Source organism: Marmota flaviventris, chromosome 2 (genome assembly GCF_047511675.1).
Source record: "Marmota flaviventris isolate mMarFla1 chromosome 2, mMarFla1.hap1, whole genome shotgun sequence".
Lineage (NCBI taxonomy): Eukaryota > Metazoa > Chordata > Mammalia > Rodentia > Sciuridae > Marmota > Marmota flaviventris.
Genome location: NC_092499.1, coordinates 188,531,020 through 188,601,408, shown reverse-complemented (window position 1 = coordinate 188,601,408; position 70,389 = coordinate 188,531,020). Strand labels below are relative to the sequence as shown.

The 70,389-nt window shown below is 49.5% G+C and overlaps 3 protein-coding genes across 3 annotated transcripts in view; 1 reads left to right on the top strand and 2 right to left on the bottom strand.

Moving 5' to 3' along the window:
- The window catches only part of R3hdml (R3H domain containing like), a 7,508-nt gene extending 4,013 nt beyond the window's left edge, over positions 1 to 3,495 (bottom strand). The window contains exons 1-2 of the mRNA XM_027945069.2: positions 3,235 to 3,495; positions 137 to 255 (exon numbers count right to left, since the gene is read on the bottom strand). Coding sequence (XP_027800870.2) covers positions 137 to 255; positions 3,235 to 3,495 — 380 coding nt within the window. The remainder of the gene's footprint in view (positions 1 to 136; positions 256 to 3,234) is intronic.
- A 21,706-nt stretch (positions 3,496 to 25,201) lies between these two features.
- Fitm2 (fat storage inducing transmembrane protein 2) lies at positions 25,202 to 31,194 on the top strand. The gene is made up of 2 exons (XM_027945382.3): positions 25,202 to 25,454; positions 27,928 to 31,194. The coding sequence occupies exons 1-2, from the start codon at positions 25,282 to 25,284 to the stop codon at positions 28,541 to 28,543; spliced, it is 789 nt and encodes a 262-aa protein (XP_027801183.2). The 5' UTR covers positions 25,202 to 25,281; the 3' UTR covers positions 28,544 to 31,194.
- Positions 31,195 to 39,850: 8,656 nt separating this feature from the next.
- Positions 39,851 to 61,380, bottom strand: Gdap1l1 (ganglioside induced differentiation associated protein 1 like 1). Its single transcript, XM_027945210.2, has 7 exons — positions 61,201 to 61,380; positions 52,836 to 53,028; positions 51,870 to 52,043; positions 49,365 to 49,462; positions 48,512 to 48,626; positions 40,468 to 41,105; positions 39,851 to 40,371 (listed from the first exon to the last, which is right to left on the bottom strand). The coding sequence occupies exons 1-6, from the start codon at positions 61,378 to 61,380 to the stop codon at positions 40,762 to 40,764; spliced, it is 1,104 nt and encodes a 367-aa protein (XP_027801011.1). The 3' UTR covers positions 39,851 to 40,371; positions 40,468 to 40,761.
- Between the last annotated feature and the right edge of the window lie 9,009 nt (positions 61,381 to 70,389).

Here is a 70,389-nt window from a genome sequence, read left to right as displayed (position 1 = left end):
CTGTCCTAACTAGAAGGCAGGCTCCCTGTGGGCAAGAGACTGCTCTGCCTCCTGTCAACGTAGTCCAGCACCTGGGACAGGGCCGGTGCTCAGTGTGTCCAAGGGAGGGAGGGAGGGAGGGACGAGATTGACTCACCGGCCAGAATGGATGGAGAGGTTCTGGCCCACATAGCGCATCAGCGGTGAGGGCCCATGGGCCCAGGTGCATTGGGTAGCCCAGGCCTTGGCAGAACTGGCCAGTCGCTCATCCCATACCTGGGGAAGAAAGGCCATGAGCTCTTCTCACCCACCCCAGGAACGCGCCCAGTGCCTTGCTCCCCACCTCCTGGGACTCGGCGACAAACCCACTGGGCAGATTAGAAAAAGAAAGCCTCAAGGTCAACCCCGAGTCCACCACGGAGGTCCACCCCAGTCCCATGCCCTTTTCCCTTCACTGGGCCTCATGCTTGAGGCCTTTGACTCCGAGTGTGGTCGAGGTTATTGGTCTAGGCATTCGGTGGTCCCATGAGGGGACTGAGCCCAGGGTGAAGGGAAGATGGCTGATTTTAAAGGTATGATTATTCTATTTTTTCCTCCTTTCCTTTCTTTAAAATGCAACACTGGGGATTGAACCCAGGGGTGTTATATATTTATTTTTTGAAGCAGGGTCTCATCAAGTTGTTGAGGCTGCTCCCAAATTTGTGATCCCCTTGTCTCAGCCTCCCAAGTCACTGGGACGACAGGTGTGCACCACAATGTCTGGCACGTATTCTATTTTCTAAACATATTTATGTTAACATAAAAATTTTAGTTCAGGGCTAGGGATGTGGCTTGATGGTACAGCATTTGACTAGCAAGCATGAGGCCCAGGCTCAATGCATGCAAAAAAAGAAACAATTATGTTTACCTCAAAAGCGTTTTTTAATATGCAAGAACAGGGCTGGGGATATAGCTCAGTTGGCAGAGTGCTTGCCTAGCATGCACAAGGCCCTGGGTTCAATCCCCTGCACCACCCAAAAAAAAAAAAAAAAAAAAGTGAACATATATTTATAGACACATACACTGTGTGTGTGTGTGTGTGTATTATTTTTCTTTTTCTTTCTTTCTTTTTTTTTTTTTTTTTTTGACAAATGGCAGCCTGCCAGACTCTTTGGCACCTCACCCTCTTCACTTGACAAGATAGGTTATCTTTGTGATTTTTTTTTTTTTTTGGTACCAGGATTGAACTAGGGCACTCGAACACTGAGCCACATCCCCAGCCCTATTTTGTATTTTATCTAGAGTCTCACTGAGTTGCTTTGCCCCTCACTTTTTGCTGAGACTGGTTTTGAACTCGTGATCCTCCTGTCTCAGCCTCCCAAGCCGCTGGGATTACAGGCATGCGCCATCAGGCCTGGTTATTTTTGCGAGGATTCCACATCAGTGCCTATCAAATACTTTCCTCATCCTTCTGAACAGCTTTATAATTTTCCAACGTATTAATTCCCCAAGTTTTACAGCCAGAAAATGTTTCACTCTACCACTAAGTTATACTCCCAGGCTGGGAGTATAACTTAGTGGTAGAGCACCAGCCTAACATGTATGTGGCCCTGAGTTCCATCCCCAGCACCACAAAGAAAAAAAATCAACAAAAGAATGAATGAGTAAATAAAATAAAATGCTAGTTCCCTTCCAACTCTGAGTCTTTGGGATTCTCTGGGATCTTATTTATTCACTCAGCAAATATTGAACAATATTTCTGGGCACTGAGGACTCACAGTGTAGCAAGGAAATGAGACATCAAACAACACATGAGTCATTTTGATCCTGGTGTGTAAGAGAATGTGGAGCCAGACAGACTTTCTTGGGGGCTGTGCAGGAAAGAGCTCCTGTGGGGCTTGTCTCACTTCCCATCTTGTAGGGAAAACAGAGGAAAGAGGTGAGTTGAAGGAACACACTCGCTGACCCTCCCTGAGGTCCTTGGGGAGATAATCTGGACTTCTCTGTTCCACGCCACATGCAATAATTAAACACCAGTTGGGGTGAGTGTCACACACACACTGCTGCTCAATAAATGTGTCATTTGTTTGAAAAGAGGAGGGCTTTCTATGTGTCCGTCCCTGTGTTAATAAATGAATGATTCAATGAACAAATAAGGACTCCCTCCCTCCTTGCTGGAGCTGCTGTTCCCGGGCTTCTATCCCCGCCCCTTTCCAACAATCACCTCCTGGTAACTGATATATATATATATATCTCACCAGGAGGTGATATATATCAGTGACCCCAGGCGGCTAAGTGATGCCCACTCATATATATATATATGTGTCTTGTTGATTGTTTTTCTCTAACCCTCCTCAAATGAATGCACCACAGGGAAGGAGCCTGGTCCCTCCTGAGCTCTCAGCATGGGGCCAACTCCCAGCAGAGCTGGTATAGAAATGGAGGGGCAAGCTGCTCACCTGTAGGCTGAGAGGTGGACTGGCAACTCTTTCCCTGAAGAAATCCCTGTGGGCTGGGAGTCCTCTATCTCCAGCTCAGTTTGGGACAGTGGTGGTAGGGAGGAGTTGTGACAAGGAGCAAATTGTCCTCCACTCCGGGGGGTCTGACTTCTGGAGGACTGGGGTGAGAGACATCAGCCCTGCCTCTTGGGAAAAAAGATATCCCAGTCTCCTCCGCTAACCAGTGACTGGCTTTCCTCAGTCTGAGATCCCCAGGTGCCTGTCCCCACCGCTTCAAACCCTGTCTCTTTGGACTTTCTGGGAACAGTGATCCGGGTATATCAGGCAAACCCTCGGGCCAAGAGACAATAGCATTGGAAGCTCTGGCCACCCACCTCCTATAGGATCCTAGTGTGAGTCATGATTCTTAGGCAGGCTATTGAGGTAGGTTAAGACTGAAACCTTAGCAGTAGGCACAGCTGGCTTAGAATCCTGGCTGGGTGACCTTAGGCAAATTAATTCTCTGAGTCTCAATTTTAAAATTTGGAAAGTGGAGACAAGATATCCTCTTGATAGAAGAGGGTCACCCCCAGTGCCTAGTGCACAAAGGTGCTCTGTACATAGCATTCTTGTCCCCAGATTCACTGGAAGAGCTGGGCAATTGCCTCAGTTTCTTTATCTGTAAAATGGGCAAACTAATTCCTGCCCATTGTACAGGACATCCAGATACTGGCTAGTGGGTCCAGACTGGCTAGTCCTTCCAAGGCAGTCACTCCAAGTCACAAGGAGCAAGCTGGTGTTTGCTGGAAGGGGTGCTGGGTCAGGCACAGGGACTCACCATGTACTCCATGTTGGCTGCAGGTGGGTGCACGCTGGCCCGGATGTGGTTGTGATAATCCAATAAGGCACTCATGTCCCGGGCAGAGAGATGGCGCTTCCGGCGGTACCGGGGCACCCCAAGGCCACTCAGGGGTTGCACAGCCATGCCCTCAGGTCGGCCCAGGGATAAGGTGGCATTGGGCACTATTGAGGCATCCGCTGTCTGGCCTGCCCAGAGGAGCAGGCCTGCCAGGCCCACAGCGCTGGGCAGCAGGGGCATAGCTGGCTGGGGGCACAAATTGGCCTGGTACAGTCAGAGCCAGCTGCCTAGAAGGGGCAGGCAGGAGAGCAGCACGCCCTGAGGTCCTCCACGGGCATTGCCAGCCCGGAGGCTGCTCCCTGGGAACTTGGCAAAGATGGCCTGACCCAGTTCTGGTGCAGATGCCCAGTGCTGCTTCCTCCCCACCCCAGTGGACTGAGAGGGTTGGGTGAGGAGAAGGAATGCCCAGACAGTGGCTAACACAGACCAAGCCCCCAGGGGTGGGACAAGCCACCTTGCCAAAGCCAGGCCCTGTCCTGCCCATCCAGGGGACAGACAACCAGACATCCTCTTCTCCAGCCCTCTCCAAGGCCCAGCAGATGCCCACAGAGGCAGCGCCAACCTCTCCCAACCACACTGCAGGGCCCTCTTGCTCCTGAGGTGCTGCAGCTTTGAATTAAGAGGGGGGTGGAGATGGCATAGAGAACACATAGAAGGAAAGTATAGAGAAGCAGAGAAGCTTGGGGACCAGGCAGTGGCTCCCAGGGGCGCATACCCAGGACAGGTGGTTTGCAGGGGACCTCTGCAGACACCTGGCCTGCCTGGCTGTGCGGAGACTTTAATATCCCCCAGGAGCTGATGGCATCTGACGTCCCAGGCCCCACAGCCCCCTCCCTTCCAGCCCAGCCAGACTGGACAGGGAGGCCCCACCCGCTGATCCATGGGCCTTCTCTCCAGTCCTCCCCATCCCGCTGTTCTGCTTCTATCTGGAGTGTCAGGGCTGCTTCTGAGCTGCGCACAGAACGGGGATGTGCTGGAGGCAGGAATCCAGGAGGACACACCCTTCTCCTGGAGAGACCCCAGGCTGGCCTCCGGGCTTCTCTCTGCCTCCCAGACCTGTCGCATTAAGGCCTCCTCACCTCAGGACAGTATTTTCTGACCGTTCTCCCTACCAAGACTTCCAGCCTCAGAGTGGGCATTGAAGACGGCCCTGGCTAATGAGCGCCTACTCTGTGCCAGGCCCAGGGCTGAGAGCTTTACGCACAATCTGGGCCAACCCTCAGAGGCAGAAGCTACACCCCTCACTGGACAGATGAAGAAACCAGCACTAAGAGTTGAAGGAAGGAGCCCAAAGTCAAGTCAGCGGCTCTGCAACAGACCCAGGATGTTGAAAGAATGCCATTTTTTTTTTTTTGTGGCCAAACCAGATAGAGATGCATTAGGCAAAAGACCTAGGAGGATATTTGCCATGAAGCCACCCAAACGCAGCACCGTGCAGCAGGACACGGGCCTGGGTTCAGGTCCCCTCTATTCCTCACACTGATTGGGTGTCCTGGAGCAATGGCTCCTTGGCGATCTTGTTCCTCATCCACCATGTGGAAGAAGTGGTGCTGCCTGCCCCATCCATGGTTGTAAGATTAAATGAATTAACATCCATGAAGTCAGAACAGTGGCAAGTACACGGTGTGGAGCTCTGTGTGTGTATTTCTGTGTACCTGTGTGGCTCTGCACTTGGGCATTACGTGTGTGCAAATACACTTACACGCACATGTGAGTCACACGTGTGTGCCCTGGTGCACACCTGAGTGTACAGATGTGTGCACACACATGTGTGTGGTTAAATCTCAGCTATTCTGGATGAGCAAGAGCTTATATTCTCCTCTTTGATTACTTGGGTGTTTTTTTGTTTTTTTTTTTTGGTACCGGGATTGAACTCAGGGTCACTCAACCACTGAGCCACATCCCCAGCCCTATTTTGTATTTTATTTAAAGACAGGGACTCACTGAGTTGTTTAGCACCCTGCTGTTGCTGAAGTTGGCTTTGAACTCGTGATCCTCCTCTCTCAGCCTCTAGAGCCACTAGGATTATAGGTGGGCACCACTGTGCCCGGCTCCTCTTTGATGGCTTGAATCCTCCATAGATAACAAACATTTCTTTTGTAACAGTGGTGTATCAAAAAATGAGGGTAGAAGTATCTGCCACCCTCCGCCTCTTCTTCTAGCAACCTCTGAGAAGCCCCAGGCTAAACCAGTCTGGAGGTGGCAGGCCCAGCCTAGCCCAGCTGGCTGCACAGGGCTGGGGGATGGGACCCAGCAACTCAAGCCAGGTCTTCCCCAGACACATGGAATTCCTGCCCCAGGCAGCCGCCAAGTCCCCACCTCCGTGGCCCAGACAGCACACACTGCCAAAGCCCACACCTTACCAAAGCCGCAGAGTCCCCAGCCTGGCGGGCCACTGACTGACCGCCGAGTGCTGGAGGAGGCACAAGGGCAGAGCAGTGAGGGCTGCGGTCTCTGACCCTCCAACCACGACTGCCAATCCACCGCATCCCTGCACCCAGGGTGCTGGTGTCCTGAGGCAAGTCCTCATCTGTCTCTGGGCCTTGGATGTCCCTCTGGAAAAAGTGAACTTAGGGCTTGTCTGACTGGGGCAGGCTGGGTCCCCAGTACACCAAGGCGAGCTCAGCAACCCAGGGGAGGCCCTGGTGCTCGGGACCCCAGGAGACTAAGCGATGCCCACTCTCTCAGAATGCCTGACACGGTCACTCCACATGACTGGCACGGGCATTGGCGTGGAACTTCCCATTGAGGGTTCATCCTCTTGGCTGCCTTTGAGGTAGGAATGCCACCCATTGTATAGACAAGACGCGGAGGCATGTGTGAGCTTCGGCGGCTAAGGTCTGGAGCTGGTTCCAGAGTAACAGGGTCCCGAACACAGGCAGGGTGTGGGTGCATCTGCACGCCCTGATGCTCTCACGTGGGCACACCCCGCTCCCTGGAATCACAGAGAGCTCGTCCCCCAGCCCTGCGTAGCCTCTCCCACAGGGTGTACAGGAAATGAACATCGTGCATAAATACACAAAAGCCCACCTGGATCTGAGCTGTCTGGACCAGAGGCTGTCCCACAATGCGCCATCTGAAGCACTCTGCAAGACGCGTGGATCCCAGCAGCAGCAGGAGCCCCCTTTTATACGCATAAAGAAACAGACGCTCAGAGGGCAAGTCATTTGCCCAGGGTGACCTCATCAGCGGGTGGCAGAGCCGGATGTGCACCCAATCATTGCCACTTCATAAATACAGACAGACAGATGGACACGGGAAAGCACAGCCTGCAGCAGAGCCACTAAGGTAGAACCCCCATCATTTACCCCGTGAGTTTGCACATCCACTGAAAATCCTGCCGGGCCGCCTCATCTGATGAGTCCCCTCTGCATCCGCATCTGCATAGAATGGTCCTGCTTTCACTACGGTAGCTTCGCAGTGGGTAGAGATGTCAGGTGTGGGGACAGGAAGCAATTGGGGTGGCCCAAGTTAAGGGCTGTCAACCTCACACAGGGTAAGAACCTTTTTTCTCCCCCCTGGATTTTACCCCGCTGGAGTCTGCTATTGCCCCCTTCAATGTCCCCATTGGAATTCTTTCTGGGCTTGGGCAAGGGAAGGGGAAATTCTCCCAGAGTGTGGTAGGATCCAAGGCAGGACAGCCTGGTGGGTGAGGGGGCAGGCTCTATGTCCTGACAGCCTGGTTCATGGCCCAGCCCTGTGTGACCATCAGCAAGTTATTTATTCTCTCTGTGCCTCTGTTTCCTCGTTCACTAAGTGAAGCTACCTCGAGACATCAGTGTGAGGACTAAATGAGTTAGTCCATCTTAGGACACTTGTCACAATGTCTGGCACAGAGCAAGCTGTCAGTGAATAATAACTGCTAATAATCCTAAGAGTCCCCACTTCATTTAGCACATAGGAGACTGCAGGCTCTAAGTGTTTCGTGCATATCATGATTTCATTTAAGCCTCCTCTCAGCTCCACGGGTTAAGTATCAGGATCCCCATTCTACAGACAAGAAAATGGAAACTCAGAGAGGTCAAGGAATTTGCCCAAGTTCACACAACTAGTTGCGGGGGAAATTGGATTCCATGCCAGGTCTCTCTGACTTTTACACAGTATTCTTTTTAAAGTAGTTTTTTAGAAAAGATGTGAAGCAGGAGTCTGGTACTTGAGAGAGGAGACCAGAGGTCTTTAGAAATCATCTCAGTCATCCTCTCATTTGCCAGTTGAGGAAAGATGTTCACAGAGGTTAAGTAGCTTGTCCAAGGTCACACAGGAACTGGCAGACTTGGGACAGCAACCCAGATCTGTGTCACTCTGAATCCAAGCAGTCGGAGGAAGAGAACTGAGGAGGGGGCATGTGGAAAACCACAGGTAGGACCCAAGCTCTGCGAAACTCATGACGGCTTCAGAGGAACTGACTCCTCAGCAAATGAATCCTGCGTGGAAGCAGCTCTGAGCTCCAGGCTCTCTTGATCTCTCTGCACCCTAATGGCAATACCACCTGTCCTGCAGATTTCCGGAAGGAGGCAGGATGACCCAGTGTAAGGATGAGGACCAGAATTGTGGAATCAGATAGCTCTGGGTGACCTCAAGGCAGGTCATGGGTCCTCTCTGTGCCTGTTTCCCCATCTGTAAAATGGGAATCGGAAAAGGCGCTGCCTTATTCAGCCACTCTGGGAGGTTCAGTGAGAACAGAAGGAGTTTAGCCGACTGCAGTTTGTTCAGTATTAGCGACCAGCCTCCTCAAACAGAAGCACTATGTGAATCCAAAGACGAAATGCTTAGGACAGGTACAACCCACTCAGGTTGACCAAAGTCAAAACAGGGGCTCAATGGGGTTCTCAGGTGGAAGGGGAGCGCCTCAGGTGGGCTGTGTGAATTTTTTAAACTAGCATTTATACATACTTACAGGGTAAGAGTGAGAATTTAGGAAGTGTATATAATGCGTATTGATCAAATCAGGGTAATTAGCATCTCCATTGCCTCAAACATTTATCAATTATTATTATTATTTTATTTTTTTGGTACTGGGGATTACCACTGAGCTACATCCCCAGCCCTTTTTAAATTTTATTTTGAGACAGATTCTTGCTGAATTACAGAGGCTGGTCTGGAACTTGTGATCCTCCTGCCCCAGCCTCCTGAGTTGCTGGGATTACCAGTGTGCACCACTATACCTGGCAAATATCTATCACGTCTTTGTATTGAGGGTCTTTGAGCTCATCCTGTCTGATTCTTTGTAAATTATCTGTCCTTGTTTACTATTGTGATCTGCATAGTGATTACACAGGTGAATGTTATGTTCCAAGTTCCAAGTTCTTCTAGCTGTACACTCAAGATTTAGAGGTGTTTCATGGGGCTGGGGATATAGCTCAGTTGGTAGAGTGCTTGCCCCACATGCACAAGGCCCTGGGTTCAATCCCCAGCACCACCAAAAAAATAGAAATTGGGCACTTCAAATTGAGGTTGTGCCTCACTAAAACAATTGAGGCCTATATATGGTAAAAATCTTTGTTTAAAATAATTATTTCAATAAGTATAACATTAAAACCCTACATAAGGAAAAGCACACACACACACAGATGGTAATAAACCATTCTTGTCTTTCCAATGTGTACTTCCTGCCCATGCACATACATGCCTTCCCCAATATACTGCTAAAACCCCCATCAATGTACACACATAACCAAAGACCCCAACACCCACACAACAGAAGGCGCCATCCCACGGAACAGGCATGACCAGATGCTTTTCCAACTCTGAGTACACAGAAGCACCCTGCAGATGTGTACAGAGACACACGCAAGCTAAACCTAGCAGCTGAATTGATGGGAGGGTTTTGTTTTGCTTTGTTTTTTTTTTTTTTTCCCCCAGTACTGGAGATTGAACCCAGAGGTGCCCTACCTCTGAGCTACATTCCCAGCCATTTTATTTATTTATTTATTTATTTATTTTAGACAGAGTCTAAGTTGCCCAGGCTGGCCTCTAATTTGTGATCCTCCTGCCTCAGCCTCTTGAGTAGCTGGGAACACAGGTGTCAGTCAGGGTAGTCTTGAGTCAAATTTTTGAGTCAGACATGTCTGGGTGGAAGTCTTAGGCCTGCCACTCTCTTACCATGGGACCTAGGGCAAGTCACCACATCAGCTGTGAACCTCTGCCTCCTCACCAGTAAGATGAGCCCAACTAGATTTCTCATGAAATGAAATAAAGAGGAAGGGAGGTTGTGGCTCAGTGGTAGAGCACTTGCCTAACATGTGTGGGGCCCCGGATTCGATTCTCAGCACCACATATAAATAAATAAAATAAAGGTCCATTGACATCTAAAAAAAAAAAAAAAAGGAAGGGAAGGATATTGGCCAAATATGTAACAACAAACCCCACCATTATGTACAAATACACTGCACCAATAAAAAATAAATAAAGAGGAAGATCATAAGCAAATAAGCTCTTCCAGAGAAGGAGCTGTGTCTAATTTGTCTCCATATCTTCAGGGCCTCACATCAAACTTGTGTTGTGAATTCATCCAGATTAATCTGTAGATCAACACGATCCCCATTCAAACTCCAACGAAACTTCTGGAGGAAGTTAAATGTCTGATTGTAAACTGCTAGGGAAGCTATGGCCCAAGAACTTTGAGACACTGAATTGATTATAATATTAGTAATATATATGACTCCAAAAAAACAGGAAAAATGAGTGGAGGTTGGCTGAGCCACAGGAGAAGCTGGGTCATGGGAGAGTCGCCTGCAGTACTGGAAGAGGGGACAGCTGGTGCAGAGGCCCCGAAGCTGGAGAAAACTGGGAGCATTTGAAAAACTAACAAAGGGCCGGTTAGGGCAGCCTTTGAGGGTAGAGAGCGAGAGCGATGGGAGAGACTGCTTGAAAGTAAACGGAGGTGCCAGGCGCAGTGGCGCAGGCCTGAGTTCAAAGCCAACCTCAGCAAAAGTCAGGCGATAAGCAACTCAGTGAGATCCTGTCTCTAAATAAAATACAAAATAGGGTTGGGGATGTAGCTCAGTGGTCGAGTGCCCCTGAGTTCAATCCCTGGTAACCCCAAAAAGTAAGCAGAGGTAAATGGACCTGAGTCTCCCTGGGCTCCAGGTAAGGAGAGGGAAGATAAGGGAGGGAGGAAGGAGTGTTCAGCCTTCAGGGAAAGGGCATTTCCTTTCTGTCCAACCCCCTAGCAACTGATTCCCGGCACACCCTCAGGATGAAGCCTGGAGGGGTGACCTGAGGTGTCCCTCCTATTAAGGATAACTCAGCTAAGAGGGAGCAAGCACCACTGTGTGCACAAAGTGGGGGTGTTGGCAGAGTGTTTGCAGGGACTGAGCCCGCACACCTGGTATCAGAGGGGGCTAACCGCCTTCCAAAAAAAACAGAAAGGTGTAGCGAGGAGGAGGAGGGCCGGCGGGTCCCGTGGGCCAGGCCTGTCTGCAGAGGCACCGCAGCCCCCGCCCGAGGCGCCCGCGGGGAGCTCCGGGCAGCGCGGCGCAGTTGGCTGCAGAACCCGACCCAGAGCTCCGCGCCGCGCCTGAGCGCTGCAGTCCGGGCCAAGGCCGTGCCCTCGGGGGCCGGGGACAGGCTGCGGGAGGACTGGGGAATCCTTGCCCGTCCAGCCCGGACAGCTGCACAGCCAGGTGTGGCCGCGGAATTTGCTGTGTCGCGGGCCCGCGCAGCTGGAGCGGAAAAGCCTCGGTGTCAGCGCCCACCGCCTGCCACGGGCGCTGCCCCCAGCGCCGCACATTCCTGCGGACCCTAAGAATGCAGCAGGGCGGGGCGCAGGGGACCGGTGGGACCCTTCGGCCAACTCTGTAGTGTGGGAACTGAGTCACCCTTCCCATCTGGCTATGGGAACAGTGACACTTAACCTGTCTTACGAGGAACCTAAAAAGACAATCTTTATTTTAGAGGTGATCATTTATTGTGTCCCTAACACTCAGCATATCCTCACAGCGAAGTTGATTTTTTTTTTTTTTTAACAAGAGTGGAAAAATTAAATGACTTGACCCAGGTCGTCCAATAATAAACAGTCTAGATTTGAACTCAGGTCTATGAATTATGTACTACTCGGTCTCCAAACCCTATCAAATGTGACTTGGTAAACTGTAAAGTGCTGTGACCTTGTGGATTGGGCAGATGAGTTCAGAGGGGGACCTCCAGACCCAGGAGGCAGTGGGATAGAGGTTAGGCATTCTGTCCCTGGGGCACCCAGACCTTAGCCTGAGTCCCAGATCTGTTGGATTGTTATTCATGTGACCTTGGCTAAATTTCTTAGTCTCTCTTGGCCTCAGTATTTCCATTCATAGAAAGGAGTAATGACTGTACCTACCTCTGAGGTCCTTGTGAGACACAAAATGCCAAGCCACTGGGCTCAATCTGATAATCACTATTCCAAGAATTTAGGAATTTTATTCCTTGTCTGGTACTCCTTGTTTTCTGGTTGTTACTTGATTATTTATTTGTTTTAATAGCATTTTTGTGAAATATAACACACACAACATTTATAAAATACAAGTGTATAGCTTAACATCTTATTTATTTTTACTATTCTGGGAATTGAACTGAGAGTTGCTCTAACACTAAACTACATCCCCAACCCCTTTATTTTCCCTTTCTTTCTTTCTTTCTTTCCTTCCTTCCTTTCTTCCTCCCCCCCCCCTTCTTTCTCTCTCTCTCTCTCTCTCTCTCTCTCTCTCTCTCTCTCTCTCAATTTTGACATAGCATCTTATTAAATTGCTTAGGGCTTGACTACATTGCTGAGGTTGGCCTGGAACTTGTGATTCTCCTGCCTCAGCCTCCCAAGTCACTGGGATTCCGGCATGAGCTATTTTTAAATGGCTTTTTTTGGGGGGGGGGGGTAACCAGAGATTGAACTCAGGGCACTCGACCACATCAGCAGTCCTATTTTGTATTTTATTTAGAGACAGGGTCTCACGGAGTTGCTTAGCACCTGGTATTGCTGAGGCTGGCTTTGAACTTGCAATCCTCTGGTCTCAGCCTCCTAAACCACCGGAATTACAGGTGTGCGCCAAGCACAAATATGTGACTTCCCTAAGCAAAGAACGTGAACATCCTCTGCACCACCAAAAGCCCTCTGTCTCAATGCCCTCCCTCTGACCTTTCAGGCAGCCACCATCCTAAGGCTGGGGTGTGTCCCAGTCTTGTGTCTCTTTCTGATTTTACCCACACTCCTTCAGGCAGCAGAAGTTCTCTCCCCCCAGGCCTTGGTCCTATGACTGTCTGAGATAGGAGTCATCATAGGGGTGCAGAAGACATGGCCAGAGGAGGAAGCAGAAAGCTCTTGAAGGGGCTATGCAGGGTTGGGGGAAGCCCTTCTGCCATTGTTCCTGTAACCTGCAGAGGAGCGAAGCTGCGTCCCTGCTTTGCAGCGCCTGTCCTGCTGACCTGACCCTGTGCCCAGGTGGACTCAGATGACGGGACACCTGGGCTTGTGTGTGTTGGGGGCACAGCCTGTGGCTGTAGCCTCTCCACTGAGGCAGGCAGCCAGCCTCCCCTTTGGCAGACAAAAGCTTTGCTCAGCTGCCTCCCTCCAGGGAGTGTCTAGCCATCCCCGAGGGCCAGAAATAGTGGTGGTCAGAAGTTGATAATGAGGGAGGTATTACCTAGGAGAGCTCAGAGGGAAAGACTTGTCACCGGCATGAAGAGTGCTGCTTGCTGGCCAGGAGCTATGGACAACGAGAGAGCCGCTTGCTGGGACAATTCCTGGGCTGCCTCACCCCCTCCCAGTCTGTAGCTCCAGCCAACAAAAGCCACCTGATGGTTGCTCTTCCTGGGATGATGCTTCCTACTGGTCCTGTGGCTGAGCCCCAGCCCCAGTCCTTCAGACTAGGAGTTCTTCCCTGGGCCTTCCTCCCCTCCATCCTCCAAGGCCCCAAGCATCCTCTACCAAACCATCAGCATTCCAATGCAGCACCTTTCACAGCCATTTGTAATCTTGGGAACGCCTTAAGATTAAAGAAATAATAATTTCATAGGCTTTTTTTTGTTGTTGTTTGGGTTTTTTTTGGCAGTACTAGGGATTGAACCCTGGGAGCTCTACCACTGAACTGGATCTCCAGCCCTTTTTATTTTTTAATTTGAGTCAGGGTCTCCCTAAAATGTCCAGGCTGGCCTTGAACTTGTGACCCTCCTGCCTCAGCCTTCAGAGTCGCTGCGATTATAGGTATGTGTCATCACACCTGGCTTCATAGTTATTATTTTCTGTTATTTCTCTTCTGTTCACAAAGAAACCAAATGTAAAAATCATTCCCTTTAGATAAGGGTAGTTATAAGGTCCTTGCTTAGCATCTGATGGCCATCTTAAGTGACAGCCGCCATTTTAAAGAAAAAGTTTCACTTTCCCACCCAAAGGTGTTTCTGAGAAAGGCTCACCACTCCCTCACACCAACCCAACCCTTAATGGCTTCCAAAGGGACAGAAGATCCTACCCAGGACTCCTTCTCCTTTGACCCAGCAGATGAGCCCCTGCCATACCATGATTCTCTTTCTAATGAAGCCTCCACAGCAACTGTCTCCTCCACCCCTCTGCCCTTCTCTCTTTCCGCCACATGCTAATGGGGGTGGGGTACTACCCCACCCAACCCGCATCTCTGTGACCTGTACACGAGGTGGCTGGGGTAGATGGTGTAATCGGGTTCATGTGCCTTTTTCTTTGTCAGATCTTTCACAGATAGAAAAGTGTCTGGGGTCCTACACTTCAAGTCCCACCACATATGACAAAGAGTTTCAGTATCTGACTCAATTATGTGATTTCACTTTCCATGATGTCCATATGATCTTACCTAACACCCTTCTGCCTGAGGAGAGCAGGTGAGTTTGGGAGCAAGCTAGAAATTATGCTGCTGAGGCACATCTGACCTCCCCTGCCCATCCAATTGGCACTGAAGCACTCCCTGACAAGGACCCCAGTTGGGATGCTAATTTGCCTGGAGGAGTAACTAGTAGAAACCAATCCATTACTTGCCTCATGGCAGGACTTAGAAAGGCAGCCCACAGGCCATCAATTATGAAAGGCTCCAGTAAATCTCCCAAGATCAGAATGAAAACCCTTTAACATTTTTAGACCTTCTGACCAAGGCTGTATTACAATATACTAAACTGGACCCTGAGGCTCCAGATGGGAGACATTTACTAATGACCTACTTTTTCTCCCAGAGTGTCCCTGATATTAAGGCCCTTCCAGACTGGGGCTCCTAACTACAAGCTGAGGTTCTAGGAATGGCCTTTAAGGTGTATAACGAGAGAGACGAGAAGCAGAAACATCAGATGCTCACTCAAGCCGTCCATCCGGCCTTAGCATCTGTCCCTGGTTCCACTGGCCCACAGAAGAATCTCTCGGGACCACCCGGAACCTGTTTTAAATGTGGTCAGACAGGTCATTGGGCTTGTACATGTTCTAAGCCTCGCAAGCTTCTGGGCCTTTGTTCTAAATGCCATCAGAAAGGACACTGGACCATTAACTGTCCCCAAGCCCATGGTGACCCCCAGCCATCTGGCCCTTCTGGTTCCCCTTTCCAACTCTGCAGAGGAGTGACAAGGCCCAGGTCCCCATCACCTGATCACTACCATCGCTTGGCGGGATATTTCTGCATATTTCAGGTAGTCCTGTCTCCTTCCTCCTAGACACTGGGGCTACAAACTCAGTCTTCAAGGAGTTCTGGGGGCCTACTACTTGTTCTATGACCATTATTGATGGGGTAGAGGGCAAACCTTACCAACTCTTACAGATACCTCGCCTTGCTTGCTTTTGGCTCTAATTTTTATCCACTCCTTTTTGGTCATTCCACAGTGCCCTGTTGCCCTTTGGGGAAGGGACAGCCTCACAAAGTTGGGGGCTACGCTTTCCTTCTCCCCTCATATATGCTTCCATCCAGACTCGCCTGCCGCTCCCCTGATCCTCACCCTTACCTTAAGACCATCCACTATTCCGTCTGCCAGTGCCTCCCATTACCCGCTTCCGAGGTGGACCCTACTGTCTGGGCTGTTTCAAGTCCTTCCATCGCCTCACACCACAAGCCCATTCACATCCATCTCAAAGACCCCCTCTGGCCCAATCACAATACCTGCTCTTTCAACAAGAACTCCTAGGCTTACAGCCTATCATTCAAGACTTCTTATGAAAGGGAATCCTTAGAACTATTCATTCCTCTTATAACACTCCCATCTTGGCAGTGAAAAAGCCTAATGGTTCCTTCTGCTTGGTCCAAGACCTCTGTTTCACCAACTCTGCAGTCGTCCCAATCAATCCTTATACCCTTCTCTCTACCATTCCTTCTGGGACCTCTTCTCAGTACTAGACCTGAAAGATGCCTTCTTCTCTATTCCCCTCCATTCTGATTCTGAAGACATTTTTGGCCTTTACATGGACAGACCCTGAGTCTTATCACTCCACTCAGCTACGTGGACAGTTCTCCCCAAGGGTTCCGAGACAGCCCTTATATATTGGAACAGGCCTTGGCTAAGGACCTAGCAACCCTACATTTCACTCAGTCTATGGTGTTACAGTATGCTGATGACCTCCTTCTTTGCAGTCCCCACTTTGAGGTCAGTCATCAGGACACCTGTAAACTTCTTAACTGCCTTTCTGCCTGTGACTATAGGGTTTCTCCGTCCAAGGTACAGCTTTCCTTGGCAATGGTAACATACCTAGGCCTCCTCCTGACCCTATCCACAAAGCTATTATCATTGATAGAAAGGGCCTTATCACTAATATACCAACACCTTCTACTAAGGAAGAAATCTCTCCTTTCTAGATATGGCAGGATTCCTCAGAGCTTGGATTCCTAACTACTCTATACTGGGGCTAAGCCTTTATATGATGAGGCCCGGGCCCACTCTCTGAACCCCTCTTGCACTCTGTTACAAAGCCCTTCACCAGGCTCCAGCAGACCCTCCTCCAGGCCCCTGCTCTCCATCTCCCTGATCTCACAAGCCCATTTCACTTTTATGTGTCTGAAAAGCAGGGATTTGCTCTAGGGATCCTCAGACACAAGCTCGGACACACAACCTTTGCCCCTGTGGCTTATCTATCAAAGGGTCTTGACCCTACTGTTCGGGGATGGGCCCCTTGCCTACCAACATTGGCCGTAGCCTCTCTACTCATTAATGAGTCAAAGAAACTCATCTCTGGGGCCCCACTCACCATCCTGTCTCCCCATCACCTAAAGGAACTCCTCACCTACAAGGGCTTACCTTCCCTATCCCCCTGTTGCCTTTTATCTCTACAGGTTTCCCTGGTGGAAGATCCCACTCTCACTTTCCACACGTGCTCAATTTTAAACCCTGCTACTCTCCTCCCTGCTCCTCAGGACTCTTCCACTTCTTCTCCTCTTACCCATTCATGCACTGAAACTCTGGAGGAGCTTCTTCCACATCCCTCCCACACACAGGAAGGCCCCTTGCTCCAGGCAACCTGCACAGGGTTCACAGATGGCTCCTCCTTCTTTCAGGAGGGAGTTCGTGGGGCAGGGTGTGCTACAGTCTCTCTAACCTTGGTTGTGGAAGCAGCTCCCCTCCCCAGGAATACATCCAAATCAGCAGGCTGAACTGGTTGCCCTCATCAGAGCCTTCACTTTGGCAAAAAGAGCCTCCCTCAATATCTACACTGACTCTAAATATGCTTTCCACGTACTTCTCTCCCACCCTGTTATTTGGAAGGAGCATGGATTCCTTACCACCAAGGGAACTTCAATTACTAATGCCCCCTTTATCTCCGATCTCCTTCAGACGTCATTGGAATCTCACATTGTAAATCCCATCAGACTGAGGTGAGGGCCGCTGCCCTTGGAGAGCCTACTCCACCTGTGGTCCTCTGCCTTGCTAGTCCTCTGATGGACTCTTCCCTACCTGACACCCAACAGATGCTTACCTTCCTTCACAACCTCTTTCACCCTAACACCACATCTTTAAAACAATTTCTCACTTCCCACCTTAAACTCTCTCCAGAGGACATACAATCTCTCTCTACCCTCTCTACCTCCTGTGAAATCTGCCCTCAAACCAATCCCACCTCCAATCTACACCCACCTGCCTTCCATTTATACCAGGCAAGAGGACATCTCCCCTGCTCTGATAGGCAGCTGGATTTCACCCATATACCCCTGGTCAAATGGTACAAATTTCTCTTGGAACATGTCGACACCCTCTCGGGATGGGTCAACACATTCTTCTCCCATTTAACCTCCCTCCTCGCCCCAGTCTGATAATGGTCTTGAATTTACTTCCCATGTTTCACGTTCTGTAGCTAAGGCACCCAACATCTCCTGGTGTTTTCATATCCCCTAGCATCTCCAGTCCTCTAGCAAGGTGGAACTTACCAACCAGACATTGAAGAACTTTCTCACTAAACTGTTCCTTGAATTACTTTTAGATTGGACTAAACTCCTTTCCTTGGCTCTTCTTAGGTTACGAGCCCTCCCAAAGAAGCCATTCAACATCTCCTTTTTTAAGCTCTTATATGGATGGCCTAGCTCCCTGCTCAGCTCACCACCCCTGATTCTCCACTACCCCTTGCTCCTCATCTTTTCTGGCCCCTTCTTGCATACATTAGGAACCTTCTTTAATACAGTAATGCTGTTCTGGCAAAGCCTAGTTCTGCCTCTTCCCCTTCTCCCACTCTGTCTCCTGGTGACCTGGTACTTTTTAACCTCCACCCCCAACAGGCCTCCCTCCTCCTCTCCACAAAATGGACTGGACCCCATCGGCTCATTCTTACCACCCCCTGGATGGCCCGCCTTGAGGGCATCCCATATTGGGTTCATAACTTCCATTTAAAACGGTTTTCTCTGCCCTTTTATACAGTGACACCCACAGGCCCTCCCAAGCTGCGTTTCTCCAAGGCCGGAACCCCCAGTCTTCCTTCAGTCTCTGAGGACCACGAGGACACTGCAGAACCATGAGTGCCATCCTTCCCTTTCTCATTTTTGCCCTCCTCCCTCATCCTGCACTCACCTCCCAGGGGGACCATTCCCAGGAATTGCCATTCTGATTTCTAGGAGACTGACAGCAACTTGCTCAAACCATACTAACCATACAGTCCCAGCTTGATCCTTCAGCTGCTGTGGTTCTGCAGAATCAAAGGGGTCTTGGTTTTTTATGGCTGAAAAAGGTGGACTTTGTCTGTACTACAGGAGGAATGCTATATTTATGTCAATTAATCTGGTATAGTAAAGGACAAGATAGAACAACTCCAACAGGACCTTGAACATCGGAAACAACAGCTTTTCTCTACTGAAGGATGGCAGCCAAGTAACTCCCTTCTCCCGTGGGCACTTCCTTTCCTGACCCCTCTCCTTGTCATAGGCCTTCTGTTAATGTTTGCCCTCTGCACCATTAGACTGATTCAAGACCAGATCCAAAAAATCTCTAGCCAAACTATAAACCAGATTTTGTTACAGGAATACCAATCCCTCACCAAAAATTGGGCCACCAGGGACAGCGTTCCACCACCAATCAACCTCTGTCATCCTTCCAATCATATCCTGCGCCCCTAATAAGGGATTCAAATTCTGCCCCTTCCCAGCAGGAAGTAGTTATAGAAGATTGACCTACATCCCTGATCCCTAATGGCCCAGTAAAAACAAAAAAAGGAGGGGGATATAAGGTCCTTGCTTAGCACCTGGATGGCCATCTTAAGTGACAGTTTCCATTTTAAGGAAAAAGTTTCACTTTCCAGCCCAAGGGCATTTCTGACAAGGGCTCACCACTCCCTCACACCAACCCAACCCTTAACCGCCCACATTAGCACCCGCCCAGCTCTGATTCCTGAGCCTCCCCCATAAAAGTCCCAGAACTCAAGCCTGTTTTGCCTCTCTCTCCTACAGAGAGATGGCCTTTATTTGTCAGCTCTGACTGGTCTTGTGTGTGTCTCTGCCTGGTCTCCGTCTTTCATTTCTCCCTTACCTGTCTCTTGACTCTCACTTTCCCTTCAGTAGTAGTGATGATATTTTAGGCTGGGGGAACAACTTAGTGGTAAAATATATTTGCATGCTTGAGGCTCTAGGTTTGAGCCCCAGCACTAATGATAATAGTAATACTTCTTTAATTTACTCAAAAACATGTTTGTGTGTGTGCTTGGTCAGTGTCAGAACCCACCTGAGACACTTAGGATACACCAATGAACAAAACAGACAACATTCGCTACCCTCAAGTGGGAGAAATGGAAAATGAACTATTAAGTAAGTTGAAGTGTAATCTTTGATGGAGACTGCTAATCCATAGAGAGATTATAGTTTTTTCCATTGAACCAAGTGACACAGATCAATTTACTTTAAAACAGACCAAAATCACCATCAAAATAAAGATCTCTTTTCCAATGGAGACACTCTCATTTTTTGGTATTCTATCTAAAAGAGTTTAATCCCCATATAAATTATGAGTATCATGATGTAATGTGGTTATGAAGAATGAAAATTACTTATGCAAAGGTAGCATACACTTAATTTCCTTTGACTTTAGTCATATATATATATTTTCTAAATGTCCAACCTTGCTAAAATGTAATCTGACCTCAGATGATTTCCATGCAATCCTTCCTGAGTTTGGTTGTCTTTCTGTGCCTAGCTTGTTTTACTTAGCATGATGTTCTCCAATTCCATCGAAGTTGTCACAAAGGCCAGAATCTCTTTTTAAAGACTGAATAATATTTCACTATGTAGATAAGTCACATTTTCTCTATCCCATCACAGACATTTGGATTGATTCCACAACTTGGCCATTGTGAATAATGATGTAATGAGCACAGGAGAGCAAACATCTTACATTGATTATACAACTTCTGGATTACTGAATTACGTGGTAATGTTTTTTTGCTTTTTTTGTTTTTTGGTTTTTTTTGGTACTGAGGATTGAACTCAGGGGCACTTGCCCACTGAGCCACATTCCCAGCCCTATTTTGTTTATTTCCAGGGTTTCACTGAGTTGCTTTGAACTCACAATCTTCCCACCTCAGCTTCCCGAGCCACCGCACCCAGTGGTAATTTTATTTTTAATAAAATACAAACATAAACTTTTTCCATACTGGCTCTACTAATTTACATTTCTATCAATTTTGTACAAGGATTCCCTTTTATTTACACCAACACCCATGTCTTATCTTTTTGATGACAGTCATCTGACATGTAATATTTCCTTGTGGTTATAATTTGCATTTCCCCCAATGAATGATGGTGTTGAGAATCTTTACATATATCTGTGGACATGTGTGTGTCTGCATTTGAAAAAATGTTTATTCAGTTCCATTGTACATTTTCAAATGAGATGGTTTCCTTTCTGTAGCGTGGTTGAGTTTCTTACATATTTGGGGTATTAACCCCCTCTCAGATACATGACTCGCAAATATTCTCTCTCATTCTTCAGGTTGCTTCTTCACTCCGTTGTTTACTTTGCTGTGCAGAAACTTTTTAGTTTGATGTAATCCCATTTGTTTATTTTTGTTTTTGTTGCTTGCACTTTTAAGATCCAATCTTGAAAATAATTGCCCAAACCAATAGCGTATAGTTTTGCCCTTTATTTTCTTCTAAGAGCTTTATAGTTTCAGGTCTTATGTTTAAATTTTTAATCCATTTGAGATGATTTTTTGTTTATAGTGTGAGGTAAGGGTTCAATTATATTCTACTGCATATGGATATCCAATTTTCCTGACATCGTTTGGAAAAAAATTGTCCTTTTCCAGTATTTTCTTGGTAACTTTGTTGATGATTAATTGACTATATACATATGGGGGTTCATTTCTGAGCTCTCTATTCTGTTCATTTGGTCAAGATGTCTATTTTTATATCAGTACTGTGCTGTTTTAGCTACTACCACTTTGTCAAGTAGGGTGATGAATCCAGCTTTGTTCATTTGGCTCATGATTGCATTGGCTATTTAAAGTTTTGTTGTTTTTTTTCCTATGGTTCCACATGGACTTTAGGGTTTTTTTGTTTTTTTTTTTTCAAATTTCTATGAAAAAGACATTGGAATTTTGATAGGGATTACATTGTATTTGTAGATCACTTTGAGTAGTATCAGTATTTCAATGATATTAATTGTTCCAATCCATGAACATGGGATACCAATCCATTTATTTGTGCAGAGACAATATTACTTTTTTTAAAAAATTTATTTTGTAGCTGTAGATGGACAGAATGCCTTTATTTTATTTGTTTATTTTTATGTGGTACTGAGGATCCAACCCAGTGCCTCACACATGCAAGGCAAGCGCTCCACCACTGAGCCACAACCCCAGCCCCAGAGACAACACTTCTAACAAGCATTTGTAGAATCAACAAATGAAGGATGAAAATCAACAATTAGGTGATACCACTGAGGTCTCAGGCGGGGAGAAGCCCAATATTTGTGGTCTTCCATCTCCCTCTGGTGGAGAAGGGAAAGGGTATCATTCTCTGATGCCTTAAAATTTCCTAATTTGCATTTTTCAAATTATACTATGAATGTATGAAATAAATTCAGTGAATAATGACCAGCATTTTAAAAAATTAAACCGAGTTTATGATTGGGTAGAAATGATCAGAGTGCTTTACACATGACAGTGCTTTACACATGTCTTGAACTGTCATGAAGCTCTATCTATAACTAAATACCTATTGGCATATATAATCATTTATATGCTACATATATTTTTATGTGTGTACTAGATTACAAACAATGATCTGGTGGTAAATGTTACTTGTTCTGTAGGGGAACGTGTATAAGTATATATATAGGCTTATTGTAAATTTTTCTCAATATAAAGAATGTGTAGCACATGATTTACAAGTTATGAATATATAATGCTCTGTTGCAAATATAATTAATTGATTTCACAGAATGCTTTTATTGATTTTTGCTGGACTCTTCTATCTATAGCCAACATATGATTTCAGCTCAACCACGTTTTGACAAACGGAGTTGCAATCAATGTATACATTAAAGCCTTAATTTGTGGACTTGCCAATTTCCTTAGTGTAAATACTCCTACTCAGTCTGATTTTAAGGTACCAATGTGATATCACAGAGGAGAAGAGTTATACAGGAGCGTTCTGTGCAGATAAGACAAATGTAAGCAACCTCAAGAACATGGGTGATAGGCAGGGACACTGGTATACACCTATAATCCCAGCTACTCAGGTGGTTGAGGCAGAAAGATCTCAAGTTCAAGGCAAACCTAAGCAATTTAGCAAGACCTTGTCTCAAAATTAAAAAGAAGAAGGAGAATGAGGAGGAGGGCAGGAGGAGGAGGGGTCAGGGGAAAGCTGGGATGTAGCTCAATGGTTGAGCAGCTCTGGTTTCAATCCCCAGGACTGCAAAAAAAACAAACAAAACATAGATAATAATAACATAATAAAATAATTAGGCAGTGATGGGGTTTGGATATTTATTTTCAGTTCATTAGTTTATATAATAGAATTCTTTATATGGCTGTGTTTAACAATCATTTTTGCAAAAGTTCTGAAAATTTAACACCCAGCTCTCTCAGGCCTATATGAACTGGCTCTCTAAGGGATTATCGCTGGACTCCAAACATATATATGTATTTCCTAATGGGGGTTGAATTTTAAAAAATATATATGAGAACTGCTCTAGAGACCTTCAACAATTCTTTAGGACCAAGTTCAAACCTGTCTTCAACAATCTCCAGGAAGGAAGCTGCATTGTTTCCAATGAAACAAACCCATTTCCTTTCTTTAGAAATGCAAATCTCAGCCCGAACTTTCAGGAGGTACCTTTTTGATGGCCCTCTGGATGCTGTCTAGCATTTCTGTTCACCCAGCCCTCTTTCCCCATTGAGTCAGGGGATCAGCATCTGGATTTCCACTAGGGGAACCACCCAGTTATTAAGGTAGAGCTGCCACTCAAACAAACCCAGCCTCCCTCCCTTTTCCCATTATGGTGTATGCTACTGAAAGTCATGGTAAGCTGCACCGGCCAATCTTAAGGAGATGGAGATGGTTTCAACTTCTATTTACAAGCTGCCTTCACAAACAACAAAAAGTCAAATTAGTATAATTATCCCTGTATTTTCTTTTTTAAACCTAGCTATTTGAAGGCCCAGAAATATCTTGCCATATAAGAACCCCAATCAGATAAATGCAATTTACAGACATGAAGATCATCTTAGGATGGGTTTTAAGGAATGATTACTTTTAGTTTCATTAATTATTGATTCTCTGTATGAGATACTTCAAAAATCAGTCCATGATAGGCATAAATCAGACATTATTTCCCAAAGTATGGTAGCTGTCCTTGGCATATGGACATGAGATAATTTTAGTCTGTTAGCAATGATAATATTTCTCTCTCTCTCTCTCTCTCTCTCTCTCTCTCTCTCTCTCTCTCTCTCTTTTGGTATTGGGGATTGAACCCAGGGGCACTCAATCACTGAGCCACAGCCCCAACTCTTTTTTGTATTTTATTTAGAGACAGGGTCTCACTGAGTTGTTTAGGGCCTTGCTAAGTGACTGAGGCTGGGTTTGTACTCACAATCCTCCTGCCTCAGCCTCCTGAGCCATTGGGATTACAGGGATGTGCCACCGTGCCTGGATAACAATGATAACATTTCAATAGAAAGGTTTTCTTTGAATGGAAGAAATATAACTGGCACATCGAATCCATGACTACCTGGATAGTTTTCTTGGGAGGGTATTCAGTAGGTATGCACATTTTAAATGTGTATTGTTTAAAAAATATTAATTAAATAACAGAATTTATGGTATATAGACATAGTAAAAGTAGGCAGGAATAGGTCAAATGATGACCCCCCACCACACAAAAGATATGTCCTAGTTCTAATGACTGGTGCCTAGGAATGTGACCTTCCTTGGAAATAGTCTTTGCAGGTATAAGTAAATTAAGGATCTCAGTGGATTTAGGATGGGGCCTCTTCAATGACAACAGAGGGGACACACAGACATGGGGATACATGTGCAGGAAGATGGAGGCCTGACAGTAGGATGCAGTTATAAGCCGAGGGTCGCCAAGGACTGCCACGGAGAGAGGTATGGGGGTTCTCCCCCACTGTCTCCAGGACGAATCTACCCTGGCAACACCTTGGACTTCTGGCTTCCAGAAACGTGAAAGAAAAAATTCCTTTGTTTTAAACCAACACATTTATGGTGATTTATATGGTTGCCACAGACCACTTATACAGGGGCCAAGGAAGGACTCAAGTTTGGGAAACCCTTTCATAGACACCCAGCTTGACAGGGGACTGAGTGACTGGGTCTCTCAAACCCTCATGTGGGGCTGGGGTTAGAGCTCAGTTGGTAGAGTGCTTGTCTCCCATGCACAAGGCCCTGGGTTCAATCCTCAGCACCACAAAAACAAAACAAACCCCACAAAACCTTCATGTGCTCTCCATTAACCCTTGCCATCCAGTATTTTCACTCAGTACGCACAGCTATTTTATTTTACCATACGATTATGCACAGCTATTTTAAATGAAAGTACGTTTAATAACTTAAATTTCAAATTTAATAATTATTTTATGGATTTACTTTCCAGTAAAGTGTCATCTCATGTCTCCACACCTGGACCGCCAAAAAGAACCCCTAAGTTCATTAACCAGTCTCAGGGAAAGATAGATCCTCTCTTCTCCATGTGACAGATGAAAAAAATGAAGCTCAGAGAGAGGAGATGTCTCCAAGTCTCCAAGAGAGGCTAAATGGTGCTGTGACCACTGTTCCAGTTCCTACTGGGCTCTATCTGTTCTATCCCAGCCTCCAGCAAATAATCTCACAGGCGCTTTTTCCCAGACCAGAGCAAGCGCAGCCTGTAGGAGGAGCAGGGAGCGTGGCACCGCAGAGAAGCACGCTGCAGAGGTCGCCTGTGGTCACCAGAGGGAGCGCGCGGGCTCCTTACAGTGAAATCCACAGTCAGCGCGCATGCGCTCGAAAGGAGGCGGCCGCGCCGGCCCTGGCGAAGGGTAAGACGGTGGCCGAGAGGGCACCGAGAGGCGGACGGTGGCCGTCGAGGTCCGGCATGGAGCACCTGGAGCGCTGCGCGTGGTTTCTCCGCGGAACGCTGGTGCGGGCTACGGTGCGGCGCTACCTGCCGTGGGCGCTGGTGACTTCCATGGTGGCGGGCTCCCTCCTCAAGGAGCTCTCCCCGCTGCCCGAGAGTTTCCTCAGCAACAAACGCAACGTCCTCAACGTGTGAGTGCACCCCGGGTCCTCCTGGCCACGCCATAGCCTGCCGGCCAGCGCCCGAGAAGCCGGGGTCAGCGGGCCGGGCGGACCAGTCGTGGGAAGAGAGAACCTTACCGTCGTGACAGCAGCGCTGCGCGCGTGTCACGACTCAGGGACCCCGGAATAGCCAGTGTTACTAGCACTTCGTGTTGGCAGGTTCAGGTTGACAGCCCGGGTCTGACCGCCAGGCAGGGACGGACAGGGGCGAGGGTGCCCGTGGGGGGCGTGCTGAGTGGGATGGGGCGATGGACCAGCCCGTGTCGCTGTTGCCCCCACCTCCTCTTGGCGTCGGGAGCTGTCCCCTGCCCTGTTTGGGAGATGCCAGCTCCCTCCTGCCTGTGCCTGTATGTCAGACCCCGCTCCTCCACCCTATGTCAGATCTCCCCTGTGACAAAGTCCTAGCACCATTATTTTTAAAGACGCCCCCTCCCCCCAACAACTTTGAGAGCCTGTCCCCAGCCTGCGACAGAATCCCCACTCCAAGAGACTGGCCCCCGGGAAAGTAAACCTCTGGTCTATGACCTTTCTCCTGGATCTCCTTGGACCTTCTCAGCCATCCAGAGTGGATGGCCAGTGGCCCAGAAAAGCTGTCCCAGCTGAGCTGTTGGGGACATCTCCTTAACTCCACCACCCACTTCTTTACTTTTTTTTTAAGACAACCAGAATGTAAGTTTATTGCACAAAAACGTGGAGTAATGGAAGGGCTGGGGCTCAGTGGTAGAGCACTTTGCCTGGCCTGCGTCTCCCTTAATGTGAGCCTAATTCTTCAGGATTGTCTTCAGCATCCCCTGAGACTCAGCCCAACTTTGTCCATTTCAAACCCTGGTTTCCTTCCCAGGCAGCTTCATATGCCTGACAGGTCTTGGCTCTGGCAAGTCCATCCTTATCGGTGCCAGTGAAGATTTTACTGACAGGCCCTTGTGTGTCTGAGAAACCACTGGAACCTAGGAAAGGGGCATTCTGTCCTTGGCCCACCGTTTGTCCTCACGCATTCTTGGTGGCTGGGCTTAGAATAGGTGGTGAGAGTGGTAGAAGCCTCCAGTCTCATTCTTGTGTTCCCACAGCTAGTCCTCGGGCCATTCACCTTTCATGGGCACAGGGGAGCTAGACAAGGCAGCTGCTGCTTTATCTGACCTGGATGAACTGGGAGCCAAGCAGCCTGGCACACGAGTCCCTGTTGTTTGGGGGTAGCCATGGATTCCTAGTTTGGAATTAGTGTTCCAAACTAGGAGAGCTAGTATTGAATCATGGGATCTGGAAGCAATTTTGAAAACCATTTAAGCTCTGCTTAAAAGCCTTGGAAACAAGTAGTAACAAGTGAAGTCAGCAGGATTTGAACCCGGGTCTTTTAGCTTGAAGGAAAGCTCTTTGTTCCAGGACTTCTTCTGCAGTTCAGGAAGGAACAGTGGTGTGGCAGGGGAGCATGGGCTTCTAGACTGGCAAAGCATGGTTTGAGTTGTGCTCTTTTGTTCATAAAATGAGACAAATGACATCTTCCTCCCAAGGTGATTGTGAGTCTTCTGTAGAAAGTGAACGTGGGGGCTGGGGTTGTAGCTTGGTGGTAGAACGCTTGCCTAGCTTGTGTGAGAACCGGGTTTGATCCCAGCACCATGGTGGGAGGGGGAGAAAGGAAAGAGAGTGAACGTGTATAAAAGCTCCATTTGGTAGATGCTCAATTACTATTGTTTCCATGAGCAAATAATATAATGCTAAAATCATAGACCCAGAATTTTTTTTTTCTTTTCTCAGCTGTACTGGGATTCAAACACACAACCTTGAACATTCTAGACCAGCATTCTACCACCGAGCTATATCCCCAGCCCTGTTCTTCTTTTTTCCTTTTCTTTTTTTAAGGCAGGGTCTCACCGTGTTACCCAGGCTGGCCTTAAACTGAAATCCTTCTTCCTCAGACATTTTGAGTAGCTGGAATTATTGGCATGTGCCCCTACAAGCAGCTCAGGCCCCACTCTACCAGTTACAACCTCCACTATGTGGTACTGGGTTTGGATTCAGGGGCACTCTACCACTAAGCTACATCCAGCACTCCTCCTTTTTTTCTTTGAGACAGAGCCTCGCTGAGTTGCCAAGGCTGACCTCAAACTTGCATTCCTCCTATGTCAGCCTCCCAAGTCGCTGGGATTACAGGTGTATGCCACCTGATTTACATGCCTGATTTACAACCTCCAATTTGGAATGACGCTCCCTGTGCCTCAGTTTCTTTAAGTACAAAATGGAGCCCCTAATAACACAGACTTAAATAGTTAAAAGTCCTTAGTAAGGGGGGCATATAGGAAGCACTGGCAATGCGAGAGCTGTTAGGGTCTGTAGCGTTGATCATCTTTTCTCACTCATCCTCCCTTGGGAGTGAGGGTGCCTGAGTCATGACTTTGTTTCCTCCCCACCATGGCCCTTCTTCATCTCCACTTTCCTCCTCTGTCAGGTATTTTGTCAAACTGGCCTGGGCTTGGACATTCTGTCTCCTCCTGCCTTTCATTGCTCTCACCAACTACCACCTGACAGGCAAGGCCGGCGTGGTCCTGCGGCGACTGAGCACTCTACTCGTGGGCACGGCCATCTGGTACGTCTGCACAGCCCTGTTCTCCAACATCGAGCACTACACAGGCAGCTGCTACCAGTCGCCGGCCCTGGAGGGGGTCCGAGAGGAGCATCGAAGCAAGCAGCAGTGCCACAGGGAAGGAGGCTTCTGGCACGGCTTTGACATCTCAGGCCACTCCTTCCTGCTGACCTTCTGTGCCCTCATGATTGTGGAGGAGATGGCCGTGCTGCACGAGGTGAAGACGGACCGAAGCCACTGCCTCCACATGGCCATCACCACCCTGGTGGTCGCCCTGGGCTTCTTGACCTTCATCTGGGTGTGGATGTTTCTGTGCACGGCCGTCTATTTCCATGACTTGTCCCAGAAGGTGTTTGGTACCTTGTTTGGTTTGCTGGGCTGGTATGGGACATATGGGTTTTGGTATCTGAAACCCTTCTCCCCTGGACTTCCTCCCCAGAGCTCTAGCTTGAATTTGAAGCATGACAGTTACAAGAAATAAGAGAGAAACAAAAGGGGACAGCAGGACGACAGACAATGTATTTCCCACTTATTTGGTTAGTTATGAGCTGAATTCTGGATCCCTTTTCAGACAGGATGTTTGCAGGCAGTTGTGGGTGGAGAGGTGGATGAGTCTGGGGAGTGAGTTTAGTCTTCAGACTCTTCTTGGTGACATTGCCTATATCACAAACATCACTGTTCCCACCAGGCACTTTTCACCCGTGGAAAGACTTGACTTTAACCTGAAACACCCCTTTTGTCTCTGAGGGGGTAGGTAGGCCCTGAAAAGACAGAATCAGTACGGCCTCCCTGGCATGGCCCAAGGGGAGGCAGAGCTCCGGTCCTGTGCTGCCATCTCCCAGAGTTGAATTGTCCTTTGACTTAAGCGGCTGTTAGAGCCGTTGTTGCAACAGTATTCCTCCCTGTAGATTTGGCAGAAGCATCTCTTCCCATCAGGTTCTTCATAAAACACCCCAGTCCCCGAAAGACACTCGGTGGCAGCTGTTTGTTTCCTCCTTGGAATGTTGAGTATTGCAGCCAGCTGTGCTCAGCCACCAAAATCAGTCCCTTAAAACACAGTGCCTGTGCCACTGAGTATCGGGTGATTTTTATGTCACAAACAATGATATTTTTCTGTTCATTGTCTATTGTTATGTTGGTTTTTGGAGCAATACGGTCATGTTTTTTTCTCTTTTGAGTGAATGCTTTATAGTTTTTAATAACAACTATGACATTTGTTCTTTGTCAACAAAACTCCTGAAAACAACTCACAGTTCAGTACTGTGCTTTTGGTATGTGTAGATTGTTTTGAGGAGTCTTTTTAGAACACTAATTTACTTTTTATAAACCAAATTCTTGGCTTTAGAGGAATTACACCTCGTGAGGTTGTTTCCTCTGTTAAGAATAAAACCGGAAAGCTGGCATTTTAATAATCTGATGGATTTTAAGCTGAGTCAGAATAGTTTAGTAAAATGTGTATTTGTACTGAAACCTTCCTGACCAGGTATCAGGTGTAGACTGAAGAGTGCTTCAGGGTCATACATAAGAGCATTGGTCCCTGTACTGTGCCCAGGGCACTTTTACCTTTGGATAAGATGGGGATAATTCGAAAGTGAAATAAAACTCTCCCTCCGCTGGCCAGCAGCCAGTCCGTTGGCAAAGACATCTCTACCCTTGGTGGCCTGACGTTGGCCCCACCTCCTCTTCCTTGCACCATCAATGAAACACAAAACCTGGGCCTGATCCAGGACCTTTCCTCTCCTCTTTTCCAGCCTTGTCATTCTGTGGCCTTCACTGTGAGAGTGCTGGGAAGGGTCAGAAAACCTTTCACTCCATCTCACAGGGCACAGGTCCACAAGATGTCCTCTCTTCCAGACTGTCTCCTCTGGCCTTTCAAACCAAGCCCTGCCTGCCTTCTGGTTGATGGCCTGAGGCGTGGAGCCAGATAATAGCATTAACGTAAGCTCTCCCCGCCTGGCTTACTTAGCTCAGGCTTTGGTGGTAAGGAGCTTGGTCGATCTTCAGGGTAAATCTTTTTATATAAAGATATTTAAAATATGTCTTTCGTATCCCATTTTGCTGTGGGTCAGCTTTATTGATCAAAACGTGAGACGTACCGTGTTGTCCCCAAAGGGGAAGAAATGCACAGTGAGGCATCACTACAGTGCTTTGGCTAGATGGGCTCACCGTGGGAATGACCTATTCCACCCTTGGGGTTTCCATCCATAAACCGGGGGTGGAGTGGGCCTGAGGTCAGTTGCAGGCGCATGTCCAGGAATTGAGTCTTTCCTAAGCTTCATGTTCAGCACCAAAGGGGACTAAGTGGAGGGTGACTTCAGAAGTTCATTTTTCTCGCGAGGTCTGGTGCAGGCTTAACACTAAATTAAGTACAAGGGGGACTGTCAGTTACCCGGCCTGCTGTGTGCATCCGGCTTCCACCATTTATTCATTCTTAGTGCTTTTTCTTTTTTTCTGTGGTACCAAGGATGGAACCAGAGCCTCACGTGTGCTAGGCAAGTGCTCTGCCTCTGAGCTGCGCCCTGGCCCCTCAGCACCCTTGCCTTTTCCTCGGGAGCATGTGCACTCTCACCATGTGACACACTACGGCATGATAAGAGTTTGGGCCCAGGCAAAGGTCAGGTGTGGGCTCGTATCTTAGCATCACCCCCAGAAGCTGTGACTATGCGCAAGCCTCGTCTTCCCCACTGGGAAAGTGGAGATGATGCTGTTGGGATTATGGGAAATGATGCCTATAAAGTGCTGAGCATCTGTTCTTAGCAGTTGATAATCTCCATCCTCCTTTTTCTTGACAGCCTTTGGAATATTCTGGTTTCTTTATGGAAGGCAGAGGAACTGACATTTTTTGGGGGCAACTTGGAGTCTGGGTCTCAGGTTGAATATCTCATATCTTTTGAGAAGTGTCTGTTGTCCTCAGGTGCTGGACAAGAGGCTCTGAGGGTATCTCTGATGGCAGAGTTCTGCTGTGCTTATCTGGCCTCTCTGGAGGTTCCTTCTCTGGCCCTCATTTCCCGTGCGTCTGTCATGTCTGGGTACCAGATTGTGTTTAGAGAATGGCTCTTGCCACTGTTATGTACACACGGATCTGTGTGTAAACAAGCAAATTAAAGTAAACTGGAGATAATTAAATCCGCATTCCAGTGTTTTGTGTGTTACTTTCTCATATCCGTATGGAAGCCTGCAGCCCAGCAAACCAGAGAGCACTATATGAAAGACAGTCTGCCTGTCTCTTTTCTTTCTTTCCTTCCCCCCACCCCACTCTTTAATTCCTTACTTCTTTCTTGGATTGAACCCAGTGATGCCCTAATTATGAGCTATATATGCAGCCCCTTTTGATTTTTATTTTAAGACAGGGTCTCATTAAGTTGCTGAGGGTGGCCTCAAACGTGGGATCCTCCTGCCTCAGCCTCCCAAGTCACTTTGATTACACCTCCTCGAGCATCAGTGATTCTTTCTTGGGTCTCTCTCTCTCCCCCTCATCCTCTGTCTGTCCATCTCCCTCTCCCCCACCATGTGTGTGTGTGTGTGTGTGTGTGTGTGTGTGTGTGTATAGTATTTCATGGCAATAGTTACTCTCATTTTTTTTCACCTACATCTTGTTGTGTGTGTGTGTGTGTGTCTTAGCCTGCCTTACTCCTTTCTGTGTCTTACTATCCTGAGTTCTGTGTCAGCTGCACTTGGGTGGCATCCCCTTGGCAAAGGAGAGCTAGGCCTCCTGGGAGGAAGGCTGAAGAGCAGTTAGAAAGTTCACGTGGGTGGGGTCGTCTTCACAAGTGCTCTGTGGCCCTGGAGGGAGGCCTCGGCACAGGTGAGAGTTTCCTGGGCCTTTTAGGGCCCGCTCACCTCACTTAGCAGCCTGACCTGCTTGGCACTTCCAGGTAGTATGTGATGAAAGTTCAGTGCCTCTAGGATCAGCGTCTCCTCACCCTGGAGGACTTCCTGTTCACGTTCCTTCAGCAGCTCTGCAGAAGTGTTTTTGTGTTTTTGTTTTCAGTACTAGGGATTGAACCTAAGGGTACTCTACCATTGAGGTACCCCTAACCCTTTTGATTTTTTATTTTGAGACAGGGTCTTACTAAGTTTCCTAGGCTGGCCTCCAACTTGCAATCCTCCTGCTTCAGCCTCTCAAGTCTACTGAGATTATAGGTGTGCGCCATCATGCCCTGCTAAAAACCCTCTTGAATCAACTCCCTCCCTGGTGGAGTTAATGCTCTAAAGTCACTGTGGCTTCAGCTACTGGGTTTGCAAAGGTGGATTTGACACATCTGCATTTAAGGAATTGTCACTCTCACAGAGAAGACCCAGGCCCATCATAGACTGCTCTGAGTGCTGGAGCAAGGTCAGGGCCTGGGAACACAGAGCAGGAAGCAGCCAGTTGCCCCAGAGAATCGGAGTATTTCCACAGAGGGTAGTGGTTCTTTGGGGTCTTGAAGGATAAAGAGGAGTTGGAACAGTTTGGCAGGGAAGTGAATCCAAGGCAGTGGGGCCAACACACAAGGTCATGCTGATAGTCCATGGGTTAATTTATTCAGGTTTCCCTTTCCAAGGCGAACTCAACTTTCTTGTCATTTTCTAAAGCCCCTGAGATTGGAAGGAAGACTTATAGGCTTGTCGTTGGTGGCTACAGATGTGCCTAGCTGCAATCTAAAGAACTCTCAGCCAGAAGTTAGAATACCTGGTGTGGACTGGATTCTGCCACTGCTTTTTCTGCTCTTCTGTGTGACCTTGAACTAATCACTCAGTATCTCTGGGACTCAGTTTCCTCATGTGATGAGCTCTGGGTGATCTGGGCTGTCTCATCAACCCGTCTACCCTGTCCCTCTGTTTCTCTGTTCTGCATGATAAATAGTTCTTTCAAAGCTGATTATGGCTTTTATTTTAGGAAACAACAGGAAAGAAGCTCCCCCTCAGGGCTGAGGTGGCAGCTCCTTTCCTGGTGAGTGACAAGAGAGCACACTTCTGGGTGCAGTGTGTCACCACTCTGCTCCTCCTTCTCTGTAGGACACCCTAGGGTAGTTCGGGCCTGGTCACATGGGTTCATATGGGCTTACTGCACTTGGGGAACCAAACCTAATTCCCAAAGGGATGAGCTGCAGAGGTCATTTAAAAACTCTCCAAAATCAAAACATTTTTGATCACTATCGAGATGGTAGTTAAGAGAAACCCCTATGGTTTAGACATCATTAGGAATTGTCCCCGCAACCTCTGACAGTTCTGGCAGCACCTGGGGAGTTTTACAGTTGAACACCCAGCACAGAGAACAGTGCCCTCCCGCTGCAGGGGACGCGGGTGGAAGCCTGGTACCTCCTGTTTAGACGGTGACCTGGTGGAAACCAAACTGAAAACGCACAGACCCAACAACCTCAGTGTAGGGGTTTGCACTACAGAAATGTGTACAGAAAGATTTTTATTATAGTTGCTGCAAGAGTGAAAACTTGTCAAAACCCAAATGACAGTTACATAAATTATATCAGTTACATAAATTATAGTAACTCTGTGAGTCACATAATGCAGTTGCTACCAAGAATGAGTGACGTCCTAGCTAGCCTGAGTCTGGAGCGGAAGATCTGGGCTCGCGCTGACTATAACTCGCAGCTGTGTGTCCTCAACCAGGTCGGCTCTGAGCCCCTGCTTCAGGCGTGTAAGGTGGGGTTCACGGTGCCTCTCCTCACTCATCAGTCACCCAGTAGTTGGGGAGCACCCAGTGTTCTAGTTTCTGTGTTAGGCGAGGGGGGAGTGCAGCATTAACTCAGACTCGGACCTGCCTCCATGGGTTGCAGTTCAACCACATTCAGACAACGAAATCGCCACATCAGACAGTGTGCAGAGCATCAGAAGCAGTGTTTCCCCAATGGACCCTGACATTTTCACAGCTCAGGCAGAGACAATTACATAAAGCATTTAGGGAAGTAAAAGGACCAAGGAGGTTAACAGGCTGCCTGGTTTCCAATCCTAACCCTAACATCCACACTGGCTGTGCACCCTTGAGCAAGCACCTAACCTCTCTGGGTCTCAGTTTCTTCATCTGTAAAATGAGGGATGGTACCTACATTGAAGTGTTGTGGGGATTAAAGCTTGTGAGGTGCTTAGAACAGGACCTTGTGTGGGAGGACAACACGAGGGTCGTCCAGGGTGTGGTAGGTCCTAGTGTGTCACCAGTAGCATAACTTACTTTACCAGGAGAAAGAAAACCCACCACGAGTGCGTTTTCAGTTCACAGAGGTGCTGTTGAACAGGTAAGGCTGTGTCCCTGTGCTCCGGCGTGGCCCCGGAGCACCTCAGACTCTGCCGTCTGGTTTCCAGGTTAACGAAGTTACTGGAGCGGGAGGGAGCCATTTTCCAGGACAGCTGAAAGAAAGAGCCTTGAACTGGTGGCGTCCTTCTGGCCAAGGTGAAGTAGGTCCCGGTGCTGTCTGAGGTGCTGTCCACCCAGGGAACTACGGGCTGTCCACCGCTGGCCCCAGGATGCTTCCTCCGGGGCCCTGGGCGGGGAGCCTTATCACAGAGCCCTGCCACCCGCTGCCTTCTCTGCCAGGTGTGCCACCCAGTGTCTGAGCTTCTGAGGTCGCCGAGTGCTTAGGAGGTAAGTGGGTGGGGGAGTGTGGGAACCTCCATGATTAGATCTTAATTTCTGGAACAAAGTCATTTGGGGCCTGCCCGAGCCAGCTGCGTGTTCCCACTGGCACCCCTTGCACCTGCCCTGGCTTCCGCCTGCACTTCCTGAGCGTACTTCATCTGCCAGGCACCTCTTGCTGCTGGGGACTGATGCAGGGTGAGCGGCGGGGGCATAAACCAGCTCTCCTGAACTGACCTGGACTGGAAACCAAGAAGCCTGCGTTCAATTCCTCAGCGCGTGACCCTGGGCAAAGCAGTTAGCCTCTCTGATTTGTTACTCAACTACAAAATGAGAATACTTTCTGTCTCACTAGTCACTGTTTGGCCTAATGCAATCACAGATGGGAAAATAAGCTTTGAGATATCAGACACCCATGAGACCTGCTTAGTATCGAAGAGATTTATCTTTGTTTAATGACTCTCTCTCTCAGGGGCAGACCCTCTAACAACTAAATTTCCTCAATAACCCTGAAATTTCTCCATGTCATCAATCTAATGCAACATGAATAAGATTAACAACTGGTGTTTGTTCTTGATTATTTTTAGTCTGATGCTTGACATTTTAATGTATCACCTCACCTGTGGTTCCCTCCAATCCAGACCAAGAGAAAATAGCTGGGACTTTGGCTTCAAACATATCTGACTTCATAGCCCAGTTCTGCCAGTATATTAGTCAGCTACTGCTCTAATACTGCTTGGTAATAACACATCTCCCAACAGACTTACTGACTTACAGCAAATGCAGGTCAACTCTGCTACTGTGGGCTGCCCTCAGCTGTTGAGCTCTACTGCAGCCTGGGGGGGCGGCTCTGCCTGGCTGTAAGCCACAAGATAGGCTCAGTCCTGTTTTGCTAGTTTCGTTCTGGCATCCAGAAAAAAGGGCAGCAACTACTTAGGGGCATGCTCCCCTTTTGATGGTTGCTGGAGTACCCATGTCCAAGCTGAGCCACATAGCACATTTAAAACCTCTGCCCGCTGGATATGGTGGTGCATGCCTGTAATCCCAGTGACTCAGGAGGCTGAGGCAGGAGGATCGCAAGTTCAAAGCCAGCTTTAGCTATTTAGAGAGGCCTTAAGCAACTTAGCAAGACCCTGTCTCAAAACAAACAATAAAAAGGGCTGGGGATGTGGCTCAGTGGTTAAGTTATATCCTTTCACCAATATTCCACTAACACAAGAAGGTCACCCGGAAAAACCAGGCTTAATGGGGTAGGGAATAAACTCCACCCACAGTGAGAGGGGCTGAAGTTTCATGTCAAAGGCTGTGGCTATGCAATGCTGTTGGGAAGACCCATAGTATAATCTACTACTAGAACCATGAGTTCTTGAATTCTGAGTCTTCATTTCATCAATGAAAAACAATTATCCATGCTTCTTAGGGTTTGAAATTATGCATATTTCCTAGTACTTAATGAATGGCAGCTGTTAGTGTCACCAGCTCCATTTCAGAGATGATAAAACTGAGGCCCTTAGGCAGTGTGGGCCCAGGTTGCTAGAGAAGAGCCAGATAGGACTTTGGGGATATGCTGGAGTGACCTGGGTCATCAAGTCTGTAACTTTGGCAATAAGAAACCAACAAACAGAAGAAACTATGACCTTCAGCAGCCCTTACTGTCCTCCCAGCAGGAATTCTTCAGGGAATGTCAGAGAAGCCTTTCTTTTATTTTTTCTCTTTTGGGAGGATGGGGTCTCACTATGTTGCCCAAGCTGGTCTCCAGCTCCTGGGTTCAAGTGATCCTCCCCCTTCAGCCTCCAAGTGGCTAGGACTACAGGTGTGCCCCACCTCGCCCAGCTAACAGTGTAAACTCAGGAGCCCCTGTTGCCACAGTCCGGAGTGCTGTTGCCCATCTTCCTGACTAGAGAACTCCAATAGCCACCTGCCGTCACCTCTGCATCCCCCATGGCCCAGCAGCCCATGAATTTAGAGTAAATACCTGTCGACACCCTAGATTTCCTCCATGATATTCTCAGAGACAGAATGAGACCAGGGAAAGGACTCCTGGTTCTAGCTCTGTGGCAGTGGGGTCCTGACTCAACCACCCGCCACCTCATGCAGGATCCTGGTTTCCCCATATGTGGAACCAGCAGATGGCAGTCTTGCTGTCCGCCAGCCTGGGCTTCCTCTGCACCCACCATCCTTTCCAGCAGTCTTCTTTTTCAGTTACTCCTATGTCAGAGGCTGCTAGCTGTCCCTGAAATCTCTTCTCTTCTTCCTCACTGATTGGCTGCCCAACCAGAGGCAACACATGCCCATGCACACGTGTTTCTTTGAATTATTTGCTGAATAACCCAGAATTCTGCCAGTTTTGAATGGGTCCCAACGCAATTCAGGCTGCGGTGCAAGATACTCTGTCAATGGAGCCTGTGACCCAGCACATCCAATGAATGGTGCCTCAGTAGTCTCTGAAACAGGCACATGGCATTGAACTTCCAGCAAGTCCCAGTCGGAAAATCTCAGCATACCCCACAATTTCCTCTTCTGCAAATGATAATTGATTGTCCTTTTAAGAAATAGCATCTGGCTTCCTTCTGGGCCCTGTAGAGACTGAACTCCTGCCCACGAGACACCAAGTGCTATGCAACCTGGCTGAGCACTCAGTCACGATTTGGGTGTCATCTGACCTGTCAAGCCAAGACATGCATGTACAGCAGCATTTTACCAAGTGAAAGTGATAGCACAATGCCATCTGTTCTGCCACATTGCTGCCTCTTCCTCAATCAGTACCCAAGGTCTTGTGGTGAAGTCCCTGTGGTCAGTTGATGGAGGAAGAAAAAACTCGGGCCTGGTGCCAGGTGGAAGTGGATGGTTACAGCACTGCAGGGTGCCCTGGAAGACACTGCAGAAGGCAAATAGCTTCCAAGAACACAGGTTCAAGCCGTCCATCTGGTCGACCACTTTTCAAGTGGAGACAGAAGTCCGACATATGAACCTACATATGCATGGGATAGAGGGTTTGGCTGGATGATCAGGAACATGGAAAGAAAAGATTGCAGGATTGGTAACAAGGAGGTCTGTGGGAGAAGGCGTGTGCACATAGAATGGGAGGGTAATGTGTCCTATGTGCATGTTCCCCCAAAGGTAGCCACTGCAGAGGAGGTCATGGGTCAATATACCAGGGGAAAAAATTCCTTGTTTTGTAGCTATTAGTCATTCTCTTTCCCCAGATACCCTTGTGCTTGTCCAATAGGTTCATGAGAACGGGCGTGGTCACTGAGTTATGGGTTATAAATGGTATAACACGGACTTCCTCTCATAAAAAAACCTATTTAGGGGGCTAGAGACATAGCTCAGTTGGTAGAGTGCTTTCCTCACATGCACAAGGCCCTGGGTTCGATCCCCAGCATCACACACATACATACACACACACACAAAAAAAAAAACCCTATTTAGTCAATATCACTGTTGAGTGCACAGATTGCCCAGAGTTATGATATGGAACCATTCATCACATTCATCTACGTGGAACCATTTCCATTATAGAGGAAGCAGCAGTTGGTCCTCACTGGCTCTCCATGTGGATTTGCCGTCTCTGACCACTACACACAAGGACATAGGATGTCTGGTCTCAGTCTTGGTATTCCATGTGACATTGCTTTGACCAAAGAATCGAGGTTACAGCAAGGGAAGAGCAGCAAAGGGGTCATACCAATGGAAACTTCTGGTCTTGTCATGTCCTTACTCTTGTACCCAGAAGCAGCCAGATTCACAGAACATTGAAATGGGCTACTGAAGGCTCTGTTCCGATGCCGGTTGGGAGACGCTGCAGGGCTGGAGCATTGACCTGCAGGGGGCGGTAGAAACTGCACTTCAACCTGTCATGGTCCTGGTTTCTCCTCAGCTGAGTAACACAGGGCCAGCAGGGCCAGGGTAGAAGAGGGAGTAGTGACTCCACTATCACACATAGTGCTTTCCATCCCTGAAACCGTGGGCCTTGGCCACTTAGAGATGATAAGTACCAAGGACAGATCGTTTCTGTTGGGGAACACATCAGTGGTTCCCTTGCTTGGCCATTTGGAGCCCCTCCTACATTGAAACTCCAGGCAAAGAGGTGTCACCTCCCAGGGTGTGGAGCTCCACCTGATTACCAAGGCATGCTGGGCTTCTCTACAAATGCTAGCATGGAAGCTATGTATGGAGATGGGGTTCTAGGTACCCTACAAAACCTTCACATCTAATGGTAAAAGATGGTTAGACCACAGTAACCCAAGGGCCACCAAAAGTTAGAGTCATTTCACCAGGCAGACTTCACCAACCAGCAGAGCACTGTTTGAGGCAAAGAGAACAAACATAGAGTAGACGGGGAGAAAAGAGAAATTGTAAATATCAACAATGGCCTTGGGATCAGTTTCAGAAGGGCGGCAGTTGTGAGGATTTTCTTTGCTTGTATGTGCACACTGTGTCACGGGAATGCTAGTGACAGCTGAATTTGGTCTGTAAGTTATAGTTCAGTGAGGCTCGAGTGTGATCTCTAGACCTGGAAGAGTGGGAGGAGAATATGACTTCACCCCAAGCTATGTGGCAGACAGGCAGGGCCTTGTGAGTCTTGTTTTTGGAGAGGGTGTGCGTGTCCCCATTTCACAAGGGCAGTGGATCCTGCTAGGAGAGTAGGTTGCTGTTCTTCTTGAGTGGAAGTTGCATTGCAAGTGAGGAGGCTCTGCATGTCTGGGTAGCCCAGTGGGACACACAGTACCAGAGTGTCCAGGGTCTCCAAGATCCACCATTGACCTGTCTTAGATCTGGCTATTTTTAAACGGGCAGATTCTTACCATCTTCTTTCAATATAAAACTATATTCCACAAATTATTATCCCCGCTTAATTCTTTGGGCATTTTAATACGTTTTCCACTTAGAAATTGGTGTGGGGATGTGCCCTGGGTGCCTGCTGAAGGTTAATGTAGGCAAATGTTTGTGAGCAGGCTCTTAAACTGGGAAGTGCTGTGCCTAAGCAAGGAGTGTTTACCTCAAGATCAGAGCTTTGGAAAGTCTCTCCATCCCAGACCGGCAATTTGGAACCTGCCCTCAACTCAATTGGGGACCTCAACCTCACCTCCAGCCCTCTGGCCTGACTTTGGAAACGAGAGCTGGGTGGACAAACAGGTTTAGAAATGAAAAGCAACTGCTCCTCCTGGATGCTTTATTGGGAGCTTTCAGTGGTTTCTAAGCATGAGCGGCAGTGACACCCAGACCCTTTCCCAACACGCAAAAGGCACAGGAAAGTGAGACCCGACCAAGGAGGCAGCGTGGAGACAGAGACCCCCCTGCATGCAGCATGGGGAGCCCCTGGAATTGTGGGAAAGGTGGCATTAAAGGAGGTGGAGAGGGACCCACCCCTGCACTTGAGCTGGCACTGACCTTCTGAGAGAAGGCCAACGTGGCTTTTGCTGAAAGTCCCACCTCATGGGATGGGAAAACAACTCAAGGTAGGGAGTGCTGATGGCTGCTGCCCGAGGGAATCGCTACTGAACGCCAGACTGGACACACTCAGGAGGAGGACCGGGGGATGCTCATGGTGTCTGTCCCAGCCATGGTCAGGCTTTGGGGTGCCACTGCCTTGGCCAGTGCTGTCTTAGTCCATGTCCAGGAGAAGAATGAAGCCCCTTCTGATCTTCAGGGGCCTCCACGGGGTCTCTGGCTCTCCAGCCTCAGCCAGCCCCAGGTGCTGGTTGGCAGAGGTGTGTCTTGGTGTTGGCTTTGTCCTGGCAAGAGGGAAGGGAGGCGAGCGGTCAGGTTCTCGGAGCCCCCGGCACCTCCCAGAACCTGGGCCCTGTTGGATGGCAAGGCCGGGGACTCACCTCAGATCCTAACCAGTCCCCACAGTTCCATGTTGAGACCTTGAATCGAAAGAAAAGGCATTCTGTTTCGTTTCTCTCTCTCTCTCTCTCTCTCTCTCTCTAGCAGAGCCATGGCCTCAGGTCACAGCATTGGCAACGGCTACTTCTACAACTATGGAAGGTTTTCACACCGACAACAGAACTACTCAGAACGAGGGGTGGAAGTGCTGTCCAGTGTTGGAGGGACAGTGGGTTTCTGAGGTCATTGGGAATCACACAGCACAGACACCAACAGTCGGGCGAGCCCCGCTGGCTCTAGATGTATTTTTTCTTGAGGTACCAGTAGGCGAAGTAGCCCATCCCGCCCAGGGAGCCCATGAGGAAGGACGCCCCAAAGAACGACGGGGGCTTCCGCTTGACCAGCCGGAACGCGTTGGGGATGACCGCTGACAGCAGGGTGGTGTGGACGTCGCCCAGGACTTTCCGGAAGGCAAAGCGTCTCTGGACGCGCTCAAAGAAGGACCGCAGGTTGGGCCGGCTGCCGTCCTCCCAGTACTTCTTAGACAGTCCCAGGAACTTGAGGCGGTGCAGGGTGGCCCCCAGGAGCACGTCCGCAAGGGTGAAGGCACAGCCACAGAGCCATAGCTCACACTTCTGCCCTGGAGGAGGAGAGGGGACGGAGCACTCACTTCCCTCCTCAGCCCAGCCTGTGTCTGCCCGCCCGGGTGTCTCCCAGGGGCCGTCCACGCCTGTACAGCTTCTGACATGTTTTTCTATTTCTTCTCTCTCTGGTCCTAGGGATTGTATCCAGAGGTGATTCACCACTGAGCTACATCCCTAGTCCTTTTTATTCTGAGCCTGGCCTCAATCCTCCTGCTTCAGCCTCCTGAGTTGCTGGGATTATAGGTGTGAAGCCACCATGCCTGGCTCAACTGACATACGTGTGTGTGTGTGTGTGTGTGTGTGTGGCAGGGACTTGGCAGCTGGACAAGTATTCTACCACTGGGATCCACCCCCAGACCTTTTTATTTTATTTTGAGACAGGGTCTTGCTAAGTTGCCCAGGCTGGCCTTGAACTTGGCATCCTCTTGCCTCAGCCTCCCAAAGAACCAGGATCACAGGTGTGCAACACAGGGCAAGGCTTAAATCAACTTCCAAAGTGCAAATTGTGTATTTAAACTCTAGAACTTCACATCCAACTGCCTCTCCCCCAGCTCCAGTTGGGGTTTACTCTGCATTTCAAACTCAAAGTGTCCAAAAGAGAATTGTGGATTATCAGTCACCCACAAACCCATGGCAGTCACCCCCGCCTTGGTAGTAGTACTGCACGCTTCTGGTGACTCAGGCCAAAAGCCTTCGTGCTACCATGAATTCTTTCTCTGGTCCCCCATAGCTAATGGGTCAGTAATTCCCATCAGCTTTATCTTCAAAATATATTTAAAACCTGATGTTCACTTTTACCATCCTGATCCAACAACTTTTTTCTCATAACCAAATCATCATAATGTCCCTTAGGAGGTCCTTGCCCCTGGAGTCTATTAGCACAGCAGCCAGACGGATCCTGTGAAAACTTGGATTAGGCTACTTCTCTCCACTCAAAACCTTCTAATAGTGTCCCATGATGGTGACAATAGAAGCTGAAGGCCTCCAAGCCCTCTAAGGCCCTGTGGGTTCTGGCCCCAGGTACCTTCCGGACCTCAGATTCTACTTCCCGCCCTGTGCTCTTCACCAGCCACACTGCCTCCCTGCAGGTCCTCCTCCTAGGCACACTCCACCTCAGGGCCTTTGCATTTTCCCAGGCTCATTCCTCCACCTCCACGGGTCTTTGCTCAAACACCAAATCCCAGGCTCTCCAAGGTTTAGATATGGAGCAACAGGGAGAAAACAGCAAAGGGCAGATAAGGAGCAGCCTCTGAGGGAGGAGATGATCAGGGCACTGGTGTCTGGAGGCTGAGTTAAGGAAGTGTCCCAAGGAGCACATGCTCGGCTGTGCTCAGATTCCATGTAAGTGTCAAGTAAGAGGCCGAGCACTGCGATGCATTTAGTGGATGGTGGCCTTGCCGAGGGCAGGGGGACAGGCTGCTGACAGTGACAGCCTGGGTAGGAGGAGCTCGAGAGGGGGGAGGAGAGAATAGGAAACAGGGAGCAAAGATGGCTCTTAAACAGTTTTGCTCTGAGGGGAAGGACAGGCAGTCAGGTGAGGCGGGTCAAGAGCACTTCTGCAAGATGAGAGGGTAAAAGGCTCATGGAGTGACACAGTGGTGGGGGGTGGTGAGGCCACAGGAAGAGGGAGAGGCACTGCCGGGGGTTCTTGAGTAGAGGAGCAGGGGTGGGGTCCGGGGCCTGTGGAGGGGCTGGTCTTGGCTAGTTCAGGGACTGTGGTGCATCTTGCTAAGGAGGACAGCATGCTATTGTCTGTCACCAAATCTAAGTAACCATGGGGACTGAGACGCCCACTCCAAAGAAAAAAGCAAATAATCAATCACAAGAAAAGTCCCAATTCTAGAGATGTTCGTGTGATTGACAAAGACGCCTCTTAGCACGTTGGTATGGGTCCAAGGAACCTCCTATCTCCGGTCACAATAGGACAAATAGGGTTTGTCCTATTGATGGACACTCCTGCCTGCAGGTAGTCATGGGACCTGGCTGTGAGAATCGCTTCCTAATGCTTTGATTTTCTCGGGGATGTAGGAAGAAAGGGGTCATCAGGGAGTGAGGATGGGGGACAGTGGAGGGTGGAGGGCTAAGGAGATGGTCACAGAAGCCCTCTGGAGATTGCAGTAGCGGGAGGCGGGGCAGGGGTAAGGTCCCTAAGGCTGCTGCCCACCAGCTCCAGCGAGTCTTCAGGTTTCCCCAGCCATGTTTAGGGCCAGTGTAGGCCCAGGGCAGGTGCTGAATAGGGGACAAGGTCTGGCCAGTGTGATGAAGCAGGCAAGAGAGGTGGGCACATAGCAAGGGAGTGAGCATACACAGACTTGAGAATAGACCTGGATGGAGCCCAGATACTGGGCCACAAGGAGAACTCAGCAAGTAGGCTGGGAAGAGGGGCCTGTGGGTGGGAGCTGCCCCAAGGAGCGTGGTGTAGTTCCCTCAGTTCTTGCGACAACCCTAGCAAGTAGATGTGATTATTATCTCCATTCTACAGATGAGGAAACTGAGACATGAAGAGGTCAGGTAACTTGGTCAAAGTTGCACAGCTGGTATATGGTAGAGCAGAGCCTGGAGTCAAACCCAGGCTACTTTACATCATGCTGCTCTTTTCCACATGCAGATGAACATCAACACCATGTGTTGATGGGTGTCGATCATGAGCTGGGACATACATGCATCTCCACATGTACACTCGGCCCCGTCAGTAGGTGCACACTGTGCTTTGGTCTGTGTGGATCTGTCTGCGTGTACCCTGTGTCTGCCTGCACAGATCCACGCAGCCCCTGCTTGTATTTGCATGTGGGTATCTGCACACGTGGGCTTTGTGTCCACATGGTGCATCTCGTGAAGGACAGCGCACACCCACGCCCTCGGGCGGCTTGCCTGCAGACCTGCTCTGAGAACTGCTACCCCTTCTGCATCTGTTCGGAGGCAAAGTACCCTGAGTGACCACAGGTGCCCTTTGGCGCCGTCTGATGTCTCTGGAGGGCCCCTTCATTTCTCCTCTCTTCTCCCCTGCCGTCCTGCATCCCTTTCATAAAGCCCCAGACCCAGTCAACCCCCAGCTGGCGCTCCTGAGCCTGCCAGTCGCTCCTGCTGCAGACAATCCACAGCGGAGCTGGAGAGTCACGTTCCTCTCAGGGCTGCGAAGCCCAGAAGGTCCTGCTGCACTTCTCGGGTGGCCTTGTTCCCACTCCCTGGGACACCACTGCTGTCCTCTCCTTCTCTCCTCACCCCTCAGGACTTTCTCCAGGTCTCTCTCAGCTGACGACTTCATCTCACGCTTCATTCAGAAGAGAGCAGCCTTCAGATCTGAAAGGCCTCGCCCCCACTCCCACCAGGCACACGGGCTTGGCTCCAGCCTCTGCCTCCTGCTCCCTACCCATGCTGACCTGGCAGGCCCTGTCCTCCACTCCCAGGCCAGTCCCTCTGCGGTCCTCTGCACTTATCCGAAGCTGCGTATCTCTAGTTGGCCTTTCTAGATCCTCTTCTCCTTCTCCAAGTTGCTCTGAGCCCCAGGAGGCCAACCTGATAGAGCTCCACCCCTTTCGTCTGGACTTTGAAGTGCCACTTGCTTCAGTCCTTGGGATTTGAATAATGGTGACCCAAGCGGAGGCTGGAAGACGCTTTGCTCTCAAGTTGCTCTTGGCAACCCTGTGACTGCCACCGCATGACTGGGCTAGCCTGCTGGATGAGGAGCAGCAAGTGGTCCAGTTACCTCCACTGGCCCCGCTGACACTGCCAACAGCGGACACGCCGGTGAGGGTGGTGGCTGCTGGCTGATCACAATTGCAGGCATGAAGCCAGCCATCCCTGTGTGGGACAGGGACAAGCCTCCTAGCTGGGCCCAGCCCATGCTGCTAAGCCACAAGTCATGATGAACATATGAAAGGTTCTTTGTTGGAGACACTCAGATTTGGCATTGTTTGTTATGCAGTAAGGCTAACGGATACAACCCTTTCTCAAAACCCTCCAGGAACTTCCCCATTGCACTCAGTGTAAAATAACCTCTTAAATGTCAACTTGCCCTGAAGCGATGATCACCCCCTGTCCTCTCCAGCTGTCTCTGGCCTCACTCATATCACTCACCGCACGATGTACCACACAGTTGCCTCCTTCTCCCCCAGGTTTCTTCTCCTCTATCAGGTCTCCCGTTATCAAACTTGTCCTACCCATTTTACATTTTTTTTTTTTCTGGTGGTGCTGGGGATCGAACTCAGAGCCTCAGGCATGCCAGGAAAGGGCTCCTCACGGACCTGCACCCAGCCCTGCCCATTTTGGTCTTCCTTTGTGTGTGTGTGGTTCTGGGGTTTGAACCAGGTCTCAAGCATGCTAGGTGAGCCTCCTCCCCCGAGAGCCCCTGCCCTCGTCCATCTTCACACATCACTCTTTGTAACTCTGTGTTTCCTCGTGGGATTGTTTGACTAACACCTTTTTCTCTCCTGGATCATAAACTCCATGAGAGCAAAAGTGGTGTTTGTTTTTGCTTCCAATTTGATCCCCAGGATCTGGCACATATGAGATGCTCAGTAAATATTTGAATAAATAAATGGAAAAAATGAAGGTGGGGCCGGGGCTGGGGCTCAGTGGTAGAGTACTTGCCTAGCATGCTCGGGCCCTGGGCTCCAACCCCAGCAACAGCAAACAAATAAATGAACAAACAAAAAACCTTTCCAGAAAAATGGTAAGAATGATTTTTAAAACTGCTCTTTCTAGAACATTTTGCCTTGAGTCTGGCACTGTCTGAAGTGCTCAGAGCTTACTATCTTCACAAGTCTTCTTAAACCTGCTGTGAGTTACTTTCCGTTATTACTCTGATTTTGCAGATGATCTCGGAGGAGCAGTGAATTCCACAAGTCACAGAGCAAGGAGATGGCTGATTGGGAATCTGCACTGATGTCATCTGGCTCTATGCTAGGGGTCATAACTGTGACACTATAATACCTCCCGACTCTGGGCTCAGCCCACCAGGAGAGAAGTGGACCCACCTGAGTGTCCCCCAGGGCAGGCAGTGGTGCTCTGGTTGGGGAATGAGTGGCAGAGGCCATGAGGACACAGCCAGTCAGAGCTTTAAAACCCACAGCCACTTCTCTGGGCCTCTGCTGCCCCTCAGCCCCGAGGGGCACAAGGACCATCCACACCTCTCCATTCTGAACAGCTCAGCCATCTCACCCAAGGGCAATGCAACACCTCCACCTCTCAGAAGACCTCCTGACCAAAAGACAGGCAGGCAGCAGGGTCCCCATCTGGGAATCCCTCGAGGAACATTCATCCAGAGCTCTCTTCCAGAGCCACCCACTCTGGCCCCAGTCAAGGTCAGACCCTGAGCCCCACTTGATCACAACAGCAGCTAACATTTGTTGAAACTCCCGTCCTGTGTGCCAGGCTCTGCGGTGCTACCCGTACATGCATTTTCTCATAAATCCTCACAACTCATGAAATGAGAGTTCTCATCTCAGAAGAGGCACCAGAGCTAGTGCCTAAGAACCTGGAGCCAGAGTTTGAATCCATACTCCATACTTCTCTGTGTGAACTCAGGGGAGCTGTTGAATGTCTCTGTGCCTTAGTTTCTTCATCTATTAAATGAGAATAGTCTCTACCTCCCAGGGCTGTCATGGGGATTGAGCGAGTTGAACTCCATGAACAGTGTTCACAGACAGAGAGTGCTGATAAATACGCACATTGTCCTGGCTGAATTCTGTCCCTTCCTAACTTCACACGTTCTTAACTCCCAGTGTCACAGAATGTGACTGCGTTTGGAGACAGGGCTCTAAAGAGGTGAGTGAGTCCAAGTGAGGACGTTAGCGTGGGCCCTAATACCCTCCTCATAAGGCCAAGTCTGAGCCTGCAGAGGCACCAGGGCTGCTCAGCAGAGGAACAAGCTTTGAGGACACAGTGGGAAGACACATGTTCAACCAGGAGGGGCTTAGAAGGAACCTGCCCTACCGACACCTTGACCTTGGACGTCCAGCCTCCAAGATAGGGAGGAAGAAGGTTTCCACTTTTTAAGTGACCAGGTCTGTGGTGTTTTGTTTCAGCAGCTCTAACAAACTAATACCTAGGTACCATGTGATTCAAGGTCACCCAGCCAGAGAACCACAGAGCTGAGATTGTCCAACCCCAAAGGCCAGCTTTGGACTCACCATGTATTTTGGCCCCTGAAAGCTCTTCTGTAATCCCCCCCTCGAACACCCTCTCCAGTGGAAACTGGAAAATTCCTTCTCGAGGTGTGTGTCATTGTTTACCCAGCCAGCCCATGCTTTTTTCCAGGAAAATCTGAGGCAGCAGCCTCAGTGTGTATGATGATGTCCCTGCTCAGGACTTTAGGTCTCTGTGTGTCTTCAGCCATTAGTTATGAGGTGCTGCAAAGAACACTGAATTCTTTGAGAGAGAACCTGTTCTTACCCTAACACTTATGAGCTGTGTGACCTTGAGCAAGTTACTTCATCTCTCTGAGCCTCAGTTTTCTCATCCAGAGAAGAAGCTCGCCTTTAGCTGTACGTCTATTCAGCTATATGCACCAGGAACAGTGCTGAGTGCTTTTAATGTTCCCCAGAGTCCAACAAGATGAGGTTAAGGTTTTAAGTTGTGTTATTACCATCCCACTTTACAGATGAGGAAACTGAAGATCCAGGCGATAAAGCAACTTGTCCCAGGCCACAGAGCAAAGCTGGAACTCTAACTCAAATCTGCCTGTCTCTGACACTGTTCTGCAGCCTCCTGTGCACACAGACAGGCCACACATGGCCCAGACATTTGTACTGTTGAGGACACAAGACTAACAGGCCTCCAAAAAAAGAGCAAGGCAGAAGGGTCCACAGTGAGACTGAGAGAAGGGCTGAAGTCAGTGTCACGGGCTAATGGAGCTGAGTGGCAGGGAGAGGGTACTCTAGGCTGGGCTGCAGGAGCAAGGGTGTGGGGCTGGGAAGGAAGCTGTTCAAGAGCAGGTGGTGTCAAGGTCAGAGCCTGGAGGTCTGGCTGCAGTGGGAAGGAACCACTGAGCTCTCCTGTGCAGGGCCAGGTGAGGTGGTGTGGAGGCTGATGGCCACCACAGGCGCGTCACCAGCCTCTATTCAACTGTGTGCTACGCCCTGATCTACGCTCTCTGTGCGGGTGGTCTCGTGCAGCGTCCCAGTGTCTCTGGGGCAGGTCCTCCTGTTATCCCCACTCCATATGTGGAAGCTGAGGTCCAGGGAGGTGAGTACCTTGCCCGCAGTCACTCAGTCAGTAAGTGACCAAGCTAGATTTGAACCTGGGTCTACCCAACTCCAGAGCCCATGATCCCCACCATCTGGGAGGTCTTCTGAGATCTTGGGGGAGAAAGACCCTGGGCAGGGGCAGGGGCAGGGGCAGGGGCAGGAAGGGGTGGTAGAAGGGGGCCTGCAGCCCCTGCTGCCCCGGGGCCGGCACCCACCCTCATTCTCCAGCTTCCTCTTCTCCAGCTCAGCCTCAATCTGGTCGAGTACCATGGCCAGCTCCCCGAGGATCTTCTTCAGGTAGCTCACGTCATCATGCTCCAGGATCTTGGCCTGTGGCAGGACAGGCAGGAGCCGGAGGCTGAGTTGGCCTCGATGGCGTCAGGATGCGCAGGGGCGGGAGGGGCTTCACCTAAACCCCTTCGCAAACCCAGCCTTCCTTATCTGGTGCTTGACGGTCCAGTGAGCGTGGCCATCTTGCCCAAATCCTGGCCACGGGGCTGGACACTCAGACCTCCAGCCCCTGGGAGGGTTGGCTGCTAGTGGCAAACAGGTGTCCTTTCTCCAGAGAATGGCTGTCAATCATTGAGGAGCTGCCTTGACCAGAAACACATGGGAGGTTGTCCCCAACCCTACACCCCACCAGGTAGTCTGTAGCCAAGGGCCAACTGATATGGGGGCATTAAAGGCTGGCCCTGGTAACAAGGTGGACTGGCTGTGTGGTGCCTCTGGTGCTCCAGAGCTTCCCAGGGGACCAGGCGAGGCGTGGGCCCTTCTTCTTCCCTTTCTCTGCCATCCCCACGGGGCTCCCCTCAGAACTTCTTACCCAAGAACCTGTGTTCAATGCTCTGCTTTTGGAGACAGAGCCTCAGGTGTAAGGAACAGGCCCTGGGGTGGCGGTGGCTTGTCCAAGGTCAAGCAGCCAGTAAGTGGCAGAGGATACAGAGTTGGCAAAGCAAGCAAGGATTTCCTTTTCAAATCAGCAGCCAGTGGTCACCTCAGAACCGCCTTCTCCAGTTGTCCCTCCCATGGACAGACGGTGGGGAGCGCGGGTGGGCTGGGGGCACTCACCATGAGCTTCTTCTGCTTAGACAGGTAGGGCTCCGAGAGCTGGGGCTCCTCTTCGTGGTCCAGTTTCATGAGGTCCGTGGTGGCGTTGGCTAAATGTCCTGAGAAGAGAACAGGAAGGGTCCTATCTTGACCCCCAGGGCCTCCCGTCCTTCCCCCACGACTGGGAATCAGTCCATCTGAACACTGGTGGGGGGTGACAACGGCAGCAGCCAAGACTTAGGGTCACTACAGGCTGTGTCACGGGGCCATGAGACACCACCCTGCCCTAGGCTCAGGCCAGTGGGTGAGAAAGACACCAAGTCCTTGTGACATGGCACAATCCATCTGTAATGAAGAATGGCACAATGCTGTGGGGCCTAGAGGGCCCCCAGGAAGCCTCACCGAGGAGGAGACAGCGCCTGGTGGAATAGCAGGAGATGCCAGAAACAGGTGGAACTCCCAAACCCAGGCCTTATTGTCCTCTAGGCCTCCCTGCCCCTCTCCCACAGCACCCGGGCCTTCCCTGCCCTCTAAGAGCTGCGGGACCCACCTTCTCCACCTCCTGCTTGCTCCCTCTTTCACTGAGTGCCCCAGTGTTCCTGTCCCTGGTGATGCAGTTCAGTCACCTTGAGTGTACTAGACCCCGCCAAACCTTTGGGGCTGGCATGATCGGCAGCTTCATGGGCATCTTCCAGAAACACCCCATGCAGGGTCTGGGGTTGTGGCTCAGTGGTAGAGCGCTCACCTAACATGTGTGGGGCCCTGGGTTTGATCCTCAGTACCATGAAAAGATAAATAAATAAATGTATTGTGTACAACTAAAAAGTAAAAAAAAAAAAAAAAAGAAATACCCTGGTGAAGCCAGATTTAAAGTTAGGTAGTCAGTGTAGTTAGGTAAATTGGGTCTAATATTATATCGAGTAAAATCTAAAATGGAGGTCATGCTGACAATGAAACGCAGGACAACTCATGGAATGTTAATGAAGTCCCAGAAAGGCCCTAGGCCAAAGTCCACCCCAAAGAAATGTTAATGGAACCCAGGGAACAGCCCCAGCAGATTTGAAGATACCCATCCCAGAGAAGTGTTAATGAAGTCCTTCCTGCCCAGATTACCTGTGTCCCAATCCTTCCCCCTTACATTCCATCACCAAAACTATAAAAAGGTGAAACAACCACACTGCCACGGACTCCACCTCTTGGGTCCCCTTCTTCCTCCGGGAGAAGTCTTTTCTGCTGTCCTTTAATAAACTTCTAATTTCTACTCTGACCTTGCCTCGGCGTGCTTTTCTGGTATTATTCTTCAACATTGGGGAAGCAAGGACTCGTCACCGGCCAACAGCGGTAACACTGGGCACCCAAGCCCCTGTGCATCCACTTAACTCCCTTTTAAGTACAGCATTTTGAGTGATTTCCCTCCTTCTTTCTTCCCTGCTCACTGGTATATCTTTGAGAACACATCTGTCATATTTTAAACATTGGCATGCTATGCCATTATATGGTAGTGCCATTACTTATTTGCACAGTCCCCAACCCATGGCAGAGGGTTATTTCCAGCTGTGTTTCCCACTATGACCAACGATGCTGTGGTGACTATCTTTGTACTTCTTGGGACACATGTCCAGGCGTGCCCATGGGCCAGTCTCCAAGGCGTGAGCTTTCTGTGCTTGGTCAGTGCCCTCCAGAGTGTGCCCATTTTCTTAGTCTTGCACTGTAAATGCTTGATCTTTGTCTTTGCTCCATGGAACTGAGACCCTGGGACGGCAGGAGTTGTGTCTAACCCTGTCTGTTCCCAGCTCCCTCCTGGTCTCCTAATGTTGTCGACTGAACAGGGAAGGCCACATGGATAAATTCTGAGTCTTGTTCAAGGGAATTCTGGAGGGACAGGACTGATGCCCCTCCCTGCCTTTGAACATCAGTGGGACAGAAGGGGATGTGAGAGACGGAGGAAGTGACCATTTACCAAACACCTATGATCCACTAGGGCTCTTCCTGTCTCTCTTGACTATGGGACCCCAAGGTGTCTGCAGGAGCCTGGACCGAAGTCTATAGGCAGCTGGCAAAGGGCCAACAGAGACTAGTCCCACCCCCAACCAGAGACCCCACTGGGGCCTGCCACATCTGGGCATCCTTCCTGGGCAACCATGACCCTGAGTTCTCTCAGGGCCCTTGGCCACCAATGACAGTCTGTGGCTGGGATTTCTGGGGGAGGCTTGCAGCTCCCCACCAGTAACAAAAACCTCTGCAGGACAGGCAGCCTCTTCCTGGGAAGGCGGGAGGGAGGGCTTCCAGAGATGGAGGGCCGGAAAGAGGGAAGAGAAGAAAGGCGTTGGGAGGAACCCCCAGTGAGAGACAGGGGCAGAGAGAGAAGCAGGGACAGAAGAGGTGAGAGGAAGAGCAGAGGCAGGAGGAAGAGACCTGGGAGGGGAGTAGGGACCCGGGAGGGGAGTAGGGACCCAAGAGGGACTCCTGTCCAAAGGAGGGGTGCGCGAGGCTGGGGCAACAGTTCCCGCGAGGCCGGGCACTCACTGCGGATCTCTGCCGTGGCGTACTTGGGGATCATGGAGTCGGTGGTGAGCTCAGGGTGCAGGATGCAGCCATGCGTGTAGGCGTCCATGGGCAGCGCGTCCAGCAGCTCCCGGTATTGCAGCACCCGTGCGTGCTGCGGGCTGCCCGCCTCGGGCATCAGGGCCACCACGTGCTCTGTGGGGCACAACCAATGGCCGGGCTGGGGTAGGCGCTGATCCTGACTCAGCCGCCAGCCCCCCAGCATCCTAGAACAAGGACCGTCACTCCCAGAAGGCCCGGTCACCCACTTCCAGGGCTCTGCCGCTGGCCCACCCCGGGATCCAGAGATCCAGTGGGGCCTCTCTGCGCTGGGCTCTGCCAGGCTGTCCACGCTGGGCAGCTCCTCTCAGCCTGACTGTGGCCAGGAGGGACCTCGGCCTCGGCCTTGTGCTGCCTAATTTCAAAAGGGACTGGAAACCTGGATGTTTAAGCTCGAGTCTCCTTGATTCTTAACCACAGGCAAGTTCATTAGATACACATGTATGTATCCTTCTATATAAAATCATACACTATATGTATAAATTACTCGCCGGTGACTAAATATCCATGCGTGTGTGTTTTCTCTTTGTGCAGGGGGTGGAACCCCGGACCTCTACCATGGATCCTCACCCCCTCATTCCTTTTGAAGAGCACCTGCTGGTCCCTGATCCCCTCTCAGAGGCCGCCTGAGCCTCTGCCTGGGCAGTGATCTCCTGAGCCTGGGGATGGCCAAGGGAGGGAGAGGACATAGGGTCCTTCAGGGTCTGGGGTGTTAGGACCCTGCTTGTGTCTATGGGGTTCCTGTGAGTCTGGCCCGGGGCTGGGACCTGGGAAATCTGGACCCTGTCTTGGGGACCTGAGGGACTCCTAAGGGCCGGTGTCTGTGCCTGTGACTGCAGAATTCCTGGGGAAAGGGGCTGTGGCCCCCGGGGAGAGCGGTGACCATACCTCCCGTGAAGGTGCGCTCTACGTAGTCGATGATCTGGTCGTAGTCGCTGATGATGTTGTCACGGTGGATGATGACAGGCACCTCCTCGCCCAGGTTGAGCCGCATGAACCAGGGCTCCTTGTGCTCGCTCTGCGGCAGGCTCACGTCCCACTCCTCACATGCCAGGCCCTTCTCGGCGATCACCAGTCGCACCTGCAGGCGCCAGGGTCAGAGCGGGGAAGGCAGGCGGACACGAGGGACACTGCCCAGGCGGGGCAGGGCGTGCGGGGAGGGAGGTCAGAGGTCACACACAGGAGGGTGACACTGTTGCTTTCAGCGCAGTCTTGGGCACAGGGGCGGGGGGGAATGTCTCAGGGGCATGTATTGGGCAGTGGGGGAACATGGGCCTGCCTGGGGTTGAGAGGTGGTGCTGCCTCTGTCTAGGGCCTGGGTTTTACACCTGGACACACCGGGATGGGACTCCTAGCTGGGCCATGGGGGCAAACTCTTTAAGTGTTCTGAGCCTCAGTTTCCCTATTTGCAGAATGGGGGTAACACCAGTCCTGGCACACTTTGCCAGTGTGGGTCTGGCACACAGATGGCAATTCATGATTATCACTATAGTGATCTGACACTTACTCTGGTCTCTGGAGGTAGATCTGTCCAGGAGATTCACCGAAATTCTAATCATTGTCATAATCAAGAGCTAAATTTCTCAAATTAATTGGGAACAAAGTGAGGTGAAAAATAATTTGCCAACATGAGTTGAGGTTTTATTGCTTCCGAACAAGTGCCTTCCCATCTGGCTGTCTGGTTGGATGCTCACAGTAGCCTCCCAGGGGAAGACAGAACAGGGAATATTTCCCTATTTTCCTTGATGAGAAAACTAAAGCTCAGAAAGGGCAAGCAACATACCCAAAGTTACACAGCAGACATAAAGCTAGCAACAATGGTTTCTGACTCTCAGACCAGTGAGTGCCCTTTCCTCTGAGGAATTCCTCCTGGAGTCCTGGGCTTGCCCTCTCCTGAGTCCTTCCTTGTCTCTAGGGTGTTCCAGACAAACACCTGAATTGGCAGAAGCCAACAGCCTTGAGGCTGGGCCTGCTCCTGACCCAGCCCAGTATTTCTTTTCTTTTTATTTTTTTTAAATGGATTATTTATTTATTTATTTATATGCGGTGCTGAGGACCGAACCCAAGGCCTCACACATGCCAGGCAAGCGCTCTACCACTGAGCCATGACTCCAGTCCCCAGCCCAGTATTTCTGAGCTGGAAACAATCAGGCCTGGTTAGAGATCACCTAGTCCAGTTGTCTGTACCTGTGGATGGAGACTCAGAAAGAAGGAGGGACTCGCCCCAGATCCCCTGGCAGGGGGATGGCAAGGGATCCCCTCCCGCAGTCTCCTTCCCACATTCTACTGCACTTCTGGGGAGAAGGGGGCACCCCTGAGAGAAGCAAAGGCGGGTTCTCGCTGAGCATCCGGGAGTCCTAGGCCTGGGTGCACTTGGCCTCCCTCTCAGTGCCAGCAGAGGCAGCATGGTGGCAGGGACAGGGCCTTGGAGGGTGTGGGGTCAAATCCCTGCTCCAGCCTTGCTGGATGGCCGAGTGGCATCACTTCTGTGTGCCTCCTGCTGCGTGAAGTCCCAGAGCGACTCCCTGAAACAGCTGTGTGAGGGTTCAAGGCCCCAAGCCCTGTGCCACATCTCAGCTCCCAGGTTTAGACAAGGTTTTAGAGGCCGGCAGGACTTGAAGCCCAGCTGTGCAGCATATTTGCTATGTGACCCTGGACACGTCAGGCAACATTTCTGATCTCTGATTTTTGTGAAATGAGGACTGTGACCTATTCCTTCAAGGCTGGTGTGAGGCTGGAATGGGTGCTGTGTGTGCAGTCCCAGCATGGAGGTTAACCTGTGGGTGCTAAGCATGCGCCTGCACGACCTCCCTGCACCCTGGCTGGCAACCTGGAGCACCCCCTGCCCCGCCCTCTCGGCTAACACCCCTCCCACTGGGCGGAGTGTGGAGGGGAGGTACCGGGCCCTGGACGCCCCGCGCTCTCCACAGATACATCTGCTCTGATAGCCAAAGCAGGTCCCCAGGCAGGAGGCAGGGACCCTGTTCGTCGTCCTGGCTCTGCACCTTAATGCTGTGTGACTTTAGAGCTCTCGCTCCCCATTTCTGAATCTCCTTTTTCTCTTCAGTAAAACAAAGTGGCTGGACTCCTTCACAGAACGCCCTGGAGCCCTGCGGGGAGTTGACCGAGCAGGAGGCGGGGCTGGCTCCACCTCCCTCGTGGCGCTGGGCGGGGACTGCGGGTCTGTCCCAGAACTGCAGCGGCCAGCGGCCTGGGCCAGAGCTGTTTGGGTCTGGGCATGAGTGTGAGTGGGTGTGCATGAGTGAGCAGATGCGTGTGCATAGCTGAGCGCACAACTTAGTGTGTACTGAAGCACTGGGTGAGCGTGTTGGTGCGCGGGAGCCAGAGCGTGTGCGGACTTGGGTCTTGGCGCACAAGCATGGCCCGTGCCCTGCAGAAACCCGGAGCTCAGGGGTGGCACCGTCCACCCTTTTCTTCTTGTCCCTCCTTTTCCCCTGGGAGTCAGGCTCCGCCCCGGCCGCCCAGCCAGGCTGGGACCTCCCTTTGGGTGGACACGGAGACGAAGCCGGCCCTTGCAGGTGCAGCTGGCCTTCCATCCCCCCAGGCACCTGCTCCTGGCGACTCCCCAGGCTCTGCCCCGGCTCCAGGGAGGGTATCGGGGCTGCTGCCGCCTGGGGAGGGGACTATCTTTAGAGGCACAATAACCCTGCCTGGAGCCGCCTCAGGGTCACCCTGGCAGGTGGCCAAGGAGACGTTCACCTTCAGCCGAGCTGCAGGCCAGAACCCAACCCGGTGCCAGCCTGCGGGGGAGGGAACCTGAAAGGAACCAAGCCCAAGGGAAGGGCACGAAGCCACCAAAGCCATCTGCCATCTCTGCCTCCTGGAGGCTCCACCAGACGTAGGTGGTCACCACCCCTGTGATGAGACTTCAACCATTGCCCGCTGGTGCTTCAATTGAGGGGTCAGATACTGTCCCTCCTCAGCCAGGCCCTATTTATGTGGTGCACTGATTTGGCATCTGTAACCAGTCATTTAGTTGCTGTGTGACTTTCTAAAAGGCACTCAAGTCTCTGAGCCTTAGTTTATTTATCTCAAATATCTTTTCCCACCAAAAGAAAAATTTAACAGATTTTTTTTTGTTGTTGTTTTTTAAAGCAGTTATAGGTTTGCAGAATCAAACACTTTCTTTAGGTAACAACTTATGGCTTACAAATACATCACTTCTTAACAGTTGTTCATTGAGGGCCTGCTATGTGCCAGGTCTTGTTCCAAGTGCTAGAGTTTCTGAAATGAATGAAAGAAACAAAGATCCCTTCTAAGGTGCTGATGCTCTAATGGGGGCAGTTGATAAGCAGTTAAAATGATGAAACTAAGGAACAGGCAAGAGCTATTGGGATGCAAGCATGTCAGGGAGATGGGCTGCAGTTTTAAATAGGAAGGTCCATACAGGGGGCAACTTGGGAGCTGAGGCAGGAGGATCACAAGTTTGAGGCCAGCCTGAGTAACTTAGCTAGAGAGACCCTGTCTCAAAATAAAAAAATAAAAAGGGCTGGGCTCAGTGGTAGAGCACCCCTGGATCCAATCCCCAGTCCCACAATACATAAGTAGAGTGGTCCAGCAGGGCAGGTCTCTCTGAGGATGCGACCCTTGAGCAGAAGTCGAACAAGGTGATCACACTGGGATCTGAAAAGGGAGGTCTGGGCAGAGGGAATGGACGGTGCAAAGGCTCTGAGGCAAGATCAAGTGGATGTGTTTGGAAGTCAGCAAGGAGGATGAGGGCAGGATGGTTGGAGCAGGGACAGGGAGATGAGGAGGGAGGAAGGATCGAGGGGAGGGGCTTTTCAGCAAGGAGCCATGAGTAAATTCAGGGACTGTGTGAACCTTCAATGAGAAACTAACATGTTTACTTCGGTAATGGAAACTGATGCGGGCCTGCCCTTCTTCTAGGGATGTAGGCGATAAAGTACCGCGGTGTCACCTCACTTGACAGTTGTTGCAGTCACCTCGAAATATCATGCACACTCATCGAGACTTCAATATGACAGCCGCGAGCAGGCCTGCCACTAGGCTGTGTTATATAATGGGTTAATCAGAAACACACATATCATTATATAACACATGTGTTTTAAAAATATTTCGATAGCTGTACTTCAATATGATTGGTTTCCTTTCTACTTTATAAATCTTAGGTGTTTTATTTTATTCAATTAAAAACAGTAGCTGACTAGGGTCCATAGGCTTCCCCTGACTTTGTCCTGACCCAGGCAAGATCAGGAGCCTGCAGTAGGACCTCAGTCCACTGTGAGGACTCTGGGTCTTTCTTGGAGGGACTGGGGAGCCACAGCAGGCTTCTGAGCAGGAGAGGATTGGAATGCGGTGCTCTGCTGGCCCTGTCAGTTTTCACCTGTGAGCCTTGGGCAGAATAGTAAATGGCCAAGTGCAGCAGAGACAGGCTGGGGGGGGCAGTGCTTGGGAGTTTGAAAGTGAAGGCTGCTCGGGGAGGTGGAGACCATTCTCCCTGCCTGGTGTCAGGACTGGTTCCTGGTAGGAAGTTGGGTCTCTTACCCCAGGAACAAAGGCTGGGCTAGGGGCTCCCCAGATCCATCCAAGAAGAACCTGAGAAGGTGGGGTAAGGGACTCTAAACCAGGCTTGGGGCAGCAACCAGAAGAGGTCCTCAGAAAGTTGCCATGGTAGAAATAACAGCAGTATCTACAGCTAACTCTCACATAGCACTTCTGCACTGTTCTGAGAGCAGCACATGCATTTACTCCTTTAATCCCTACAAAGTCCCAGCAAGGTGGGTACTAACACCTACTGATATCCTTGACCTATAGAAGAGGAAACAGGCACAGAGACAGTACATAATTTGCCCAAAGTCACACAGCTAACAAGTAGCAATCTTAGTTTGTTTTTTTTTTAATATTTATTTTTTTTAGGTGTAGATGGACCCCTTTATTTTTATGTGGTGCTGAGGATCGAACCCGGGTCCTGCCTGTGCTAGGCGAGTGCTCTACCGAGCCACAATCCCAGCCCCCAATCTTAGTTTTTTTAATAAGCTGGCAGGTGTGAGTTAGGACAGAGAGACGCACAAAGGCAGGAGGCACAGAGATAAAGGGTTGTTCTCCCTTCTTGGGGAGGAGGGAGCAAGGCAGGCTGTACCACCCATCTACTCCTTTTTCCCCTGGGGAAGCTGAAGACCAGAGAGGATCAGGCCACACAGCTGTTCGTGGGGCTGCCAGCGCTACACTCAGTGTCTGACGCCCTGCATTTCTTGCTCCTCTCAAACTCACTTCTACTCTGAAAGGCAGAGGAGGCTGTGCCAGGAACACCCTCAGAAGCCACTGTTTGCACCACACATTCAGAGCCTCCTTCAAACCCCATGGCCTCCAACTATCATATATGGTGGTGCTTGGAGGTGCACAGTGTTAAGCATGTGACTGTAGGTGACATTATTCCATCCTCACAGCGCTCTGAGGGGGTACTGCCATTATCTGCACACAGATGAGCCAAGTGAGACCTAGAGAGGAGGGACACCTGCAGAGGGTGGTGTCGCTGGGACACAGAGGCTTGGGATTGGGCCTGGTCTCTAGCCGATGCCACAGCCTGTGTCTTTATAATGGTGGCCAGCCCTGGGTGAGCACATCCTACATGCTATCCCAGGTGATTCACATGGGTCCATCTGCTGACTTGCAATGTCCTGTCCAGGAGCTCTGTCATTATCCTTAGGGAGCAGGTTGGATAACTGGGGCACAGGAGATCAGCACCTGAATGGGGTTACCTGCTGGCTAATGGCAGAGCTGAGTGCCAAGCCTGGGCTCCAGAGCCTGGGTCTCCAACAGCCCCCCCCCACCCAGCGGAGCTGCTGTCAGCCCTGGAGGTAGGCTGTTTTCTGCTATTAATACTCATGTGCCATTAGGGACAGGCTTCTCAGAGGTCCACGGTGGGGCTTCTCTGCAGGCAACCAAAGCGCTTCAGGGCTTTGGGAAGGCAGGGAATGTGCCTGCTGGGCTCCTGCTCCGTGTCAGGCACTACACTTCTCCGTCCTCTAAGACTCCCATGGATTCTGCAGGGGAGGACGGAAAGTCTCCTTTTCCAGATGAGGATGTTGTGGTACAGAGAGGCAAAGCAACTTTTCCAAGGTCACTCAGCCAGTAAGCAGCCAGGGTGAGACTGGAACCCAAACTCATCTTTCTGTGAGGCTGTCCTGCCCCTGGAATCCACCATGGGCCCTGGGCAGCGGGAAGGCCCTCAGCGGGGGAGGAAGGCTGATGTCCAGCTTGGGTTGTTCCACAACTCAGTCAAAAGTGGAGTTGCAGTGGGTGCTCCGATCCCTGACTGCAGGGCCACCTAAGCCCTGAGCTCAGGAGGAACAGGAAATATTCTATGAGGCCCTCTTGGGGATGGTGATAGGAGATGTCTTCCTCCTGCTCCCTGTCCAGTCTCAGCCACTGGGACCTGATTCCCAAGGATTAGGTGGAAGGAGATTCTAAAATCTGGGAGACAGTCTGATTCATCTTCAACCCCCCAGTACCTTAAACAGAGTCTGGCATGCAGTAGGTGCTCAGCAAGCATGTGTAGAATTTATAGACTGGTCCCAGAATGACCTTGCATAACTCTGGCCCTCCTTTGCCTAGATGTGTGTGTGTGTGCGCGCGCGCACGCGCACGTACATGCTGGGACATGAATCCAGGGTCTTGTGCATGCTGAACAGGAGCTATACCACTGAGCTACACAAGCACCCATTATTACCAGAGACTTGGCCCATCACCAGACATTACCTCAGCATTTGTTTTCCTTGCGGTACTGGAGACTGAACCTGGGGTCTCCATGTTAGGCAAGCATACTCCCAAGCTACACCCTTCTAGTCTTTTTTATATTTTATTTTGAGACAGGGTCTTGTTTTGTTGCCCAGACTGGCCTTGAACTTGTGCTCATCCTAAGTAGCTGGGATTACAGGTGTGCGTCACTGTGTCCGGCCATCATCAGCACTTTTTGTGCATCATCTCATTTTGTCCTCATAATAGCCCTCTAAGGAAGTGACTGTGATAGGCCCATTCTGCAGATTATAACACTGAGAGTCTAGAGAGGCAAAGTGACTTATCCAAAGCTCTACAGTGAGCATGTGGGGAAGCTGGCTCTCCCACTGAGGTCTGACTAGCCTCAGAGCCTAGATCTAAGCTGGGGCTCCTCAAGGGTGATGGGTGGCCCAGTTACCTCAGCAGCACCTGGGAGCCTATTGGAAATGCAGTGCCTGGGTCCCCCCCACTGAACTGAACCAGAACCTCTGGGGCAGAATCTGGCAGGCCATGTCTTACCCTGACGCCCTGTGGCTCTTTGGCAGCATGAGGAGTGCCTGTCTAGAGTGCTAAGTTATGCCACCCCTTCAACAGCCCTGGCGGCCTCCCTGGGAAGGGGCTGGAACTAGAGGCAGCTATTATTATCATTATCCCATTTTCCAGACAATGAACCCCAGCCTGAACCAAGTCTCAGAGCCAAGTCTTTGGGTTCGAAAGCCCCTCTCCTTCACGAAATGTGTTTTTCCATGTGGGAAATGAATGAAAGGAACAAAAGATTCTCCCAAGGAGAGGAAGAGTCAGGGTCAGACGTGGTGCCGCTTAGGCCCCAGTAGGACCGGTCTCTGGGCTCTGGCCATGGTGCTGAAACCATGCCTGAGAGAAAGGACGGCCTCCCGGGGTGGGGGATTGAGTGCCCTGGAGGCTCCTGGGTCACAGGGGTGCAGTTTCCGGGAGAAGGGGGATCCTTAATAACTCAGAACCAGGCTGGGTTTCCAACTACCCCCAAACCCACGGGTCAGAGAAGGGTCTAAGGGGCTGGAGCCAGTCTGTGTCTTTAAGAGCAAAACAGACCTCTAGGGCCGCGGGGCTGGTAGGAGGGCTCCCTCCTTCTCAGCTCCAGAGCAGGGGTAGCGCCTGGGGACTGGCCTTCCGAAGCCACCCGGGGAAGGCCCCCGCCGGCACAGAGGGCGGCGGAGCTGCGACCTGGGGCCTGCAGTGTCCGGGGCGGCAGCGCAGAGGGAGGGCGGCCGGGCTCAGCCCGGGGCGGCGGGTCCCCGGGGCGGCGGGTCCCCCGCTGCAGCCCTCCGCAGGCCGCCTCCCCGCCGCCCGTTCCCTTCCCCGGGCCTTTGTCTCTCTTCCCAGCGCCCCCAGCACCGGGTCTTTCCGGGAGGGAGAGGCAGCACGGATGCTGCTTGCCCTGGGGGCCGTCGCCTGCCCTCCCCGAGCTCCGGCCCCTCCCCGCGCCCGCCGCGCCCGGCGCCCGCGGTCCGTCTACCTTCTGCGAGCTGAAGGACTGCGTCCAGTGGTACAGGACCAGGCTCTCCCGGGGCCAATGGGCGGGGCTGGCCGCCTCGGGCGCGTCGGGGGCCTCGGCCGGCTTGGCCGCATCGCTCTCCAACGCCGAGATGGGCCACCAGCTGCAGTTGGTGGGGGTCAGGTTGTTGGGGGTCGCCATGGCGGCCCGGGATCCGAGGAGGAAAGAAGGCGGCTCCGGCGGCGGCGGCTCTCTCGCCCAGCATCACATGGCTTCGCCGAGCCGGCCCCTCTCCTCGCCTCCCTCCCCCTCCTTCTCCGCGAATGGCATTACTCACCGGGCGGGGGGAGGGGCGGGGATCCCGGGAGCTCCGTCCCCTCCCGGTGGCCCGCCCCTGGCCGGCGCGGAAGAGCCGCCGGTCCGCGTGGGCTCTCTGGAAGGGCGCGAGCAGCCGAGGGGTGGGGACAGTGCCCCCCAGATAGCTCCAATCTGGCCAGGCACCTGCCGAAGGCTCCACCATTATAAACGCATTTACGCCTCTTAATCTTCCACGAAGGAAATGCCTCTTAGGATAACTGGCATCATAGAGATCCGTTCCTTTTTCAAATTAGCGTCGGGAGAGAGTTTATCTTTCTTTGCTATTTTCGAACTTTTTCCCTGAAGGGCCTGAAAGTGCAGAAGGGAACCAGTGAGTTATTTAACAAACACCGGCACTTAGCCATCAACCAATTTAGCGCCTTGATAATCCTGTTGGCCTCGCTTTATGGAGGGGAAACTAAGGCACAGAGAGGCTAAGTGACCTTGCCGAAGGTCACTTTGTCACTAAGTGGTGGAGCTGAGATTCAAATCCAGGCAGTCAGTGCTGTCAGCCAGAAAATCCTGATATGATGATAATGTAAGCAGCGCTGCAAGCATTTATCAATGCAGGCACTTCCCATGCAGCATCTCATTTTATTTGCACAATAATCATTTTCCCCAGATGAGGAAGGTGAGGCTCAGAGATGCCACTGATCCAAGGTCACACCACCACCCAGGAAAATGAGACTTAAGTAGAGGAGATCATTTTGCCAACAGTTATCCTAAACATAACTGTCTAGAGTGCTAAGTTATGCCACCCCTTCAACAGCCCTGGCGGCCTCCCTGGGAAGGGGCTGGAACTAGAGGCAGCTATTATTATCATTATCCCATTTTCCAGACAATGAACCCCAGCCTGAACCAAGTCTCAGAGCCAAGTCTTAGTAGGAAGTTTACATAAAGTTCCCGCTTTTCTTCATCAGTTTTACCATTGAGCAAATACAGAACAGATCTTGAGACAATAAGACAATAAGACACAAATATAGTCGCCTATCTCTTAACAAGGGGAACAAGCTGACACGTTGTTATTGTGCAAACATCCCAACGTATTTATAAGAACTAGGATGACCAGAATATCACTAGGTGACATAATCTTATGGGATTTCCATCCCATATGTGGTCCGTGGTTGATCTATGTTCTTAGGCAGTGCATGGCTGTAAATTACCTAGAGAGGTAAGCTTCTCAGTTTGCTACTGGGGACTCCTCCCCTACTATAAGCATGGCTCATAGAAGTCAGTGTCCTTCCTTCTACCATGTAACAAAAATTCTGTGGCCCACGGGTTTCTCTTTTAGCCCTGGCTGTCAGGAAGCTTGAAGCTACATTCTCTATTAATTCTAATTGTTACCTTAGCTCCCCCCATTGTCATTGTCACTCTTTTATGATAATTTTCTTTTTCCTCCTTTGAGTGTTTTGTTCACTGATTTTGCAAAGAAAGATATGGTGCATTTTGAGGGAAATTCAAATATCTGTGAATTCAAGGAAGATATTTAAGGGAGTTAGAAAATCTGGCCCCTTTCTATGTCTTAAACTTGATCACATCCATCCAGACAGGCTGATTCACAGCTATTCAGAGGTATATTTAGTCCCTCTACTAATATTACTAAGGACCCATGTGTGCCATACACCTTACTGGGCCCCAGACATATAGTGATGAATAAGAGTCTGCCCTGACCTTTGCATTATACACTCAGCAATACATCTAACAGCACAAAAGGTCTAACTCATACTTTATGACACTTTCTACTACATGGTCAGACCATAAAAAATTTGACAACTTCTACTGATGGACATATATACTGTTTCTAATCTTTTGTTATAAAAATAAAGTTGCAGAGTGGGCATGGTGGCCCACATCTATAATTCCAACTACTCAGGAGGCTGAGGAGGGAAGATCACAAGTTTGAGGCTAGCCTCAGCAACTTAATAAGAACCTGTCTCAAAATTTTAAAACATTTTTCAAAAGGTTGGAGATGTAGCCCCATGGTAAGCATCTTTGGGTTCAATCCTCAGTACTGAAAATAAAATAAAAAGAAAGAAAGAGTTGCAATAATTTATTCATATACATTGTACACACCTGAGTGTACACTACATGTTAAATTCCTAGAAGTAGCATGACTGTCAAAGGACATGTCTTTAGTAAAGGTCCCAGTTTATACTCCTCATTAACAATCTAGGACAGTTCCCATTTCCCTATCCTCCTGCTAACCATATTTTTATATATATATATATAATATATTGAGAGAGAGTGAGGGAAATTTCCATTTCTGTTTTTGATGCTAGGGACCGAAACCAGGGGCACTTTATCACAGAGCTACATCTGAGTTCTTTTTTTTTAATATTTATTTTTTTAGTTTTCAGCGGACACAACATCTTTGTTTGTATGTGGTGCTGAGGATTGAACCCGGGCCATACACATGCCAGGCGAGCGCCCTACCACTTGAGCCACATCCCCAGCCCTACATCTGAGTTCTTTTTATTTTTCACTTTAGCTCAGGGTCTCACTAAATTGCCGAGACTGGCCTTGGACTTTCCTGAGCCCTCCGAGTAGCTGAGACTACAGACAAGGGCCACTGTTCCTGGCACCATATTTTTAAACATTTTTTTTCTGAATTTACAGGTGAAAAATGGAATCTTGTCTTTGGTATTTCAATTTACATTTTTTGTTTTTACTTTTCAAACATGAAAAAGCAAATAGCTCAATGAACAACACTTAGAAATAATCATTGTTTAAAAATTACCATATTTGTTTAATTGGGGGTGGAGTATTTGGAAACAAATTACATGCATCATGATATTTCTCCAACTACCATCCTAGGTACTACATAAAGTATTAAAGACTTTATATTTAACATAGGTCATTTTCTTATTCAAAAATACAAATTTCACCCTTAAAAATTTAACAAGGCCCTTAACACTCTAGTTCATAATTGAAATTCACAGTTTTGCCAGAAGTGTCTTTACAGTCAGTTCCAAGCAGGAGACTGTCATGGACCCCACACCAAAGTCTGTGGCTGCCTCTCTTAGGTGTCTTAGTCTGGAGTGGTCCCTGCTCCCTTTCCCAGGGCACTCCCCAAAGGGACTGGGCCAGACACCCTGTGCAATGTCCCACCCTGGCAGTTTTCTGATTGTCTCATTGCCATGTCCTTTAGTTTCTTATACTGACCCCTGCATTTCTACAAAGTAGCATCTGGACCCCAAAGGACGGATTAGAATTAGGTTAGACATTTTGGGGGCAAGGATTTAATCAATACTTCTTGGAGGTGCTGCCTGCTTCATTGTGCCTGTATCAGTAGTTACAATGTGATGTTGTCCCACTATGATGCTGAATGTGGTCACAGGTTAAGGTGGCGACCACAGCCCTTCATGGTAAGGGTCCATTTCTCCTCTTCCAGCCAGCGTTGGATCCACTCATCCATTTATGGCTTCAAATGAGTCAATTAGCAGGGTCGTAAAATGAGGATTTTCTGATTTTGCCCTTTCATCTGTACTTCTCAGTGTGCATTCTTTACTTGAATTTCATTAAATATGAGTGAAATTGACCATCCTTTCAAATGTTTAAAAGCCATTTTAATTTCTTTCAAAGGGAATTGTCTTGTGTTTCCCTTGGGATCTGGGCAATTATGGTGCAGCTGGTGTTATGGTTTGGCTCTGGAATGTTCCCCAAAGGCTCATGTGTTGAAGGCTTGGTCCCCAAAGCAGCAATGTTCAGAGTGGGCCCTTTGGAAAGTGATTAGATCATGAGAGTTCTGATCTCATCAGTGGATGGATCCATTGATGGATTCATAGGTGAATGGAGCTGCACGGAGCTGGGAGCTGGTGGAAGGGAGAGTCCTGGGGGTGTGCCCTTGTAGTCTTGCCAGTCCCCCCTCTCCTCCTGCCCTTCCCTTCTTGCTGGCTATCCAAGTCCCTTGAGGTGAGCAGCTATCTCCCACTATACTCTTCTGCCATGATACTCTGCCTCACCTCCAGCTCAAAGCAATGGAGCCAGCCGGCAATGGACTGCATCCTGTGAAACCATGAGCCCACATCAATCTTTCCTCCTTTGTTTTTCTCAGGTGTTTTGTCCTAGTGATGAGAAGCTGAAAGGCTGACTAACACAGTGTGTTAAGTGCTGGGACAGGGACAGGGAAGGGGCTATGGGAAAGGTGGGGAGGAATGGATGGAGGAAGAGGGCATTGTCTTTATCTGGGAGAAAGCTTACTTATAAAAGTACCTGCTTTTCTCTTTTTAAGTCAAAATTCCCTTGGGCACCAACAGCACAGGTGTTTAGGATAAGGGTTTTCTAAAAAATTAGTTTTAGATACAAAATCCAAATTTCCTAAGGTATATCTACTTTAATTGTGATTCCAAATCTATAAGCCTTCTATGACCTAACCATGGTCCCAAGAGTAGACTCCAATCTGGGTGTAAAACATGTAGTGCCCCCCCAAGACCCAAAGTTTTCTAAGAAAACAAACTGATTGTTTACAACGCAACAAAGGTTGAGACAATAAAGGTAAATTCTCCACCTCTCTGAAGTCCTCCTCTTACACTTCTAGACGGTCTCTTGGTTCTCGGTTCCAGAACATTAATTTTTGTTCATTGGGCACAGTCCTAATTCTCAGAGGTGGTGGTATTTCCCGCATCTTGAAGAACACTCCTGCCCTCTACCACTTTCACTCCCTCCCACCAAACTCTTCAAATCTTGCTAGGATTAAGAGTGGGGCCAGGGATGGCAGATTGACACACATCTTAACAAATTTCGTTGCACAAAAATCATCATGAAATGAAGTTAAAAGATAAGCAATGGATAGGAGAAATGTCCACAACTTATTCAAATGACAAATATTTATCATATATAAAAAGTTCATGAATGAAAGTAGTCAAATTTTTTTAAAGAGAGAGAGTTTTTTTGTATTTTTTTTATTGGTTGTTCAAAACATTACAAAGCTCTTGACACATCATATTTCATACATTAGATTCAAGTGGGTTATGAACTCCCTTTTTTACCCCAAATACAGATTGCAGAATCACATCGGTTAACATAATGCCATATTAGTAACTGTTGTATTCTGCTACTTTTCCTATCCTCTACTATCCCCCCTCACCTCACCTCCCATCTTCTCTCTCTACCCCATCTACTTAATTAATTTCTCTCCTTGTTTTTTTTCCCATTCCCCTCACAACCTCTTATATGTAATTTTGTATAACAATGAGGGTCTCCTTCCATTTCCATGCAATTTCCCTTTTCTCTCCCTTTCCCTCCCACCTCATGTCTCTGTTTAATGTTAATCTTTTCCTCCTGCTCTTCCTCCCTGCTCTGTTCTTAGTTGCTCTCATTATATCAAAGAAGACATTTGGCATTTGTTTTTTAGGGATTGGCTAGCTTCACTTAGCATAATCTGCTCTAATGCCATCAATTTCCCTGCTAATTCCATGATTTTGTCAATTTTTAGTGCTGCGTAATACTCCATTGTGTATAAATGCCACATTTTTTTTATCCATTCATCTCTTGAAGGGCATCTGGGTTGGTTCCACAGTCTAGCTATTGTGAATTGTGCTGCTATGAACATCGATGTGGCAGTATCCCTGTAGTACGCTCTTTTAAGGTCTTCAGGGAATAGTCCGAGAAGGGCAATACCTGGGTCAAATGGTGGTTCCATTCCCAGCTTTCCCAGGAATCTCCATACTGCTTTCCAAATTGGCCGCACCAATTTGCAGTCCCACCAGCAATGTACAAGAGTACCCTTTTCCCCACATCCTCGCCAGCACTTCTTGTTGTTTGACTTCATAATGGCTGCCAATCTTACTGGAGTGAGATGGTATCTTAGGGTGGTTTTGATTTGCATTTCTCTGACTGCTAGAGATGGTGAGCATTTTTTCATGTACTTGTTGATTGATTGTATGTCCTCCGAGAGAGAGAATTTTTAATATTTATTTTTTAGTTTTTGGTGGACACAACATCTTTATTTTACTTTTATGTGGTGCTGAGGATCGAACCCAGCGCCCCGCGCATGCCAGGCGAGTGCACTACCGCTTGAGCCACATCCCCAGCCCCAAAAGTAGTCAATTTTTTTTGAAAAGACAAAGGATGTAAACAGGCAATTCATAACCAAATCCACAGTGTGGACACTGTGGTTACCCCCAACACCATCCTGCCCCCACCTCCCACCTCTACTCCCCATGGTGTCGCCCCTAGTGGGTCAGGGATTTTCCTATGCCTGCCAATCAGGGTGATCCCACCCTTCCTTGCTCCAGTGATTGGTCTAATACCTGAGTCAGTCAGCCTGGAACATTCTCCTGGTGGCCTAGGGGAGTCCTGTTAGAGCAAAGTTCAGGTTTTCTACCATGCTTACGGGGGAGTATTCTCTTGCAGGTATCAGGGAGGAAGCTTGTAGCCTCAACTGCTCCTGCAGCCATCCTTGAGGGAGTCAGCTGACCATGAATGACAGGGTATTGGGATGGAAGAAAGTGGGCTCTGGAGGGAATCATTGAATTGCTACCTTAAGTGACCCTAAAGCCTTGGCCCACTGTGGACTTCATAAGAGCCAATTGTTCCCCACCTTCAATTCTAAAATCCAACAAGTTTCAAAACCAAAGTCTCTACCTCTGCTATAAATTTGAGACACGCTCATTTTTTTTTCAATTTATTTTATTTTATTTTTTTTTAAATTTTTTATTGTTGGCTGTTCAAAACATTACATAGTTCTTGATATATCATATTTCACAATTTGATTCAAGTGGGTTATGAGCTCCCATTTTTACCCCATATACAGATTGCAGAATCACATCAGTTACACATCCATTGATTTACATATTGCCATACTAGTGTCTGTTGTATTCTGCTGCCTTTCCTATCCTCTACTATCCCCCCTCCCCTCCCCTCCCCTCCCCTCTTCTCTCTCTGCCCCCTCTACTGACATTCGTTTGTCCCCCTTGTATTATTTTTCCCCTTCCCCTCACTTCCTCTTGTATGTACTTTTGTATAACTCTGAGGGTCTCCTTCCATTTCCATGCATTTTCCCTTCTCTCTCCCTTTCTCTCCCACCTCTCATCCCTGTTTAATGTTAATCTTCTTCTCATGCTCTTCATCCCTACTCTGTTCTTAGTTACTCTCCTTATATCAAAGAAGACATTTGGCATTTGTTTTTTAGGGATTGGCTAGCTTCACTTAGCATAATCTGCTCTAATGCCATCCATTTCCCTGTAAATTCTATGATTTTGTCATTTTTTAATGCACAGTAATACTCCATTGTGTATAAATGCCACATTTTTTTTATCCATTCATCCATTGAAGGGCATCTAGGTTGGTTCCACAGTCTAGCTATTGTGAATTGTGCTGCTATGAACATCGATGTAGCAGTGTCCCTGTAGCATGCTCTTTTTAGGTCTTTAGGGAATAGACCGAGAAGGGGAATAGCTGGGTCAAATGGTGGCTCCATTCCCAGCTTTCCAAGAAATCTCCAAACTGCTTTCCAAATTGGCTGCACCAATTTGCAGTCCCACCAGCAATGTACAAGTGTACCCTTTTCCCCACATCCTCGCCAGCACTTGTTGTTGTTTGACTTCATAATGGCTGCCAATCTTACTGGAGTGAGATGGTATCTTAGGGTGGTTTTGATTTGCATTTCTCTGACTGCTAGAGATGGTGAGCATTTTTTCATGTACTTGTTGATTGATTGTATGTCCTCCTCTGAGAAGTGTCTGTTCAGGTCCTTGGCCCATTTGTTGATTGGGTTATTTGTTATCTTATTGAGACACGCTCATTTGACATAAACAGTGGACCTGAACTGACATGAGGCTTTTTTGTCTTTGTTTCCCAACTTCCCTTAAGAACATGAATGTGTTTGATTGTGAGGTGCTGCCTTGGCCCCCACTGGGAATGCCACATTACATACAATATAGCCCTGTATTAAAATTCCAAGATAACATAAATCTGAATTTCAAAATTCATTTCAGATAAGAGCATGTGGATTTGCCTAGACTTTTAAGAGCAAAATTTAGCAGAATATAACAAATGTCTTTCAAATGTGCTAAGGTATTTGGCTTCTGAGGAATTCACCCTGCAGAAACCATTGTTTAGGCGCAGGCTCCAGCCATTCCCCAGCCTGCTGGCTCAAACCCCATAGGTTAGCCAGACTCCCAGGAGGTCAGCACGCACTCTAAGTGTGAGAAGCTCTGCTCTAAAGCACACAGGATTCTTTTGTAATGAATGCAGATTAGGTCCCCCATCAGGGCTGGCCCACTTCTCTTCTATTCCACCCTCCTCTTCAAGCTGAAGGTTTTTGTTTTTTTTTTTCATTTATAATGTTAATCTTTGTCTTCTTTTGAAGAGCCTTATCTAGCGGCTGTCCTCAAAGATCTGGGCCTTGCTGCCCCCATGTTGTGGCCATCTGCTCATGGCTTCTCCACCGGAATATTTGGACATGTGCTGGGTTTAATGGGCTCCCAGGTCCTTCCTGCCTGGGAAGGATATCACAGATTGGAGGAGCAGACCCCAGAGACTGACTGCTTTGCCTACAAATCTAAAGGACTTTCAGTCTGCAGCCTGGAGAAAATGACAGTCTTGTTTTGAGGTTCTGGACCAATCAGAGGAAGCCAGTGGGAAGGATAAGGAGAAGTTTCAAAGAAGCAGGTAGGGCCACGTCAGAGAGCAGTGGACTTCTGTTCCCAGAAGAGAACAAGCAGAAGTTGAATGGCCTTCAGTCAGGGCTACCCTCTGGGCTGGCTGGAACCTGGGACAGGCCTCCACCCAAGGCTGAAGCACACAGCCTCCCCAAAGGCAGGGAGGCCGGTTGCCAGCAAGAACAGCATGGAGAGTGAGGTAATTCTGGGCTGTACTGGTGTAGGAAATCATCTCTGGGCTGGTCTCTCC

Bases quoted from the DNA above. Each gene is read 5' to 3' on its own strand.
- Fitm2 (XM_027945382.3), top strand. From the start codon at position 25,282: ATGGAGCACCTGGAGCGCTGCGCGTGGTTTCTCCGCGGAACGCTGGTG. The intron at 25,455-27,927 runs GTGAGTGCACCC...CTCCTCTGTCAG, and splicing joins AAACGCAACGTCCTCAACGT to GTATTTTGTCAAACTGGCCT.
- Gdap1l1 (XM_027945210.2), bottom strand. From the start codon at position 61,380: ATGGCGACCCCCAACAACCTGACCCCCACCAACTGCAGCTGGTGGCCC. The intron at 49,463-51,869 runs GTGAGTGCCCGG...TTCTCTTCTCAG, and splicing joins CGCCACGGCAGAGATCCGCA to GACATTTAGCCAACGCCACC. The intron at 48,627-49,364 runs GTGAGTGCCCCC...GTCCTGCCACAG, and splicing joins CTAAGCAGAAGAAGCTCATG to GCCAAGATCCTGGAGCATGA.